Consider the following 72,089-nt stretch of genomic DNA (forward strand, 5'->3'; position numbering starts at 1 on the left):
ACTGCTGCGGGCCTTGGAGCTGAGAGATACCCCTTTGTGCTAATGTATTAATCTGAAATTGTAGCCATTGGTCTCTCAGGTACAGCCCATAGGATTTGGCCGGCTGTCTGCATTGTATAGCATCCATGGCCCAACTGGCCATGCAGGCCAATTGTGCCTCTTTTTGCTGTAACTGCTGTTTGAGCACTTGTATCTCAATTTGTGCTTGCAGCTCCCCTTCCTGTAGATGCGTGGTTGGCTCCCCAAGACCGACTTGCAGTCTTTCTCTGCCTTGCTGTTCCATTGTGATGTCCCCTGAGGATGTGCCCGTTCCTTTCCTCAGCTCCTATAGCTGCAGTCTAAGTTTTTCATTCTCTTCCTGTAGGAACACCCGCTGGCAATTTGCCACGTGTTCGGCCATAGCTAACTCCTTTCATGCCTCCTTGAGTTGTTCCTCCAAGGGGCCTATATCTGCCACACCTTTTGACTTAGCTATTTTCATCCACGTGTGCGTTCGTACTCTCTCTTCCTCCAATGCAAAGAAAAGTGGCACAGTGAATTTCTGTGGTATGATTTTTCCAGCTTCTAAGAAATTATAATATGAGCTCAGACTTGGCTGAGGACTAGGCTCCGGAATATGCTCTTTCTCTCCTTCTCTTGGTGGCTCTACTTCGTCTTCCCTCGGTGGTGATGAGGGTGCTTCTCCCTCCATCCTCTCTGTCTCCTTAAGCCGGGCTAAGGTTTCCTGTAGAGCAACCTCAGCATCCTGTAGCCGGGCTTTTGAAGCCAACTGGTCCAACCTCTCTTTCCAAGTAGTTGTTTTCGGGCTCCCCCTCTCAAGGTGACTGATATCTTTGAGGGGTACCTTTCCCTGGGCGAAGTAGGGGTATCCTCTATAGTAATTGGGCTACTGGACGGAGGTTGTGGCTTGCCCATTTTGATTCTCACACTTCTCCTAGCTTTAAAATATAGAGGGATCTCCCTCTTTCTCTTTTCCTTCGGCTTAGGAGGTGTACTAAGGGCGGCCAGCACGGCTGCTGCCTCCCTTGCAAGAATGTCGACTTTCTTTTCCTTGGGTTTTCCTTTCTCAGGGCTTCCTGTAGAAGGCCCTTTATCAGCTGATTTCTGGCTTCCTGTAGAAGTCGGTTTTGGTTTTCTTGTAGAAACAGGTGGCACCGTTTTAGTTTGTTTTGCTGAGTGTGTTTTGCTTTTTGACTTGGTCGAGGCTGCTGTCGAGGTGCCTTTACTAACATGGACTGGCTCAGTCCTGTCCACCCTACTTTGTAATCTTTTCTCTCTGGGCGTTAATATGGGTGTGTCATCCTTCTCTTTGGCAACCTTTTTCTCTTGTTTCTCCTTTTGCTCTTTCTTTGGTACTTTGGCCGTGGGTCTTTGGCCTTTTTCTTTCTTCTCTGTGGGTACTGACTCCTTCTCCTCGCTGCTGGAGGAACCAAGCTCTTCGGTCAACATTTTTATATCGCCATCCTTAGTCAGATTTCGGAAGGCTTCCCACGAGAGAGGGACTTTGTATGTGTGAAGTGCATCCTCCACGAGGAGCTTAATGAGTCCATGGTGGGCTACCTGGTCTGGCGTGCCTTCTTTTAACTTAGTGGCACATTCTGTCATAGACTGCAGTAGAAAGTAGGGAATACTTAGTTTGTTTTCTGCAGGTAGGTCCATATGATGTCTCAATTCAGTGAGTAGCCGGAAATGGTACCCATACACAATGCTGAACCGACCTTCGCAGGTGATGTATTTCATAATTTGGAGGCTGACCTCGCTCCAAAGTGGCAGTAAGCTAGTTCTGCAAACCCCATTCTTATCCTCAGAGAATTGCTCCTCTGGTGGAAAGAATTCCTTCTTAGCTTTCTGGCCTAATTTCCTCTCCTCCTTGTCCCACGGTACCCCCATTGGGAGCTCAGTGACTCGGATGATGAATTGTGGGGTGAGTCTGAGACTCAAACCCCTGAAATTGTTAGTGGCTAGTGTTTTGGATTTTGGCTTCAGAGCTCGCAAGAACTCCTCTGCCACCTCATCATAATATCCTTGCAATTTGTCGCAGAACGACATCCATTGCGCACGAGTGAACAGCTCTACCACTTCAGGGTTCTCCCTTAGTTTCTTTGAGTTGGTCGGTTCTTTTCTGATGAATCCACCCGGCATGGTGAAAACCTACTCTATTAGCTAGAGGTGGCGGGTGCGTATTCAAAAACTAGTCTTTTGGGACAGAGCCACGCACACAATTCGTGAAGACTATCTACATATGAGCCTTAAAAATCACCTCCTATAGAAAACCTTACATACACTTCGACGACAATTCATGCAAACGGAAGACAATACTTGCAATTTTTATGATGAGACTGTAGCATGTCGACTCCACCACCCTCGAAACCAATTGCATGGGAGGCACAGGTCAGGCTTACCTTTTCCAATTCGCCACCTTTGACGTGAAGAGCCCAATTTTCCTTGTGGCAGTGAGCTTCCTGTAGCTTAGCTTTCCTGTAGAAACAGCGCACGGGTTCTGAAGAGATGCAGTGGTTCTGCTCCTTCTGTGCCGCTACCAGACGCTCGAACATGCCAAAGACTTGGAGTGACGAGCTTCAGACAAATTCGGACTCTCACTCGACTTCTAAACGGCTGATGATAAATGCGTGGGGTGGCGATCTAGCTGATAGATTTGAATCCGGCGGAATTCGTGGCGCGGGGGTGAGCTGTCCCTGCCGGACCGTTGGACGACGTCACCTAATCATTCTACTGCGAGTTCCCTGACTGCCGCATCATTCTCCGCAGATCCGCCGCCGTCATTTCTGTTAAAACGCGCTTCTCCCCGACTGGACGGTTCTCACGTGTCCACTACCCGTTCTTCTTGCCACGACCACCATTTTACACATCCGACTAGACCATCTGACTGGTCGACGTGGCCAGTCGAATGGCCATACGACTGCTCAACCCATTCATTTCATACTTGCAAACATTTCAAAGTATTATTCATGTAATTCGACGAAAGAAAGGGCGAGGCACTTACCTGTGCGGCCGCGACATGATTTTCCAGGCTTCAGGACGATGATGATTAGATTTGCTTGCTGCTGCTATTTGCACAGGCCCGGAGGTCCTTCCTTTCCGCAGGCTGCTGATGGTTACGATGCTTGTTACCTGGCTGCGGGTGGTGCATGTGCCTGCTCTATTATTGCATGTTGCAGGCGATTTAATGGTGTACACTCTAGCTGGATGAACTGCTACGGGATTCCTGTAGGAAGTCCTGTAGCAGTTTTTCCTCCTCGGGTGCATGCTGAACAGTGGAGACGGTGGCATCTCAGCCATAAACGCAGGGCCCTTGGATAAGTATTGCATGGTATCTCTGCATCTTTTTTCATTTGAGAAGCGCTTCCTCTGATAATTCAATGATCTGTTTTGATTGTGCAGGTATTTCCATTGCATGGCGACTGGGGTGGTAGAAGGAGGTGACAACAGTGTGTGATGGAGAAAATAGTAGCTTGCATGTCTCCATGCCAGACCTCGGTCGTTAGATTTCCCCACATAATTAGTTCTGGGCCGTCCAAAACTCCTACATGAAGTTTCCTGTAGAAATACAGAACTTCCTGTAGAAATTCTGTAGCTTCCTGTAGAAGACTAAACTGTGATCAAATCGTGCCCATACCTTGGAGAAGATGATCGTTTCCGGAGGGGGTGCTGGTGAGGTCACCTGGTAGCATAATAAGGACCCTTGTCTTTGAGTTTAGGGACCTCTCTTCCTTCATAGAATACCTACAACCTGCATGCATTGCCACATTGTGAACTTGCTGTCCCTCTCTTTTTTTTTTTTTTTTTTTTTTTTTTGAAAGACAGCAGGGGCGCCTCGATGAGGTTTTCACCCTTACTATCTGCCTTGAGCGCCTCAGAGAGGTTTTCACTCAAGGGTCTTTTTCAAACCTTCTTTTTTTTTGAAAGACAGCAGGAGCACCTCAATGAGGTTTTCACCCCTACCATCTGCCTTGGGCGCCTCAGAATGGTTTTCACCCAAGGATCTTTATTATATATATATATATATATATATATATATATATATATATATATATATATATGAACTCAGGGTACGCCCAAAACAGAGGCAGAACCCTTCTCTATGACCAGCACTGATTTTTCCACAGTTTTGATGAATTCTTGCCTTGACAGAGGCTTTCTGTAGATCTTCAACCGATGCCCATTGACAAGCATAGGGATGGCCTCCTCATCAATGGTCCGAATAAGTACAGATCCATTGTCATTACATTTTTCCACTGCATATGGTCCTAGCCATCTGGTTCTCAGCTTTCCCTTGAAATCTTTATGCCTGGAATCATACAACAGTGCCCAATCTCCCGGCTGAAATTGCTTGTCATTGAGGTGTTGGTCATGCCACACCTTCCTCTGAAGTTGAACCACTTCTGAGTGAAGAAGGGCCTGCATTCGGTGCTCGTCCAATCCATTCAGCTGCAATAACCTTTCTTGTTGGGCATGGCTGAGATCTAGGTCCAGCTGAGCTGCCATCCTCAAAGTGTTGTACTCGAATTCAATTGACAGCAAAGCTCTCTTCCCATAGACCAGCTCATAAGGTGTGAAGCTGGTTGTGGTCTTCCAAGTGGTGTTGTAAGCCCATGTGGCCTCAACCAGGCGATCTGCCCAATCTTTCCTGCTGCTGCTCACCACCTTAGTCAAGATCCCTTCCAATGCTCTATTGGTGACTTCCACCTGCCCATTTTCTTGAGGATGATAGGGGGTGGAAGTCCTATGCTTGATTTTGTGATGAGCTAGTAGGTCTTCAATTAAGTTGGAGGTGAACTGGCTTCCTTGATCAGTGACTAGCTCTCTTGGGTAGCCAAATTTGTAGAAGATGTTTTCTCTTAAGAACTCAGCCACCTTTTCTTCTGTTGCTGCTTTGATTGCCTTGGTTTCTGCCCACTTTGTCAGGTATTCTGTACACACAATGATGTAAGATCTTTGCCTCGAAGGAGGATTTATTGGACCCATAAAGTCCATACCCCACTTCTCAAATGGCTCAAGAGTCACTTGAGGTTGGAGAGGCATTTCATCCCTCGGAGTCGGTTTCCCCATCCTTTGGCATCGGTCACATTGGCTGATATACCTTCTGACATCTTGATGAAACGTGGGCCAATAGTAGCCTGCCTGCAGGATTTTGAAGGCAGTTCTCTTTGCTGCAAAATTTCCTCCACAAGGCCCATCATGACAGTTGAGGAGGATATCAAAGACTTCCTCCTCCCTTACACAACGCCTTAAGATCTGATCAGGGCCAAGCTTGAACAGGTTGCCCCCGATCCAAGTGAATGAGGCACTTTTTCTGATGATTCTGCTCTTCTCTCTTGAGGATAGGTGCAGAGGGAACTGTGCTGAAACAAGGTAGTTTTCTATATCAGCAAACCATGGAGAGAGTACTGAAATAGAAAACAGATGTTCATCAGGCATCTGGTCATCCACTGTTCCATCCTCATCTGTAGATAAATCCAATCTAGACAAAAAGTCAGCAACAACATTTTCTTTACCTGGTTTGTCAACGATAGTCAAATCAAACTGTTGCAACAAAAGTAACCATCTAATAATACGAGCATTCACATCCGGTTTATTCATTAAATATATAATTGCAACATGATCAGTATGTACAAATGTTTGATATCCAGTGATATAATGTCGGAACTTGTTCAGTGCATGGACCACGGCCATGAATTCTTTCTCAGTTACAGTGTAGTTCAGTTCTGCCTTGGATAAGTTTTTGCTAACAAAGTAAATGGCATATGGAAGTTTCTGTTCAACTTGTCCTAAGGCTACCCCTATGGCTTTGTTCGAGGCATCAGTGTGGATGTGGAAACATAGGGCCCAGTTTGGACCTCTCAAGATTGGGGAAGACACCAACTTGTCCTTTAATTCATTCAGAGCCCTTTGACAATCGTCAGTCCATTTAAACTCCACATCTTTTGCCAAGAGGCCAAACAATGGCGAGGCTAGCTTGCTAAAGTCTTTAATAAATCTCCGATAATACCCTGCTAATCCTAAGAAACTTCGAACATCTCTTACCTTCTGAGGAGGTGGAACCTTCTTGATAAGAGCAATTTTGTTAGGATCCACCTGTAATCCTTGGCAAGAAATGGTATGGCCTAGCACGGTCCCTTCAGTCATCAAGAATTCACACTTTTCAGGGCTAAGGGACAGGTTCATCTCAATGCATTTGGTTAGGACTTTTCCCAGATTGGACAATGCTTCCTGGAAGTCGGACCCATAAGGAGTGAAGTCATCCATATAGATTTCCACCGCATCATGGACCAGCTCAGAAAAGATGCTCAAGACGGCTCTCTGGAAGGTGGCAGGAGCATTGCATAGTCCAAAGGGAAGAACTCGGTAAGCAAAGGTACCCTAAGGACAAGTGAAGGTGGTCTTATCTTGGTCTTCCAGGCTGATCTGGATCTGGTTGTACCCGCTAAACCCATCCAGGAAAGAGAAAAAATTCTTTCCCGCCAGTCCATCCAACACTTGATCTATGAAAGGTAGAGGAAAATGGTCTTTCTTGGTAGCTTTGTTTAGTTCTCGGTAGTCCACACAGATTCTCCACTTCCCATTTTTCTTGGGAACCAACACCAGGGGGGACACCCATTCGCTATCTGAGATGGGGTAAATGAATCGGGCATCCAATAGTTTCTGCAATTCTTCCTTGACGATGTCCTTAAGGGCTGGATTCATTCTCCTCTGGGGTTGCCTAACTGGTTTACAGTCCTCTTTGATGTAGATGTGATGGGTACAAACCGAAGGATGGACTCCTTTCATCTCCTTATAGCTCCAAGCAAAAGCATCTAGATGATTGGCCAACAGACTACACAACTCCTTTTCCTGGGAAGGAGATAGGGAGGAGCTGATCTTTAACATTCTCTCAGGGCCGAACTCTGCATCTTTGACTCTGGGAGTGACAGGGTTGGTCGCACAAAGGTCCACTAAGGTGTTGGCTTGGGCATTCTCCACCAATTCCTCTAAGGACAGTGCACTGGGAGGTGGATTCTGGATCAAGGTCTCAATCAAATCATCCTCGGTTGGGGGATCTCTCCTAGTGGTGTCTAGGGTGCACAAAGGTGCTGAGTACACCTCGTCTTCTTCTCCTTCCTCCAACCAAAGTGGTAAGTCATGCTCTAATGAGGGTTGGGAAGGAGGGTATAGGACTAGCTGCTTGGACATAGGACCATTTTTGATGGTCATGTTTCCTGCATGGCAGCTTATGTAGGCATCGACAGTGGCTAACTAAGGCCTTCCCAAAATAAGAGGGTATCCAGTAAGCTTTGCCTTTGGTTGCAGAACCAAGAAATCTGCAGGGTATTCCCAAGAGTCAACAGAGACCAAGACATCCTCTACAATCCCTTCGGGAGTCACAGTGGAGCGATCTGCTAGTTGTAGGACTGTCGAGGTCTTTCTCAAGGAACCCTGAAGATTGAGTTTGAGCATGGTATCCCTGGTCATCACATTAATGGCAGCCCCCAGATCAATCAATGTGTGAGGTATGATGGTGCCATTAATTTGGACATCAACTACAGGACTCCCAGGATCTAGATACTTTGGGCAGATGACTTGTCCCAACATAAGATCAGACAGTTGTCCTATGACATTGATGGTTGAAGCATCTCTCTTTCGCCTGCCTGGGTGTCTGAAACACTTTTCCTTAACCAGTTTTTTGTATATCGGTACATATTTGATGGCTTGGAGAAGTGGTATTTTCACACACAACTGTTTGAGTTCTCCCAGAAGCTCGTCCTCCTCTGGGTTGGGTTGTGTGGTGGCTATTAGTCTCTCAGGAAAGGGTGGAATGGCCTTTGGTTCACTTTCCTGTTTATCTTCCTCGTCCTCTGGGGGAGGAGGTTGGCGATCCGGAAGAGTCTTTCCCGATCGCAGATTGATCTCCTAGATCTCCACAGCATAGGTAGGGCATGATGTTTCCCCAATATATACCTGCTGGGCCTGTCTGTTGTTGGGGTTCGGGTTCGGTTGAGCAGGCATTTGAGGTTGCCTTGGAGGAGCAGGAGGTAATGGTTGTGGTTGAACTGGTGGTGGAGGCAAAATGGCGGGAGGAGTATTGTACTAGGGCCTCCACCCCGATTGAGGTGCATTCCACTGAGGCTGTGGCTGGGCATGTGAGTGATACGAATGAGTAGTGGGTTGAGTATGGTACTGAGGTGGGTAAGACAATGGAGGAGGCATAGACCAGGAATGATGAGCAGGGGGAGCCCAGGAAGGCATAGGAGCAGATTGGTTGGGGTTGTAATAAGCTTGGGGTGTCCCTTGCATCCCCTGCTGGTAAGGTCTAGGTCCTTGTGGCCTCCTTTGGTTGAGGAAATAGAGAGGTTCAGTGGGTGCTTCTGTCCCTTGGTACATGGCTTTAAGCCCAGGTAAGGTTGGACATTGGTTTGTGGGGTGGTCCTCCTCACAAACAAAACATACTTCAACCGAATGTAATGGACATTCGTTCTTGGGATGTTTCCTCTTACACCTAGGGCAGAAGATAGCCAAGGCCCTCTCAGCTTCTTCTTTCTTCTGCTGGATTCGGAATGTATCAAGTTGCATGGCAATGGTCTGTCTCACCTCACTTTTTAGGTCCTCTAATTGATTTGCAAACTCATGTTTGGAGAAAGGAATACCAGCTGAGAGGGGGTTTCCTCTACCTCTTTTCCGAGCTGCCCTAGAGTGGTTTCGAAACACAGTCTTTATGTCATCATAACGTAGTTGGTAAATATCTCCTCCAGCTAGCATGTGAAGGGTATCTAAGATGTCTTCCGGGACTCCTCGGAGCAGAACCAACTTGAGGGATTCAGGGTCAAGTGTGCACCTGGCCCGTTTATAGCTAAGTTGGAACCTTTCCTCGTAATCCTCTAAGGACTCATCATTTCCCATGGTCATCCGAAAGATTTCTCCCTTGGTTTCCTTGGACCTACAGTAGTCCCGGTATTTGGTATTGAAAGCTTGCTGCATCTGAGCCCAAGTGGTGATGATGTTCCCAGGTAAGCCCATGAAGAGTTTCAGCTTCTGCTTATCTTCAGTATAGTCATAGGTTCGACAAAGGACAGCAAACTCAAAGAGGAAGGTATCAGGATCTTCAGTAGTCAACCCATGGAAGTGAGGTAAAGCAGAGGGGCTAATGTTCTTCATTTTCATGTCTCCATTTGTCTCTCGGATGGGGAAGGCACCTTCTATTCTCTCATCTTCTCCCCTATGGTCAGCCATAGCTTCAGATGGAGTGGTCTCTAACTCTTCTTCTGCTATAGGATCTTCGTATATCTCAGGAGGTTCGCCTATAGGTTCTTCTGGATCACTGTCGCCACAGAAGAGAGAAGGGTGGCTCAGTGATGTGGTGGGGGTGTTGGGTAAGAATTTGCCTGTTTTATCTCGATTCCTACAAGGCATGAAATGGAAAGACTTTTGATTGCTTTTGTTTCTTTTTTCTCTGGTACCTGCAAAAACTGAAACAGATTGATCTACAACTAGCTATCTTGCTGAAATGAAAATGCAGAATTGAAATAAAAGCAGGAAATAACTAATCTACTTTTCTCAAATGAAATTGCAAGAATTGAAATGCTAGTTTACGCTTGCAGAATTGAAATGCTAATCTACGCTTGCAAAAATGAAATTGCCGAATTGAAATGTTAATCTATGAAAGAAGGAAATGTCTATGCTACTTTTGCAGAATGGAAATGAAATAAACTACTTAGCAGAAGGCGAGAGTAGGAAAAGTAGAAGAAAAGCAACAATTACTAATACTATGACGCTTCCCCGGCAACGGCGCCAAAAAGATGGTGGGCTCCAGTATTGTAGCAATAATGCTACAACTCTTGGAGCTTCCTTCTCTAATTTTATCAACCCGGTAGTTCGTAACAAACTTGGAAGCGACGGTGCTGTATGCACAAGTACTAGCTCTTGCCGCAGCTGTCACTTGGTCAGCTGGCACAAGTCCGCTAGGGGCTCAAGACAACTTCTATGAGCTCTTAGAAGAAGCTTTTTAACCGATGAACAAAAGCTAACTCAAAGAAAATTAACCTACTTTGCAAAAATGAACCGAAAGCCAACAAGAAATGAAAACCCTAGCAAACCCTAATTCTACCAGCTAGTCCTACTGATGCAAAGGTGGGAATGAAAACTACTGAAAGAGATGCCATTACTTCTAGGAGGGTGAGATGCATGTGTCTAGACTACTTTGATCTGAAGAAAACATATTTTTGTATTTTTGTTCAAGTTGTTGGAACTATTATGCATGTGCTTCTAACTAGGTCTTGACTGTGCAGGGATAGGTCAAGGGGAGAAATGCTTGGAAGAGGTCAGGAAGGCTCAGAGAGGGTCTAAGGGATCCCTAACATCCTTTCAGAGAATTTCAAAAAGTCTGGATGCCAAGCAACCGTGTTTATGAGCTTCTACAGGAAGTCTGCAGGGGGTTTTACAGGATGTTCAGAATTTCTACAGGAAGTTCAGTAATTCCTACAGGATGTCCTATAATCGGATTTTTGGGTGATGGATGAGTGGAAGAGGCTGCATGGATGGATAGAGAGGTAGGGGAGGAGTTTGTAGTGACTCAGTGACAGAGAGATGAGATGAAGAGGGGGTGTGCAAAGATGGTTGGTCTAAAGGAGGGTAGAGGGAATGGAAGGCCGAAAAGGTAGAATAACATGGGTAATAGAAGAGTTGGGAGGCAAGTGGTCTAACTGGGAGATGAGTAGATGGCCTAGGCACGGCTTAGAAGGATAAGGGAGTGAGGGAGTAGCACTGCACAGTGTAAACGAAACAAATCATCCACGTCCTGCACATAACCGAAATATCATGATCCTATTCTAACTGTTTAGTAAAACTAAAGAACATCAACGTGATTGCTAAGGAAAATCATGCATGATACTGAAGCAAAGAATCATTCCACAAGATCTGAACGCATGGACAACTATTGCAGCGAAAACATTGTATCAAAGATTGCATATACATGTAAAACACTGTTTTTGGTGGGTGGCACTGTTTGCAATTCCAGCCCCTAAACAGAGGTGAAAAGGAGTGTGCAGTCAACCCTTTTTGGAACTCTTATTAACTCCAATCTCCTTACTCTATTCTAAACTACTGAAGCAACTCTGTTCATAAAACTAACCTACTTAACCACACCAAGAAATTCAACTCAGCTAACTGCGTTTCCAAATGCATGTAAAGGAAAAGAAATACAATGCTGAAAGAAAGGTAACGATACAAAGGAAGGAGGCCTTAGGCTCTCAGGTTGGGCCCAACCCCGAGAGCTATGGCTCCTTTAAGAACTCAGAACTGAACTCAAATCTGCCTGCTTTCCATTAAAAGATAATAATCATAAGTCCAATAACATGCCAAAAATGGCTTACAAAAGAGCAAAACAGAGCTAACAGCTCATAATCCAGAATATGCAACAAGGTTTCAAAAGTCCTTTTCGAAGGCTACAGCCTCATCATTTATACATTACGAGGGCCAAGTTGGCCTCCTAAATTAGTGGGATTTGGCTGACCAAACTAAGAGTGATCTGCTGCTTTCTCAAAATCCGTTTGGCTACCTTCTAACTCGGTGGTGGTGGCTGTTGGAGCTCGGAGTTGGGGGTGAAGATCACGAGGAAGGCCATTCAATGTTGTGGACAACCTTCCTACAAAATCTCAATCCCATCTGGGCTGTCTCCTAGCCCTCATCTACGTGGTTTTGCTCCATTAAATGTCAAAAAACCTGAAATAAGCACGTGTTAGCCACCTAGGAATAGTGACTGCCCTCATTCGTACAAATGACATAAATATACTAAAAAATGATGCATAAGTCATGAAAAATGAAGGGTTGAGCAAGGGTAGTTAGGCCAAATGAGCCCAAAATGTTACCAAATTTGGGGCTCATCAGGTATTACAGAAACATTCTTCTGCTTATGCATGGGAATACACTGGTATGAGACGAATTGATCCTGAAACTTGCATACATCATATCTACATTGAACAAAGTGCAAGACCAGTTACACAGCCACAATGAAGAATGAACCCAAATCTAAAAGAAATTGTTAAGGAGGAATTGCAAAAGTTGCTAATTGTAAATTTCATCTTTCCAATATCAGACAATCAGTGGTTTTCACCCCTAGTAATCGTTCCAAAGAAAAATGTTAAATGGATAGTATGCATCGATTATAGGGAATTGAATAAGGAAACATTAAAATACTACTTTCCACTACCTTTCATAGATCAAGTCTTAGACACATTAGCAGGGAAAAAGTATTTTTCCTTTTTGGACGGTTTTAGTGGATATAACCAGATTCAGGTATCACCTAAAGATCAACATAAAACCACATTCACCTGTCCATGGGGAAATTATGCTTACTGACTACTTCCCTTTGGATTATGCAATGCTCTAGTAATATTCCAAAGAGTAGTCCTCAGAATTTTCTCTGATCTTATTCATGATTGTGTGGAAGTGTACTTTATGGAGATTCTTTTAATGAAGCACTTGAAAATTTAGAAAAAGTTTTAATAAGATGTAAAGAAACAAATCTCTCATTAGTCATTATAAATGTTTCATGATGTTTAACGAAGGAATTGTTTTAGGTCACCATATTTCAGGAGATGGAATTAAGGTAGACTCATCTAAAGTCGAGGTCATTTCTAAATTATCAGTGCCAAACTGTCAACGAGATGTTAGGAGTTTTCTTAGTTTTGCATGATATTATAGAATATTTATAGAAAACTTCACAAAAATTGCATCTCCAGTGTTTAAAATACTTACCAAGGACTATGAATTTAATTGGAATTTTGATTGTCAAGCTGATTTTAAAACTTTGAAAAAGAGAATTTCTGATGCACCTATCTTAAAAGGACCTAATTGGAAATTGCCTTTCCATATATCAACTAATGCTTCAGATACAGCCTTGGGAGTTGTGTTAGGGTAAGAAGATCTTACTCCTTATGCAATCTATTATACTAGTAAAAATTTAACTCCTACAAAGTTAATTTATATTGTAACAAAGAAGGAATTTTTAGCCATAGTTCATGTCATTAACAAATTCATACATTATATAACTAGCTATGAAACTTTCATTCACGTAGATCATTCTGCCATTAGATACATAATGAATAAACCAATCATTAATGGAAGAATAACCATATGGCTCTTATTGTTACAGGAATTCAACATCACCATTCTAGATAGACCTGGAAAACAGAATACAACTGCTAACTTTTTATCTAGAATTCAAAATGATAATAATGATCAACCTGTAGAAGATAAATTTCCTCATGAATATCTTTTTTCGGTATCTACTACATCACCTTGGTATGTAGATATTGCTAATTATTTAGCTACAGGGAAAATGCCATTTCATTTGTCTCCTAGAGAAAAGAGGAGGATAGTTCACAATGGCACATCTTATTCATGGATAAATGAAAAATTATGCAAAACAAGACTAGATCTCATAATTACAAGATGTGTTCGAGAGGATGAAATACCCGAAATAATTAAAGCCTCCCATGATGAACCATGTGGAGGACATTTTTCTGACAAAAGAAATGATTATAAATTCTTACTTTTAGGATATTATTGGGCTTCCATTTTAAAGGATACTATGGAATATGTTAAAATATGTGATAGTTGTCAGAGAATGAGCAAACTCACTCTTTCAAATGAAATTCCATTATAGCCACAGGTACTCATTGAACCATTTGAAAAATGGGCACTAGACTTTTTTGGTCCAATCAATCCACCTCCAAAGCAAAAAATGTATATTCTGGTATGTACTAATTATGTCACTAAATGGGTAGAAGCTAAAGCACTTCCTTTTGCTACTGAAAATGATGTAGTTTCATTTCTTTTTTAGGATATTTTCACTCATTTTGGTGTTCCAAGAGAAATTGTAATAGATCAAGGAACACAGTTTACATCCACATTAGTGCAGAAGCTTGTGGATCAGTACAAAATCAAACATCAAAAGTCCACTCTATACCATACACAAGCCAATGGACAAGTTGAGTCTACAAATAAGGTGATTGAAGCAATCCTTACGAAGACTATACACTTACATAGGAAGGACTGGGTAGAAAAGCTTCCAGAATATTTGTGGGCTTATAGAACTACATGGAGAAGTACTATAGGACATACTCCCTTTGAACTTGTTTATGGGAAGTAGTTCTTACTTCCAATAGAGTTCCAGATCCAGACCTATAAAACAACAGTCCAGTTAGATCTTGACTTATTAGAAGCACAAAAGCAAAGGATGAGACAACTTAATGAGCTTGATGAAATAAGACAAGAGGCCCTCCAGAACACCAGCCTAGTCAACAATAGAGATCCAGATGGAATAATAAGTACATTAAAGAAATAAATTTTCATCCAAGATATTGGGCGTTACTCTTCAATTCAAAGTTCAAGAATTTCCAAGGAAAATTCCAAACCCACTAGCTTGAACCTTATGAAGTTGAAAATGTCTTTAACAATGGTGCAGTTACAGTCAGGGCTATTGATGAAGAAAAAAATTCCTCTTTTACTGAATGGACATCAACTTATACTTTATAAGAAGCCATTAACAAAAGAAGGATTTGTCCAAATTTTCCAAGATAATTCAGAATTGAAGATGGTTAAGAATTCTTCTTCTTTTCCACCTTATAAAATTTACTTTTTGATATATATATATATATATATATATATATATATATATATATTATTCAAACAAAAAAAAAGTAAAAAATAATGTATAAACATGAAAACTAACATGTTGTTCGCATGCTTATACAGAAAATTTGAAGTGAAAACCAACTCCTATTGGAACCTTAAATTTTCTATTTTCCAAAAAGAAAGTCCCTTTCCTAAAAAAAAAAATCTCAGCTATAGAATCAGTAACTTTCTACAGCTCAGACAAGTTTCTACAGCGCTAATAAAAATTTTGTAGCCAACTTGACAGGAATAATTGGTGATTTGAATTGAAGAATAATTGACAGTGCAAATTACCTGTAGTAGATATCAAAGGGAAAATAAGGTTACCAAACTAGTCAAAGGTATGTGATACTTTAATTTTAAAATGAGGATTAATATATTGCATATATGAACTAAGAGGACATAGCACTGCCAAAATAAAACGAAATGATTGCAAATCGTGGGTGATGGTCGCTTATCAAAATCATCATAATCCACCACTTAAAATCTCGTCTTGTCCTCATTCTAAATCTATCGAAGTAATCACCAAATAATTATTTTGAATTCTCTCTAATGGTTAGTTCATTCCCACAACCTTTATTATAGTTCACATGCTCTCCCATTTCTCTAAAATCACATCGCCTCTCCATCTCTTCGCCACTGAACGAAACCCTACCAACACCATTTTTCCTGTCAAGTGAACAGTCCTTGAGATGAAGCATCTTCCATAATGGGTGTTATTGTCCAAACCGAACCAGCAGGAAAGAAGTTCTTAGAAGGATATCCTCAAACCAGGGAGCTGTTGCAGAAAGTATAATGGTTACAATTCATAGAGAAATTTGACAGTTTCCATATGGAGGTGACGAAGAATTTTGCACATTCTTTTGATGGAATGGAGGTTGAAATAGGAGACATCAAGTTCACCATAATGGAGTCCCTGATCGCAGAAGCTATTCAATTACCCAGAAGTAGAGAAAAATGGTTCAAAAATAGAGGAATCAATGGGGAAGATTGGAATCTTTTCCTGAAAAATCCAAACATGGACACCACCATCTTCAAAAAAGGTATTCCTAGTACAACCCTTAAGAGTAAATGGAGGAATTTTATCCTTGTACTTTAGAAATTTATTACTTGTGAAGGTCAGTTTGGATACATGTATTTCTACCACATTAGGATAATGATGAATTTTCTTGAGGAACACCAAATTAATCTTCCTTACTTCCTCTTGCATAGTCTTAAGAAAATGTTCATGAATTTTCAAAAGAAATCAAATTCATAGACAACACCATGTACCATCATGGATTGATAAAGATCTTGATTGAGTTTCACCTTCAGAGTATAGGTGAAAACTGGGAAAATTTTCTAGTAAGTAATAATTTTGAAGAAAGATCCCCTAAACAGCCTAGCAATAGTATAATCCTCAGGGGAAGGAAGAGAACAATGGAAATAATAAAAGAACAAGAACCCCATTCTCAACAGGAATTATCAGAGGATGAACTACCCATAGTGGATATTCTGCAAAAAATGAAAAAATGGAATCTTAGAAGAAATAAAGTTGGAAAAGGAACAGAGGATTTATCCCAAACCAAGATCCTTCCTCAGAAAGAGAATCTAAAAGCTAAAAAAAGGAAATCTCAAGGATTACTGACCTCTAGACTAAGGAGAAGTACCAAATTGAACATGATGCAACAAGAAGTCTCAGGAGCTACAGAATATATCGATCTTGAGGAGAAGGAGCCGACTGAAGACCCTGAAGACTCTCCAGAAGGATCACCAAAACTGTCACCAAGGGTGTCATCACCCCCCTGCAGTTCACCTCCAAGAAGTCCAGTGCACAGTCCAGGAATTGATCATGTTCAACGGGAATTTTATGACTACATAGAGTCATTAGAAAAGAAGGAATCAGCAACCAAAGAATCAATCCAAATTCCAGAAGAAGGAACCAATCTGTTCAATGAGGCACAAGAACCTTCAGCATCTAATGTTTTAAAGCAAGAGATCTTTGAGCTCGAGACATTGAACAGATATCTCAAAAATGAAAATTAGACATTGAAAGCACAGACTGGGATTCAAATTGCAAAGAGTGACAACATTATTCTTCACTTGAGTTTATGGTACAAAAAGAAAAAGAGGTTGAAGAAAGAAAATAGGGAAATGTAAATGGAAATCATCAACCTAAAATATAAAATCCTCATGAGGAAACCAATAATGATAGTGGTTGCCACAAAGAAGAAGAAACTGAATCCTAAATGTGATAACCAGAAGGCACAAGAGAATGACAATGATGAATTGTATGAGGACATACAAAACCTCCAGTGTGGGGGAATGTAGAGTCTAAAGACTGCCTTACCTTGACACCTTTTTCTCTTGTACTTCTTCCTTTTTCCTATTCCTATCACCTAAATAAATGCAATAGACATAATGTTTTGTTAAGGTAAGCACTTACATGCCCGCTTTTTCATATTTTGTCTATATACCTTATTGTTTTATTAAATTTTTCATTCAGCTATGGAATTGCTCTAATTCTATAGCTAATTCGCATTTCTGCAGCTACCTCCGTTGTTGACAGGGTTCGAGTGCACCAGCTGAGAAAAAGAAGATATGGATGGATGAGGAATGATCCCCTCATAGCTTCTTTCCTATTCTCTTGAACCAATCCTTCAAGAAGATCACACTGTAATACGGTCAACCTCAAAGTCAACTGCAAGGTTATATGCTGAAACAGAGTCCGAATTTCCTGAAATCTTATCGATTTGCTTTTCCAAATAGAAAATCGATTATTCAACGATATAGGTTGGTTTAATAGGGATCATAAGAAAGATATGTAGGCTTAAATACTGTTATTTGGAGAAATGTTATAAGAGAAATGGTTGCTCTGTGTTTTAGTGTGTGTCGATGTATGTAAATTTTGAAGAACATCTTGTTGAAAATGTTTGTGAGTAATAGACTTTGGTTCATATTTCCCATGCTGCGTTGATTAAATATTGTCAGCTATCTTGTGGACGGCCTTTATGTCTAGTACAGATCTTTGATTGATTGCAAATAGATTTATTTTGATTTATTAAAGTTAAACTATGGATGCTTTGTTTTGTGTTTTAAAATGAAATATAATAGAATTTGCAATTAAACTATTGTCTGCATCAAAAATTTCCTTTGCTTTCTACCTAGCATAATTATGTTATTTCATTTGCATTCTACCTGGTATAGTTTGATCATCTCATTTGCTTTCTAGCTAGTATAATTCAGCTGCCTCATTTTATTATTTGGTTGTTTCTTAGCTTATCAATTTTGGTTCTTCTTTCAGTGAAGCTGCAATAGTGAAAGAGTGATAGTCTTTTTCTTGGCAACTAAATTCAAGCATTATTCATTTTCAATTCAATAGGATAGATCTCTTTTGTACATGCTTTCGTAGTTAGTCTAGTCTGGCTACAGCATAAAATGCAAGATAAAAAATAAAAAAATAAAAAAAAAAAAACAGTATAACAGAGTAGAGTTTAGGATCTCTCTCCAACCATCCACAAAACTTAATTAATTTTGAAATTACCAGCTAACATATTTTAGGGAAAATACTCTAATATAGACATTAAAACCACCTCCATATTAATTCTAAATTTAGACCTTAACAATAACATAGATATCTTAACGACATAAAATAACTTCTAGCACATATAGTGCACTTGTGCTTCATCAATATACCTGCCCTGGTCAATAACCAATGTTGATAATTTAAGAACATTAAATTGGCTAAAAAACTTGTATAGAATAGAATCGTTTGATGTCATTTTAGTTTCGGGAGTGTGAAGGTCCTAGATCCGTTCAGAAAAGACTAAGGATTTCTTGGATTTGCATTTGATGAACTCCAAATTGAATTCCTAGAGGATGAAAATTCATTTGGAATACTTTCCCCGCACCAATTTTTGTGACAAGATGTATGTAATCAGAAACAAACATAGTCTTGCAAAGCATTATATGGTGGCGAAACCTTTATATAGCTTTGACGTCAACCAAGGATAACTTTTCAACGTGAGTATATTTGCTCTTTGTATCATTCAAGTTCCAACTCAAATAATAAATTGGATGTTCATCCCCAACATCGTCCTCTTGGACCAATACCATAACGATGGTAGTAACTGAAGTGGCAAGGTACAGGAAGTAATCGTGTTGATAATCCAATGGATACAACAATGATGCCTGAACCAAAAAAAATTTCAAAACATCAAACACCTTTTGGGTAGTGTCATCCCAATGAAAAGGAACCCTTTCTTCAATAAGCAAGTAAATCCTTTGGTCAATTTGACATAATTGGGAACAAATATCCATATAGACTTAGCCTTCCCTTGGAGTCATTGAAGCTTAAAAAGAGAGGAAGGAACAGGTAGATCTAGGATCAACTGAATTTTTAGGGGATCTATAAGAATTCCTTGCTTTGACATAATGAATATGAGAAGTCAATTGGATCATACACAAAACACACACTTGTGTGGATTGAACCTGATGTTATAACGTTGACAACTTAAAAATATAGCCCTGAGATGCATAGGATGATCTGTACGATGTTTTGAGTGGGCAGGTAGGTCATCCAAATATAGTTGTACAATGTGTTTAATGTCTTGTGGGAAGGCATAATTCATTGCCCTCATAAAAGTTTCCCCAACATTTTTCAATCCCAAAGGGAGATTTTGATATGAAAATGTACCCCACAGACAAAAAATGTGGTTTTATGTTGGTCTTATGGGATAATGTTGATTTGATTATAGCTAGAAAAGTCGTCCATTAAAAAAATACTTCACTACCAGCAAAATCATCAACAATCTAGTCGATAAATGGGGTAGGATAATTTTCCTTTGGAAAATCACAATTTATGTCCCAATAATTGACACACATACGTACTGGGTATATGAAACTAGCACAGAGAATTGTTTCAACCTCAACCTTAATAGCAGCATCCTTTTTAGGATGGAACAGACGTAGGAACTGTTGAACTAGTTTAGCATTTGGATATTTTCTAATTTCATGTACAACAATGTTTGGATATATACTTGGAATCTCTTCGTATGAACAGGGGAAAATGTCTTGAAATTCCTAGAAAATGGATTCATAGATATTGATCTCATCTGGAGGGAAATATGCACCAATATGTACATTCTTGACAATTTCAGGCTTAATTGAAATATCAAGAGGGACAATCTCTTCAATATTTGAAAAATTATTCTCATAATCGATATCATGGATGGATATGAAATTCACAGTTATCTCAAGGACATTAGGTGAATAGATGTCACTAAGATTATCCTTGGAGGAATCTGGAAAGGAGGAATGATGATGATTCTCGTCCCATGACACATCATCTGGAATCATGACCTCCATGATGTTTTAATCAATAGAGAATGTACTAAAGAAAGGATCGGAAGATGTACCATAATCTAAGGAATGATCAACCCAATTGATTAAAGAGAAAAAATCATAGTGTCTCAAACAAGCCGAATAGATGGCTTCGTATTCGAGCTCAATAAGACTGAGCGGAATGTATCCACCAAAGGTATCAATATTAGATGCATTTTTTACTATCCAAGCATTAGATGTAGTAGCATAAGAAGATATCATGTTGATGTAGGAAATCAGGTTCCTATTGTCAGGAAGGCGATAAGAGGAAAAGGAAAAGAAAAGGTTCCCATAAGGGAAGAATCCTTAAGCAATCCCATCCTGACATGCTGATATGGATGTGGGGTTTCTGCCATAAGAGGGATACTTCCAGTAACTTGAGAATTATTTGAAAAGAATGTGAGTTGATCAGTGGCCATTATGACCCCTTTATGAGGGAAAGATATCATTCTAAAATAATTCAAAATAACTACAACGATAGTGTAAACCCATGTACAACCCAATAGAAGGTTATAATCTAGTGGTTCGTTAATAACTTCAACTTCTACTGAGATTTTTTTTCCATCTAATTCGATTTGCAACAAATTGAAAATTCCATAAGGCTTGAAGCCTCTTCCATCAAAGGCCTTTAGAGTAGTTAGTGACTGATTTATTTGAAGAGAACCAATGTCCTTCCAGCAAGAAAGAGACATGATACAGTTTGAAGATCATTCATCCACAATGGTTTGATAGATGGTCTTACCTCTAACAACAACTTGAATCATGAATGCCAATTGTTCAGAAATTATGGGCGTATGAGTTTCATGATTAAATATTACAAGGTTAGAATCTAAAGGATCAATAACTCCAATTATGGCAATTAAAGACTTCTTCTGGGAGGAAACATTTTGTAACATCTCGAGAGCTAACATAACTAAAGGAGCTTGAGATAAGTCCTCCACTATGTTATAATTTTGTTCAGCTCTCACACGAGGGTTGACCACAGATTTGTGAATAAAACCCTTTAGAGGTTTAATTGTTAATTTAGTAGGAATTTCATTTGGAGTAGGACCTGAAGCAGATGAGGTAGAACTAGTAGGTTGATCGGTAGCCTGAATAGTTAAAGGATTCACATTACCGTAGTCATTATTTCTTGTTGCCACCATAACATAATTTTTCGACTCAGTGGAAAAAATCATCATAACCAAGGAAGAAGAAGTAGGATAAGGAATTTATTTACTTCCACCCAACATGGACAGTAGTGAGTGAAATGATCCTCATTACATATTAAACAAGCGTAACTATGTTTCCACTTTTCCTTAGAAGACTGGTTATTGTTTTTCCTACGGAGGATTATCTTTCTTATTTTTTCCTTTTCCTTTCTTCTTACTTCCTTTTTGTTGATATTTTCCCTTCATGGATTTGACGACATTGATCACGGAAGTAGAAACCGTAGGAATGGTAGAAGACAGGTTTTGGGCACGACAATAAGAGTTGAACTAGATGGTTTACTCACTAACCTCTGGCCAACATAACCAATCATGTCATCAGTGGCATGTGATTTTTTACTGGGAGGTTCAGGAACAATGTTGGAAGGTGGCGAAGAATTTGGCATTTTATCATAGATCATGCTAGATTAGGTATAAATAAGATCAATATATTCGACACAAGTAATTACTTTCTCTTCAGTCACAACTTCGCCTTTAACAACGTCTTCTGTTATGGATGGTAACAGAGACTTAATAAACCATTCAGCTAACAAATGGTCAAGCATGAAAGTTTTAACTAGATGACAGTGATGTCTCCACTAATGAATATGATCAAAAATATGAGTGAAATCAGATTGTTTGAAGGAATTCAAAAGTTATTTTTGGTCTTGTAACAAATGGGAAACTGAAAATGGGTTAAGAATGTGGACATTAAGGCACTGAAATAGTTGAACGAAGCTCGCGAAAATTAAATATACCACTTTGTTTTCATACTAATAAGTGTCTGGTGGAAAATACGTAATTTAATATATTCATCATTTAAAGAGTTCGAAGAACACCATAAATGATATGTCATGACATGTGTAGACATGTCTTCTCCAACATTTCCACTTAACTTTGGGATATCACTCGGAAATTTTGTAGGAATAACCGGCCACCAGGGAGAGTGACAAATGCGATCATTTGTAAGCCAATTCATATCTCAAAATTCAATGGTCACCACAAATGGCAACTGGCGGTTAAAGTCCAATTGGGGGGTATCCTAGGTAAGATGGGATGGCTTGAACGACAGGTATTTGTGCTCCTGGATAGGGAGGATTCTAATAACCTCGATAAGCATAACTTTGTTGCCCATTCTAGGATAGCCTTGTTGTCGAGTTTCAAGATAACCATGTAAAGCTTGAAATGGTTGGGTTTGCATTTACTTACCTTGGTAAGGTATTTAAGTAACACCTTGATATGGTTGCCACTTGATATTTTGCATCATTCCTACATAAGGTGGGATAGGTTGTGCTTGTGCCATGCCATATATTGGTTGACCCATTTGGATTTGAGGAATAGCCTGACTAAGTGGTGGAGGTTGTAAGGAACCTTGAAGGGGTTGGGTAAGTGGGACTTGGGAGGCCCCAGACATGAGTGGAAAAGATTAAGTTTGAGGTGCAGCCGCAAACGTTGACTTACATGAACTTGATCTTGAATAAGTTGAGACATAGGTTGACAAATAGGAATTTCAAATATATGTGGAACAAGTTGAAAGGTTTGAACTTGATTCACAACCAAGCCATTTTGTACAAGAAATGTAGGTTTCCAAGGAGTGGCATCCATTCCTATATATGGAGGACTCGCATGAGGTTGACACTAGCTTGCGGTATTTGATTAGGATATGGGAACATTCTTAAAATGGAGGCAATTGTCGCCGAGGAGGAGAGTACCTAGTATAAGGTGGAGTGGGTTGTTGTGGGTGTTTATACCCACTAACATAAGGACCAGATTGTTTCTCTACTAAAGTTTGAGATGGAGGTGTAAGATAAGACTATGTAGTGCTCATCAAAGAAGTTCCAGATGGGATTCCATAAGAGGATGACAAGTGAGAAGTCCATGGATTGGACGTTTCACCCGAAAAGGTACCAAATAATGATTGGTAACTAGGTGGGATGGACGAGCCACCATATAAATGTGTCTCTAGTGATGTTACAAACATAGAGGAAGTTGCAACATTGGTTGTCTTAGTCATAGTAGAAGATGTAGATTGAGAAACCACAACAGGTTCAGTCATGGTTAAATTTCCCAAAGAGTATTGTTGAGGGAAACTCAAGGGTTAGCTTAAAAGAGATGAACCATACAAAGGAGCTTGTGATGGAGTATGAGGGGGAGGAAAAGTATGGGCCTAATAAAGATGACACCATCTCCAATAGACAGGAGAGGAAGTTCGAGACTCTTCTTGAGGAAACTCATCACAACTCAACAGACCAGGTGGAAGTTCTTCACCATCGGGATCGAAATGTACAGGTTATGGTGGAGTCAAAGACAGAGGAAAAGAAGAGGAATGTCTTGAATTAAAAGGTGGAGTTAACTCAGGTGCCTCGAGTTATATAACCTCAACTTGTAATTTTTCAGATTCAGGATACTCAAGTTCAATAACCTTAGGTAATAATATATCAGGTGCTTCTATTTTGACTGTTTCTGAATCACCAACTAAATCGGATGTGAACTTGGGTTCAGTACTCACACGAAGAGATGATTTCGGTTGTTCAATTTCGTATGTAGGTCTAGAAGGAGTAGCTTATGAGGTACCAGATTCAATAGTTTGCATCCTTTTATTCTTTTTATGACATCCAGGAGTTTCCTTAGGTGGAAGGGGAGGAAATATTTGCATCATACATGAGCGATGGGGATGAGGGTGTTATTCTTCCATGTTGGTTTAATAAATTTTAAATATTAACCACAAAAAATAAATCAAAAGGGGTAATCTAGGCAAAAGGGTTTACCAAGCAACTGTGAACTGCAATATACCACCTTGTATAGCCAAGTATTTATGTACGAGCAATAAATCCCCTGAATGTTGTGTTCGGTGTATCGCAATGTACAAGGCAGCCAACTTGGTTACCTAAGGTGAGGAGAGCAACCTATTGTACACTTCCAAAATATACCCAAAGGTACATGGAAGCACAGACTATGATAGTTTTTTCTAATGCGTATGAGTACGTTGAGAGAATTCTCATATACTTTTCATGCGTGGAACACCATCCAATGTACCTAGAGGTACGTGGAGAATAGTCTGATACACTTACATACATGGAATGGGATATCACCCTTGGAATGTAACGCTGGGAAAAATGACAACTCCTATGATTATAGACACTAGAACACATCTCTAGCCTAGACCTCTAGATGTTTGTGTTAATGTTTAAAATGTTCCTTAAGATTGATTCAATAAATTTCAAATTTTTCTTGAATTAGGTTTAAGTTTTCAATGCTCACCACGAATTTCACTTGAATATCCTAAATATGTAGTCTAGGATGATAAAATGAAATATTTTATTTTCAATGAATATATATTTGTGGGAGGGAAGAAACAAAGAGTAATGCATCATACAAAGTGCAACAAAACAAAATTCATCAAGAAAATTTCCCTAATGAAATTGTTTCAATTTCCAATTTCACACACAAAACCCTAAATGTAATGAAAAATGCAAAATGATGAGATTTTTCTTTTCAATCCTCTTAATATTTAATTGAAATGAAAATTAATATGCTTTCTAGATCACTAATAACAGAAGCCACGCAGAATGATGGTCGTAATATCAATTTCTTCAAGAAATAAATGATCAAGCAAAAGTTTGTTGAAGACCTAGTTGACAAGAATAAAGAAAAATCCAAGCAAATTCTTATCAAAGGCTAATAAAAACCAAAGCAAACAAATCTAAGTCTTTTGAGAGACAAGGACGCATTTAGAGATAGAAGGAAAATAACCTGGACCAAATCATATCAGAGAGAAAGGGAAGAAAAGAATTTGTTTACATCTTAAAAGGATCAACAGAGGTGTAAAACAGGCACTAGTGCTCTGCAACGTAGGTGCAGAGAAGGGGAGGTGGCACTGAAGCACTCTGCCTCCAGACCAGGGGGTACATTGAGGCAGATTCAACCAAAAGAAAACACAAAAAATGAGCCCAAGCTCAGATAAGGGTTTTCCTAAGGTCAACCAAGGTTTAAGTGAATCAATCAAGGTCATTTTAAGAGGTGAAAAAGGGTGGTAAGGTCAAGGAAATTACTGTGGAAGAAAATGATCCCCAATGGAGTCGCCAATTTGTTATGTGGAATTTACAATTATGGACAAAGGTGAATTCCCTAGACCTAGTGGATTGATCTATAACAATAAAAGACAAAGAATATAGAGTTTTCCTTAAAGAAGTTAGAGAATGGGAAAGAGGCCTACCTTGGATCTGTAGAAAACTTTCCTTTCCTCCTTACTTGTAAGCTCAAATTGTAGCTCCAAATGCTATCATTAGAACCTACACACAAAACTAAAACAAGCAAAGGATCCACAACAACCAATTAGCGTAGTCTAACATCTCTATTCAATGAATCAGCAAGGCATTGGAATATATGGGTAAAAACATAACACAAAAAATATAGGAAAGCAAGATACTCTTCGTATTAATAGAAATAGGAGAGAGCTTACAACCATAAATAGTAGTTGGTCTTGTAGATGTCTCTCCAGGTTGACTTGTCCTTCCTTGTCACAAATCACACCTCAATATTAACATTAATGCATGAAGATGATGACTCCTTTAGACTCAAGGAAGCAACATAAGGGCATAATCAATCTCCAAAATCCAAATCCAATCGTGATGTTATGGATGGTAGTAAAATTATAAGAGAAGGATGGTAGTTTTGGGATTTACCGTAATGGGCTTGAGATCCACAAATCATGGGAGGATGAGCTCAAGGGATAAGAGGTGAAGTATCCAAGGTAGGATCACATAGGATCTGAGCTTCTTATCCATGGCAACTAGTTAAAACAACCCTTGGAAGCTTCTAGAAGAGGAAGCTTTGGAATTATTTTTAATTTTCCTGAATTTCTAAAATCAACACACCTATTGAAGGGAGAAACTAGTGTTGACCATCGTAGTGTAGAAGCGAGAAACTAGTGCTAACCATCCCTAGTGTGGAAGGGAGAAACCAACACTAAATGCAGGTGGCTAAAGTGACAGGGTGCGATGGGGCCAAAAACGTTGAATTTAATCCATTAATCCCAGAAACTCAGACATTTTAGAAAAGTCATGCTTAGGGATTTGTGAAGGAATTATGACAACATGCTCATGGATTTTGATTGATAAGGTTTGTAGGCCTATTGACCAGATGTGAAAAAAGGGCCTATAACACCTATCCTTCCTACTACATAGTCTTCCTACTCAATTAATTTGTATCCTCTTTGTCTTGTATTGTTTCTAAATAAACATGGGCTTATTTACTTCTCTTGTCGCCCTATTTAATTCAAGTAACCATCTTATTGAAAGCACACCAACCAACCTTTAATGGTTTTTTTAACGGTTCATATTTCCTACAACAAGGAAACCTCATACATCCCATGAAAGCGACCAACTCAACTCTGGAATTTGTTTCCCTTTGAATCAACCAATTTTAATATATTTTGTAAAAACTCTTACATTGCATTTTCATGAGGAAACCCGGGTTGGGGCTATCACAACTTCATATCGGGAATAACCCCTAGTGTTGGTGGATTATCCAACACCATCAACACATTTTGGTGCTAGAAGGAAGTGCAAATGACAAGTTGAGTCTATGGAGTCTAGTTTTGAACCATTTATCTTAAAATGGCTCCTCCCCAAATATTAATCCCTGGATGTGCTAACATACTTGATCTTTTTATTCCTATGGAAATAACCCATCACTTGTCACAGTTTAATTTTGATGTCGAGGGTGAAACAACTGTATTAGGACATATGTTCCAATTTCTTCAATTTTTTCATTTTAATCAATAAATTGTAAGGATGTCATTTGTAGGTTGTTCACCCTCACGCTTGAAGGTCATGTCAATAAATGATGCAACTTGTTACTAGTCGCTTTTATCCATTCTTTCAAGTGGCTCATGAAGGAGCTTCATGAAGCTTTTGACATGTATGATTATAAAGATTTGTACAAAAGGATCACTCAGCTTAGGGTAAAACCCAATGAATCATTGGAATATTTTGTTGAAATATTTCTTCATATTTTTTATTAATTTCCATGAAATATATGTGGACTGGGATTTATTGAACCAAAAATTTTGACAATTGGTTTGCATGTTGTTGAAATAGTTTGAATCTGAAATGAATATTGATAATTAACCCTCCCATAATGCTAGCAATATTTAAAGTCCAAATCAATCAAACCTTGTCTCAAATCTTGTTTTTCCAAATTTTATAAGACATGAGATACCCTAGCTCTCAATGGGAGAAATTGTTACCACTAATATCTCGCATCCTCCTTTTTCATTACCAAATAAAGTGGTCTCTTGTGTTGATGTTGAAATTGGGAAATTTGAAAATAAATTCATTGACCCACCTCTCCCTTTTGATGAGATTCAACCTAATCTTGTTGAACACCTTCTAGAATGTGTCCATGAATGTCTTCGTCATATGCTCCCACCTTCATCTATTTTCAATTATCAAGATCTTATCGAGAAACAAATTGAATGCTTCAATAATTTCATGGAACATAACGTGAATGTTGAACCATTATTTCCTTGAGACGACATCTATCAACTCAGTCTAAATATCGAACCAAATTTGATCAAATAATTTCTTCTTAAAAATATCCTTTTCATCCTTTATCACTTACACCTCATGTATTTTCATACCTTGATTCACTTGATCAACTCGCTCCACCAGCAATCGCTTCAGATACTCTTGATTCTCAATCTATTGGGTCAAATAGTGATGAGGTAAAAGGAGGTAACATTTCACATATAGAGGATCAAAATAATGAAGATGCATTTTCTCTCACTTCTATATTCCAAATCCCATTGCATCTAGATGATGCTTTCCTTTCTCATGTTGTTCATGATAACACCTGAGGTAATATTTCTATGTTCATGGCCAATAGAGAGTCTGGTGTTCTTGATAATCAATCAAGTGAATTTGAAACACATAATCAAACCAAATGCTTTGGTAATCATCATACTATTGAAAATGACCTCACTAGTGTACGTGGTGACGATTATACATGTACATTCTTCGTTGTCTTAACTGCTCAAGAAGATTTGAATTTACAAAGTTTAGGCATTGAATATGATTCGACCATAGAGGAATTTTTTACGAGAATTGATTTTTATTATTCTTGAACTCATTAACCCTTCCATCCTAATGTGTGTAATGACAAAATTGATGTTGCAAATATGTCAATCATTCAAATTATCAATATGACAAATTCCATTTTAAGATGACACAAGGTGGTGAAGCTGCATCTTCGAAAGAGAAAAATAATTAAATTATTGAACATATTATTTATGGCTTGAAATATCTGGCATTGGATGGAGTAAACCCTTCAATTCAGGTTGTCCACAAAATCTCTTGGATCTGTGCATCTTCAGATATAAGACTTGAATAATATTATTGCTTGAGTAAGTTGATTTTTGATGTTGAAACATCTTATCGAATCAATCAATCCAACAATAGTTATATAGTTAATAAGGATCTAGTTGAGGTAAATGATGTTGATTGACTAAGCCTGCAAAGTTTTTCCGTTTAACATTTGAAGGTTCAAGGACTTGTGAGGAAGTCAAGGCACTTCACCTTTTGCTAATGGTTATGTTAGGTTCTCATGATTATGATGAGATCCCTGAACTAGGTTAGGCCAGGATTTTATTGCAATATCTGTTTCTCGACATTCTCTCACACTATATGTAAGCTCGTTCTTGAAATCATTTTAGTGTTTTCAAGTCATTTCTCTTAATTATCAAGATAGAGCCTCTAACTGGTTATGGAATTTTTTTTTGGTTAATTCTTCTTCATACAAACAACCTCTCATCCCATTAGTATAGGGACTAGGTTTAAATGCATATCTTCGAAGTATATACAAGGTTTCAAAGATTATCATCTTGATTATCGAAACAAGTGTTGTTTACTAGAGACGGTTCTTGGATACAAAGGAACCAGTTCCTAGGACATCTACAAAAATTTAAAAATATTTTAAATGTATGGCCGAAGAGTGATGGCATGAGATCTATATTTTTTTCTCTAATTCAAGAACCTATCTTTCAAAAGTAGAAGGGCCAAAAAAGATGAGGATTGCAGATTTTAAATCAGAGGTATGATTAGATGAAATATAAAGAGGAGCACTATTTTAGATCAGGAATTTAAGAATATGAACTTCAACTCTCTCTAAATAATGGTGAACAAAATGAGAAACTATGAGTGAAATTTTGGAAAGTGGAGCACCTATTAAGGGTTTTAAATCAAAAACCTGAGTACCAATGGGAAAATTCAAAGTATTAAACTTAAACAACCCTACTACATCATATGTTATTCTAGTAGAAGAACAACATAAATGAAATAAAACATATAGGAAGGAAAAACAAAGTATGCAACTTGCCCCAAAGATGGAATCAAAAGTAAATTTTATTATTTGGTCTTAAAGAGAGATATCTTCAATACATTTATCTTTGGAATCCAAACTATGAACCCCTATTTTTAGTCTTTTTTGGTCATTTATATTTTTTCTCTGTTCAACTATCCCTAATCAGTTTCAAAACTAATTTTTTAAAACAGCTATACAATTGTTTTTTTTTACAATTAGAATTATAAAGTTTTAAATATTAAATAATATATATATATATATATATATATATATATATATATATATACTTAATATCTATTTTTAATAAACAAAACTTCGCCCACCTTTACAGAGTAATGTGGAACCCCATGTTTAAATAAAAAAATCCCACCCTTTCTAATGTATATAATATATGAATTATGGGGTTTTAAACCATAACTATCCATATAAAACAATATTTGGAAGAGGTGGTAGCTTTCACGGGGACCAGTTTTCATCATGCACCTATCATCGAAAACATAAATGGTTTGAAAAAAAGCAAAAACCACTTCATGAAACTTCCTTTGATAGTTTCTAGAAATGAGGGATACCATCAGGATGAATGCTAACCATTGATCTAGAGATGGATGGTTTGATCAAATTGCTTCACAACACCCCACTTCTCACACACTTCTCATTAAACTTTGTCGTACCATGAACCGACATATAGCATCAGATATGGGGAATGAAACATTATGATCGTCGATTTGTTTGACTCTTGCAGGTGATATGACTAGCTTACGACATTTCAAAATCTTCACTAGTCCTTGGATTCAATCATTATGGAAATGGAGGAATAAGACAATAAATTTTTCAGTGTTTAGAACAAGCTATATGTGCTTTTATTTTTCAAGATGCCATCATGTAACCATCTTTTCATTAATTCTTGTGAGGGTAACATGTCAAATTTATCTCTAAAAATATTCCTTTTTATAAAAGATATGTCAGAACACTAGTTAAAACTATAGAAGATGAAGTCACAGGATTACAATCCTACTTTTGTGCAACCTCTTGTTGACAAATCATTGATGGTGCAATGAATATGAATACTTCATTTTCAATTCCATTTATAATCAATACAAGATTTGTTATTTTCCTCATCTTTTAAGGTTGCTAACTGTATATTCATTTTCTTCTTCCACAAACTTTTATATTTGATCAATATTGTAGATATTTGAAATTTCGATGTTAACATTGGGGATGACTCTATCTATAAAAGAAGATAACTAATGTAGAGATGGTTTTAGTGACGTATGTCAAAATTTGAATGACACAATGAGAGACAAGAAGTATTACATGATCTAATATTTGGGAGTGTGCATGAAAACATTCCATTTGACATTGTTAATAACTTATATAGGCCTGGAAGCTCAATGAAAAGCTCAGACATTTTTGCAAAAAAAACTCTATAAGAAATCCATTGAACGTCTACGAGAAAATGAATACGTAAATGATCCCTTTATTCAGAAGAATCAAAGATGTTGATATTGATGTTATGGTCCACAGTGATAATGGAATTTCCTCTCATGTCAAATGAAACAAAAATCACTCCATATGGTAAATGAAATCCTCAAGAGATATGAGATGTCGATTTCTTGATCAGTAAAAAATGATGATGGATGTATGGGCCCCTTTTGCTTTGCAGTTACAAAATTGCAAAGTTTAAATGTTTTGTGTGTATCAAAAGGTGTATATGTGGGCCACAACAATGTTGGGATTTTTTATTCCTTTAATTTTCTTTGTCAACTACTTCAAGCTATTTGATCAGTAATAGTATGAATGGTACTTTTGTCAAATTCTATTCCTGGGTATTTCATCTAGTAGTTGCACTGAAAAGCGTTGATGTGTCAATAACCTATGTTGGATGAACATACTTAATTTTTCTTCAGGAGATTCTCATTTGTAAGAAGAAAACTCATTTGGATGTCTTCACAGTTGAGGCACCTGTCAATGATATCTCCTCCTTCTTTCAATTTATTATTAAAGTACTTCATAAATGCTACCTAGATATCTATCAATGCAGCCCCATCAAAATCATGTTATAACCTTTCCTTGTACAAACATGATTTTTTGTCTCTACATTTCAAAGGAGTCTCATCTATAACATGGGGATAAAATCCTACAAGTATATTAGGATGTTCATGCCATGTTTTGAACTCTCAACATCATTGTATGTCATCCTAATATCACCATCCAATTTGATTTCAGCTCTTATCTGAATCAAAGGATAAACCTTGAAACGATTGTTTATATATTTTTTCTCTTCAACTCTTATACGAAAATGTATGGTTGACTCAAAATCATTGAGGTTTGGAAGTTATCACTCATTTTTAATAACAATTATCTCTCTAACCATTGCGCACTGAGTGTAGTGGTTGGTGTACGTCTAAAAATTCCAAAGTCTTGCTTCATAAGTCACAGTAAGCATATGTTGATGGGAAAAAATGATCTCATCAACATCAAAGGGAGACCACCCAGTCAGAGCCCAAATCTAAGCTCTTATATGTTTGATTTGGTGGTTCTAACTAGTTCTATTGGGTAGAGTTACCCCCTCACTCTTCTTGTTGACTTGTGGTGTCTCTAATTAACTATCAACATAAAGAGGAAATAAAATCTACCCTCGTGTTGCATGTTTGAAAGAAATAAGTCCTTAAGCTGAATTGAGGTCTCAGCTAAGCCACATCTAAGGATGATCATGTGGAAGAATACTTCTATAATGCAAGAAATTAATTCTAAGTGCAATTATATTCTAACATGCAAACAACAGAAAGAAAATCCAATATATCTTATCTTGATTATAATAAGATATATATCTAATCCAAATCACGAGCAAAAGTGATTTAAAAGAATCGATATTTAACATGCCTCTTTTATGATTAATATCAAACTATTGAAATAGTTTTAACAGTTAATATTATTATTATAAAACATGCTTTGTTTCGAGATTTAAAACATTGAGGGAAGACATTAAAATGAAAAAAATAGTTCAAACAATATAATACCTATTAAATCAATTTATTATGGAAAATTTCTAAGTAAATAATTACTCATAAATTTTTCTAAGAACAAGAGAAAATTGGAAATAAATAACAGATCAATGCAACCACAAGATCAAATAGCTAAGAAAATAAACAATCATTATCATATCAATAAAAGTGCAAAATATGAAACAATTCGAACAGATCTACCATTGAATAAATAAAATTTTCACTCACAAATAAAATTATTTGCATACAAATTAATGAACCTAGTATCCTTGTTGTGTTTCTCAATATATCTCCAACAATCTCTCCAAAATCATAAACTTTGTCACTAGAGAAAATAGCTACAATAGTACAATCTTTGTTTCCAATACAAAGATTGAACCTTGAAAAGAAAAGACCCACATAACTCAGATATGAGTATTCCTCATAATATACAACAAAAAGTCTCCTTTGAAAAGTGCAAAAAGATTTCAATTTGAAGAAAAGAGGAACCCCTTCCTCATTCTCCAAACTAATATTTATAATTTACAAAAATGAATCAAAAAATTGAAAGTTGTTGCAAAGAGTTTTGATCCATCAAATTTGGAGTTGAAAATCCTCCTTTTTTCCTTTGTTGGTGAAATATCATTGCTCTTAAATCTCCTTGCCTCATCCACCTCAACAAATCCTTTGCAAAATCAATTAAAAGCCAATCAAATTTGCACATCAAAATTAAAAATAACAAATTGTGAAAATAGACTCTCAAACTAAAATCTAATTAAATCAATAAAATGAAATGAAATGTGTTCTATCCAATGATTTTTGTTGAAACATCTTTGGCCTAAGAAGTCTGTCTTCAAACCAATTTATAACAACAAGAGTTTTTGGCAAATGAAAATGCTTCAAAATAGACTCCAAATCGATTTTTTGTTATAATTTCATAGACTCTATTTTTTCTCAATTTTAGGCATAGTTAATCTTCATATTTACTTGATTTAATGCTTCAATATTTTTATTTATGATTTTAGTTTTCCAATGAGACATCTTGAGCTTTGTTTGGTTTAATAAAACTCAAAATAAATCTTTCCAAATATTAAGTTTCAAAATAAAAATAAAAAATGTTGGAAATTAACATTTTGAACAAAATTTTTAGACCGTTTATTAATTTTTGACTTGAATAAAAAATAACTTTTTAAATAAATTTAAAATATAAAAACAAACATAAAATTAGATAACACAAAATTAAACTAAATAATACAAAGCAAAAATAACTCAAATAATTTAAAATCAAAGAATTCCACTTAACCCATTCATTTCATACAACTCCTCCCACTTGATACCTTTATGCTTCTTTATTCTTTGTAATGTGAATAATTCCCTTTGAGATCCTCCCACTTTGACATCATCATGGGCATCCTATCCCAAATTTTGAATTGTTGACAATGTTGAAGTGTCTCAGATGCTATAAGCAGGATGATGTATGATATTATTTGTTTTATATTAGACTATTATATTTACATTATATTATTCTCAATTATATATATATATATATATATATATATATATATATATATATATATATGAATCCAAAGGTTTTGTAATTAAATTAATAAATTTAAAAATTAATTAAAACAAAAATTAATATTTATAAATTTATTAGATTAATTACAATTAATTTAATCAATTTAAATTAATAGAGCAAATAAATTAACTAATAATATTTACATATTAATTAACTCAATTGAAATCAATTAAATAATTTTATTTACATGACTTAAATTATAAAATAAAGTATAATACATTTTTAAGCCTCAGTGGTGAAAATCAATCAAACCTTGAATGAGCACTATTTTCAAACCGTAAGTTCAAATTCATCGAAATTCAAGTAGTTGGGAAACTAGTGAAAAACTAAAAAAAAATGAAGCAATCAAAGGGGAAAACCGAGAAAAATGAAAATCCCGCAAAAGTAATAAAATCAAAGAATGAAAGAAGAGGAATGACCAAAATTTACATATAGGGTCTCATACCTTTTGTAAAAAATTTATGGGGGGATTGTGGGAAAAACAACATAGTAAACTAGAAATACTTTCCTTTCATGGGATATGCTTCTTCTTACGTAGCTCTTTATGTAAGTCGAGGATGTGTGAAGAATGGCAAAGTATCACTTCTCTTTCCAGCCTCTCAGCACCTGCTTAGAGGAAAAGCAGATCTGAACAACAAAAATAATCAATACTCCTAAAAATAATAATGTCAATGGTCCAAGTATAGTTATTCTGAATCCAAATGATGATAACGAATCTCATCCCATGCATTTTATACACTTTTCAAAATCATGATAAATTGTTCTCATGAATTAAGATCAACGTCTTCAGTAAAAAGAAACTAGATTCTTGTGTTCAAAAACTCCTCTCCAATATCAACATTGAAATATGCATTCCATAATTCTCATGCATAGAAAATGGGATTTGGGGATAACATGTCTTGGCCTTTTTAAACATAACCATCAGTAGTAAATTCTATCTCTACCCAAGAAAATTTCCTACAAATTTTGGTTACAACATGTGGCTCCATCTAGGGACAATGTTTCATGACACTAAGAATAGCAGACCATGTGCCTTGTTGGGCATGGAGTCAAAAATTCTTGGAAACCCTGAAATACAAAATCTCTGTAAAACATGTTTCTCTAGGATAGTTAATCCTTATTCTCCAATTTATAAACTGAACTAAAACTTCTAAAAAATGAAAATGAAATGCTCATTGTTGAGATTATTTATGTACAAAGTCCCTACCTATATACATAACTAATTTCAATTAGGCATAATCATCCTTCCAATGGAACCGTGCTAATTTATGGGTGCTTTATCTCATGCCAGTTTGCTTTTGCTTTTTAAAAGAGAAAAAGAACATTTATGTAAAATAAATATCAACAAGAACTCGTGGATATATAGAAACAAATATTTACTACAAAAAAAAATTCACCTACAAGCTGCTTAAAGAGCCCATATAATCAACTATAGGGTCATAAAAGAATGAGATAAAAATTAATTTGGAAGAGCGGATTCATTTTTTTTTTGTAATTCTGTAACTGTCAGTTCGTATAAATCAAGAATATATTTAACTAAAAATCCCTTGGGACAATGGAGAATATCATCTTCAACGAAGTAGCTCCTATCATTTCTTGATATTTCAACTTTGGGATCCTTGCAAAAATCATGATTTCTTTATGAAAATAAATGTATATGAGCAGATTTAAAATTGCTTACCCTAACTTTAGAAAACTTACCTTCTTGTCTAGAGAAAAAACTTTCTTTATCAACTTCTTCATGACAATTTCTTGTAGGGAATTTTGTTTGAAGAATTGTGCCAAAATCCTCCTCTAAATCGTATGAGCCATAAACAGGGGAATCTTCTAAAAATTCAACCCTTTATCTTAATCATAAGAATCATAAACAGGGGCACCCTTAAAATGCGCAAAATATCACCTTTGAGTGTTAACTTGGAGCTCAATATTTTTTGCTTTTTATTGATCAAATTTATTAGTTATGAATGCAAGAAATTCCATTTGAAAACCCTTAAAATTAAATGCCCAAAGATTAAAATATTTGTTGAGGATTTACAGCTAAACACTAATTTTGTCACTGTTTGAAATCAATTGTCGAATTTTCAATAAAGCCACAAGAAAAATATTTTCAATTCCATCCTCAGCAATGTGCCAATTGATGTTGTTTCCTGGAGAAAACCTCTGGCTACAGGAGGTTAGTGCTTAGCACATATACAAAAATGTGTAAAGAATTTAAATATATGGATGGAGAGAAAAACTATGATAGTTGCAATGAATGATTTAATTTAGAAACCTATCATTCAAAACCAGATTGTCCAAGACCAATGAGATTGAGGGGTTTTGAACTAAATAGTTTATTGGAAGAAAGATAAAGAAGGACAGGGTTTAAACTTAGACTTTTAAGCATTTGAATTCAAACTTCTGTAGAAAGAATGGTGAGAAGACTAAGAAATTGTGTATGAATTCCTAGAAGTGGAGCACCCATTAAGGGATTTAAAATGAAAAATGAGTACCATTTATGAAATAAATTCATACTCTAATTTAAAATGCCTTGTTGCTACATAAACTTATTCAAGAGAATAAAAATATTATTTAAATGACAAACAGAAGAAAGAAAACAGTGCTACAATTTACCAAAGAGCTCGAATCAAAACTTACTTTTATTCTCTTAGAAAGAGATTTATTTAATACATTTGTCTTTGGAATCCAAACTTCAAACCCCTATTTTTAGTTTTTTTGGTATTTTATCTTTGTTCTCTGTTCAATTGTGCCTAATCAATTTCAAAACTGATTTTTTAAAATAGTTATATAATTGTTTTTATTTACAATTAGAATTAAAAAGTTTTAAATATTAAATATTATATAATATATATAATACTTAATGTTCATTTTTAACAAACAAAACTTTGCATACCTTTACAAAGTAATGTGAAACCCTATGTTTAAATATTAAAAAAAACACACCCTTTATAATGTATACAATATATGTATTTTAGGGTTTTAAACCCGAACTATACATATAAAACAATATTTGGATGAGGTGGTAGCTTTTGAGTTTCCTGGTTTTTGTCATGTGTTTGTAGGAAAAAACATGAATGGTTTTCCAAAAAATACAAGCCACCTCCCGACACTTCCTTTGGAAATTTCTAGAAATGAGGAGGGGTACTGTTGGGATGAATGCCAGTTGTCGATTTGGACATGGATGATTTGGTCAAACTGCTTCTTGACACCCCACTACTTGTTAAACTTTGTCGGTCCATGAACCATCGAATACCATCAGATCTGGGTCATAAAACATTTTTGCCATCGATCTGTTTAACTTTTGTAGGTGATATGACTTCAAACTCTTCACTAGTCCTTGACTTCAATCATTGTGGAAATGGAGGAATAAGACAATAAATTTTTCAATGTTTAGAACAAGTTATATGCTCTTTTACTTTTCAAGGTGTCATCATGTACATGCCTTTTCATTAATTCCTGTGAGGGTAACATGTCAAATTTATTGGCAAAACTATTTTTTATACTAAGGTTATTGTTGGAATTCCTTTTTATAAACCATTTATCAGAATAGTAGTTAAAATTGTAGAAGATCAAGTCATGAGATTACAACCCTCCTTTTATGCAACCTCTTGTTGACAAATCATGGATGGTTCAATGAAATGAAATACTTCATTTTTAATTCCTTTGTAATTAATAAAAGATTTATTGTTTTCCTCATATTTGAAGGCTACTGACTGTATATTCATTTTCTGCTTCCACAAACTTTTCTCTTTGATTGGTATTGTAGATATTTTAAATGTCGATGCTAACATTGGGATGAATCTGCTTAGAAAAGAAGATCACTGACGCAGAGATGATTTTAGCAACGTATGTCAAAATCTAAAGGACACAATGAGATACAAGAAGTATTACACCATTTGAGATTTGGGAGCATGTATAAACACATTCCATTTGATGTTATTAATAACCTAGCTAGGCCCAAAATCTCAATAAAAATATTGGAATTTCTTGCAAAATATTTCTATAAGAAATCCATTGAATGTCTTCAAGAAAACCAAGATGCAAATTCCCCTTTTATTCAGAAGAATCAAAGATGTTGATATTAAAGGTGTGGTCTACAGTGATAATGGAATTTCCTCTCATGTCGAATGAAACAAAAAGTGCTCCATATGCTAAATGAAATCCTTTAGAGATATGAGATATCAAGTTCTTAATCAATCAAAAATGATGATGGAAGTTTGGGCCACATTTTTCTTTTTAGTAACAAAATCGCAAAGTTTAAATATTTTTGGTGTATCAAGAGGTGTATACGTGGGCCACAACAATGTTGGGATTTTTTATTCCTTTTATTTTCTAGGTCAATTCCTTCAAGTTCATTGATCAGTAATAATATCAAGGATATTGTTGTCAAAATATGCTCTTAGGTATTTCTACTAATAGCTATGTTGAAAAATGTTAATGTGTCAATAACCTATGTTGGATGAACATACTCAACTTTTCTGGGGGATATTCTCATTTGCAAGAAGAAAATTCATTTGGATGTCTTCACAGTTGAGGCACCTATCTCTTCCTTCTTTTTCTTTATCATTAAATTACTTCATAAATTCTACCTAGCTATCTATGAATGCAACCCCATCAAAATCATGTTATAACCTTTCCTTGTACAAGCATGATTTTTCGTCTTTGTGTTTCAAAGGAGTCGCATCTATAAGATGGGGATAAAACCCAACAAGTCTATTAAGATGTTCACTCCATGTTTTGAACTCTCTTTAAACATCATTGTTTGTCGTCATTATATCATCATCCAATTCAGTTACAAATCTTGTCTGAATTAAAGGATTAGCCTTGAAATGGTTGTCTAAAGCATTTTTCTCTTCAACTCTTATATGGACCGGTATAGTTGAATCAAATTCATTGAAATTTAGGAGATGGCACTTATTCCCAATAACGGTTATCTCTCTAACTTATGCAAACCAAGAGTAGTGGTTGGTGTATCTCTCCAAATTCCAAAGTCTTGCTTCATAAATCACTGCAAGCATAGTAAACTGGTAATATTGTCCTTCCATGGGATATGCCTCATATTTTGCATCTCTTGATGTAAATCAAGGATTTTTACAAAATTTTAGAGTATAACTTCTCTTTCCAACCTCTAGGCACCTACTTTTAGGTAAAAACACATCTAACAACACCTACTAGAACATCCACAAAAATACCTAGTACTCCTAAAAATAATATTGTCAATGGTCTAAGTATAGTAGTTGTGCTTCCAAATGATGTTAAAAAATCCCATTCCATGCATTTTATACACTTTTGAAAACCATCATAAATTGTTCACGTGACTTAAGATCAATGTCTTCAGCAAAAGAAATCGAATGCTTGTTTTCAACAACTCCTCTCCAATATCAACATTGAATTATGCATTCCATAATACTCATGCATTGAAAATGGGATTTAGGGCTACCATATCTTGTCCTTTTTTAACATAACCATCAATAGAAAATTCTATCTCCGACCAAATTTTTCCCTGTAAATTTTGGTTACAACAACAGGGATGCTCAGCAGCTGGGAGATTTCATCGTGTTAAACTCTTTTGTGAATAACTAGTATGTTTGGTAATTTAATTAACCTTAAATTACTTGCATAAAGTATCATCCAGGGCTAGTAAGCTAATGAAGTGTAAGTGCATTGTATGTGCTAGAATTCCTTGGTTATTCACAGCAATTCTAAATTAAACTGAGTTATCAAAATATAAATTCTAAATTAAGTTATTGAAATTCACATGAGTAAAGAAACTATTCCTAGAAAATAAATTGATCACACTCTTTTATCAAAGTCTACTTATGGAAAATCTCACACTCTCCTTGAAAATAAAATCTCACAACTCTGCATACAAGTAAATCAATCCCACACCTATTGTAAATGAAAATTAATTTCACTCTTATAAAAATTATAACTAATTATGAAATACACACAACCAATAAAAATCTCACACTTATAAATGAATCTCACACTTGTAAAATGAAACTCAATTCTTAAAATACACACACTCTTCTATATCTCTAATATATGCTTTGTAATGATCAAGTCATTTATCAATATAACAAACTCCTGCATGAAAACAAAAATAATTTGAATCTCTACTTAAATATGTTCACACTTCCTCATTACTTATAAATCACTAATGCTTGAAGTATAACATCTAATTTTGTCTCCAAATAAATCCTTTGTTCTGTAAAGAAAATAAATTATTGTCTAAGTATGAATCATATTGGATCTATCATTGTTGTTAAGCTTAATTCATGTGCATCTATAAACAAAAGAGATGATTAGTAAAACAATAATAATGTGAATCTAAAGAAACTAAAAATGCATCTACTCATAAAACTTATGAAATTATACGGAAATTCTATCTACTGAAGACAAATAAAAATCCTTACAGCCAAGGGGGCCCTCCATGAGAAGTAGGTAATCAAGATATTGATTAAAATAGTCAGCCACACATGGATATGGAAAGGTTCTTCATAAACTCAATTAAAAATAGATTTTTAAGTCTTCACTATGCGTACATAAAATCGTTGTGTTTATGTCTACTGTGAGGTCTTTTTATAAAGCCTGTACCATTAAATGTTCAGAGCTCTATGCCTAACCTTACTAACAGAATGCTAATTAACTATAAAAAGATAAAATAACAAAATTTTCTCATGATTTTCTATTAATAAATAAAATCATGAGCCATATATCTCGTTCCTCGCTCTCCTGTTATAGTTCATAGAGTTGAATTTATCCTTGACCATGTAACTGGAAGCTCTATTTATCAATTTGGTTCATGAAGGTATGAGGTAATCATTGAGTGCATTGATTACCATCTTTCCATATATTTCACTCTCTAGCTGGCACCTTAGAACCTATCGAACCATGGACTTGGCTGCGAAATTACACATTAGTTGCAGAATCATCCCAATTCGGTAGCTAAAGAAAATATTATACTAATAATAAAGAACATTATCAATTTATGAAATATAAGACAACTATATACCTTCCATGCCATAAATGTTGTGATTTGATGCCCATTGACTGGTTATGATGGTCAAAGAAGAATAAGATAGGTGAAAAAGGGTGTCAAAAAGAAGTAATTATGAGGCTTAACATTCCCCTGCACAGAGGACATTGCATGTCCTCGTGCAAAAATTCAAAACTGATAGCCTTTCTTTGTCACTGTACTCCTTCAGAAACTTGAGCCAGAACATCCAAGTTTGTTTTCTTTTCCTTCTTCTTAGCAACTTCCATCCTGGGCTTCTTCATCAAAATTTTGTATTTCAAACTTATGACCTTCCTCTTGAGAGACTTGTTCTTTTCCTTTATCTTTTTATTCTTATCATACCATAGAGAAAGATGTAAGAGAATTTTTTCATTTTGTATCATTTGTATTTCATTATGCACTTTCAATGTTTCATGCTCCTGCTTTAAGTGTTTGTTTAGTATCTCCAATTCAAAAACTTCTTGTTTGAGAGTATTCACAATTGTAGGTTCTTATGGACTATTATACTGAATTCCTTGGTTTGAGGATGTAGTGGCCTTTTCTGTAGCTTTCTTCTCCAGAGACTCAATGTAGTCATATATCTCCTATTGTATTGGGTCAATCTCTGGTGTTCTTCTCACTGTATTAGCAATTGGTAATGAAATTGGTAATAAATATGATGATGGAAATATAGGTGATGGAATCTTTAGTTCTTCATCTTCTTCCAAGTTGACAAACTCTACAGATTGTTGAGATGATTCCTTTGTTGATTTTTTTATTCTGTCACTTCTCCTAACAGTAGATGAAGTTTTAGTAAGAGGAGTTTTCTTTTGAACATGTGTTTGTTCAATTTTTTCCTATTCGATTTCCTCTGATTCCTTTGTAGACATACTTCCTTCCTTGTTATTGGTTTTCTTTGTTTCGTTTGTTTTCTTTTTGGGTGTATTATCTTCTTTTTCATTGGCTTTCTTTCTTCTAACACCTTTCTTATTTATTTTTTTTAAAACATTTACACGGGGAATTTCATCTTCTGAATGTTGCTTTGGTTGTGGAAGGGGATTATCAGTAGGGTTTTGAGACAAATTTCTTTTTCTTCTCTTTACCTTACTACTACTAGGTTATTCTTGCTCTATTTCCTTAAAATGATTTCTGATTAGAAAATGCTCCTAGTTCGTCCTAATCTCTCAAGATGAGCTTCAATAAGCATTTTTACAAGACCATGATGATATTACCTAGTATTTTCAATGAACAATATTTTTGTTGAGTATTGCCAAACATCTTCCTCAAGATATTAAGTAGAAAATAGGGTAAATTGATTTCATTTCCTTCAAGAAAGTGCATCATTAAATGGACATGGTATAAAAACATGCTACCAAATCTACCCTCACAAGTAATGAAGCTCTGAATAACTAATAGTAAATTCCCCTATTTAAATTTGAGAGTTGTGCTTGGAATACCCTTTTTAAAGATAGTAGTATCCATACCTGTGTTTTTTAGAAATTCATTCCATTCATTCCCTTCAATTCCCCTGTTTTTGAACCACCTCTTGCCAACCCTAGGCAGTCCAATTACCATGGCCATGAAGGATTATGTCACCATTATTTTGATGTCCCCCACTTCTGCTTCAGCTCCATCAAAGGCTCGAGCAAAAGACTTGGTTACCTCTCTGTCATAATCATTAAAGTTTTCTATAAAATCCAACCACTATGCTTTTTGTAGCATCTTCTTGACCCGTGGGTACCCTTCCATAAATTTCTTCCCATTTGGCTATGTTCTAATAATGACTCCCATGTTGGTGAAATTTTTACTCCACAACTGCTTCTTTGACATGGTTTTGGAATGGTATCAATTTTGGAAATATGAGTATGGATGAGAGTGAAATGGTAAATGATTAGAATGGCTCTTGAGAAAATAGAGTATGAATGGATAAGAGTGAGAAGAATTATCAATGAAAGAGGGTTCCAAAAATGAAGTGTTTGCGTAATGATGAGTCGAAAATGGGCTTTTTCGGCTAACTTCATTGATATGACATGATATTTATAACTCATTCTGACGTAATCATTATTTCGAATGGCAGTTCAATGTCTATATTATTTCATAATCTAATTTTAAAACTTTATTATTAAATCCAATATTTACACACCTTCAAGTTTTTTATTCTAATACTTTATTTTTCTTTTTGAATTTTCCTCAAGTGCTTTCAGTTGTAGGCTTGACCATTCCCTTCTACTAGAATATTCAATTATCCTAGTCAGTGATTCCTGTCAATATCAGTCGCAAAATTTTGTCAAAGTTGCATATTCTCAACAATTATGTAGCTACTTATTCTGAAAAGAAAAACAGGGATATAAAGAAAATGGGGATTAGAATAGGATTGAAAAAGAAAATTTAGGGTGCCAAGAATACTTCGTTTTCACCCTAGATTCTCTATATAAACATGCCAATAGAGTTGAATTTCATGTCTAGATATATATATATATATAACAAAAAGCTTTACAACCCCAAGAGTTAGCTCAATCGGTCAAATCAGTGCCTGTCCAATCGGGAGGTCATAGGGTCAATTCCCAAAAGCTCTTGGGGTCAGGTCAGTAAATAGGACGAGGGGTGTTGATCCCCTTCGGGTGGGGTCCACTCAATGTTAAACAACCCTAGATGTAGCGGCTACCCACTGACCCAGGTATTCGTGGACCAGAAGTGAAAAAAAAAAAAAAAAAAACAAAACAAAACAAAAAGCTTTACAAATCAAGTTGGAGAGGAAGGAAAATCCTTCCTGGTCATCTCCAAATCAATATTGTCTTGCAAGTTTTTAACAAATTCTTTCTTTGTCAATGGCTTGTGATAAATTCTTAAATGATGACCATTAACAAGGAAGGTCACTCTTTCTTCATCAATGGTTCTGAGCTTGACTGTACCATTATCAAAGATAGTTTCAATCTCATAAGGCCCAAGCCAATGAGTTTGAAATTTTCCTTGAAAATCTTTAAACTTTGAGTCAAAAATTAATGCTCAATCTCCTGGATGAAATTTTCTTTCCTTTATGTATTTGTCATGCCACCTAGATCTTTGTTGATGAACTATGTTGGTTCTTTGAATAGCATCCTGTCTTATCTCATCTAGTTCATTTAGTTGCTCCATTCTTTATTTTTGTGCTTCAGATAAGTCAAGACCTAATTTAATTGTTGTCTTGAAGGTCTTTACCTGGAACTCAATACGAAATAAAACTTGCTTCCCCTAAACAAGTTCAAAGGGAATATGTCTTATATTGTTTCTCCATGTGGTACAATATGCCCATAAAGCTTATGGAAGATTTTCTGCCCAATCTCTTCTATGCAAATGCACAGTCTTCGTACGAATTGCTTCAATTACTTTATTAGTGGATTCCACCTGTCCATTCACCTGTGGATGATATGGAGTGGACTTTGGATGTTTGATTTTATATTCTTCCATTATCGTTTGTACCAACTTTGATGTAAATTGAGATCCTTGATCTATCGCAATCTCCCTTGGGACACCAAAACGAATAAAAATATCCTCGAAAAGAAATGAAATTAGAACAATTTCAGTAGCAAAATAAAGTTCTTTAGCTTGTACCCATTTTGTAACATAATCAGTGCAAACAATAATGTACCTTTTTTGTCTAGATGGTGGATTTATTAGACCAAAAAAATATAGAGCCCATTTCTCAAAAGGTTCAATGAGTTCCTGAGGTTGCAGAGACATTTCACCTGAAGGAATAGGTTTCCCCATTGTTTGACACTATCACATCTCTTTACATATACTTTGGCAACCTTGAAAACAGAAGGCCAATAATATCCTAAGAGAAGGATTTTGTAAGAATTTCTTTTATTAGCAAAGTGTCCTCCACATCGTTCATCATGACAAGCCTTTAATATCTCTGGTACTTCATCTTCTCTAACACATCTTCGAATAATCAGATCTAGCCCTGTTTTTTGCAATTCTCCATCTATCCATGAGTAAGATGCACTAATTTTAATTATCTTTCTTTTCTCTCAAGGCGACAAATCTAATGGTAACTTCCCTGTAGCCAAATAGTTAGAAATATCTTCAAATCAAGGAGATTTAGTAGATACTGCAAATAAATATTCATCAGGAAAATTATCTTCTGCAAGTACATCATTATTATCATTTTGAATCCTATATAAAAAGTCAGCAATTGTATTTTGTTTTCCAAGTCGATCCAAAATAGTAATATTGAATTCTTGTAACAACAATAACCATCTTTTAATTCTCCCATTAGTAATTGGTTTATTCATTAAGTACCTAATTGTAGAATGATTTGTATGTACAAATGTTTCATAGCTAGTGATGTAATGTCTAAATTTGCTGATGGCATGAACAACAAATAAAAAATTGTTTTCTGTTACAGTTTAATTTAACTTTGCAAGAGTCAATTTTTTACTGGTATAGTAAATGGCATAAGGAGTTAAATATTTTTGTCTTAGTACAGCTCCTAATGTTGTATCTAAAGCATCAATTGAAATCTAGAAAGGTAATTTCTAGTTTGGTCCTCTTAGAATGGGTGCATCAGAAATATTTTCTTTCAATTTTTCAAAAGATTTTGGACAATTAGAATTCAAATTGAATTCACAATATTTTGTGAGCAATTTGAAAAGTGGAGATGCAATTTTTGTAAAGTTTTCTATCAATCCTCTAAGTAACCAGTGAAACCAAGAAAATTTCTAACATCTCTTTGACAAGTTGGAATTGATAATTTAGAAATAACTTCCACTTTAGATGTGTCCACTCTAATTCCATTTCTTGAAAAATGGTGTCCTAAAAAAATCCCCTCGGGAAAAATCATAAAACATTTTTCATGGCTTAATGAGAGATTTTTCTTCCTTACATCTAATGAGAACTTTTTCAAATTTTTTAAGAGCCTCTTGAAAATAATTTCCATAGAGAGTAAAATCATCGATATAAACCTCCACACAATCATGAAATAGATCATAAAATTTTCCTAAAACTACCCTTTGGAATGTTGCAGGTGCATTACACAACCCAAAAGGAAGTACTTGGTAGGAATAGGTTCCCCATGGATAGGTAAAATTAGTTTTATCTTGATATTTCGGAGCTACTTGGATCTGGTTATATCCACTAAGACCATCTAGAAATGAGAAATATTTTTTTCTACCAATGTGTCTAAAACTTGATCTATAAAAGGAAGTGGAAAATGATCCTTTATGGTAGCTTTATTCAATTCCCTAAATTCAATGCATACTATCCATTTTCTATTCTTTTTAGGAACAATTACCAATGGTGAAGCCCACTGGATATCTGATATTGGATAAATGAAATTCACATTTAACAATTTCTGTAATTCCTCTTTAACAATTTCTCTCAAATTTGGATCCACTCTTCTTCGAGGTTTTCGAATTGGTTTAGCATTTTCTTCAATGTAGATACGATGTATACAAGTATTAGGATCAATTCCTTTCATGTCAGTGTATTCCCATGCATAAGTAGAGGAATTCTCTTGTAACATATTTATTAAATATTTCTTTTGAAATTCTTCCAAATTATTATTAATATTCAAAGTTCTTTCTGTGAAGATTTCTATTGGAGAATTCCCAATTTTTTCCATACAATGTAAAGATAATTGGCAAGATGATAAATATTCAATATTGCATTGTTCCTGAAAAATTTGATTAGATTCACAATATGAGGAAGACTCGTGATTTTCCATTAAATTCAAAATATGATCTTCTTCATCTATTTGTGAATAACAAATATTGGTCATATATCAATATCATCATCTATCCATTCTTTACTTTCTACTTCTATTGTTGTTTTTGAAGGAGGATATAATGTGAATTTATTTGTTGAACTTCCATAAAAAATAAACATATCACAAAATCTACAACTTATAAAAGCACCAGTTGTAGCTAATCATGGTCTTCCTACAATCAATGGATGTCCTCCTAAATTACTCTTGGGTGTTAAAATCATAAAATCAATTGCATACTGCCAAGAATCTAAGGATACAAATATGTCTCCTAATACACCATCAGGTTTAATAACAAATATGTTTGTTAATTGCAATAATGTAGGTATATATTGAATATTAAGAAGTTTCAATTGATTCATAGTTTGTTTACTCATGATGTTTGTAGCTGCTTCTAAATAAATCAATGTATTTGGAATTTCAATACCATTGATGTGTGTTTTCAAAATGGGACTTCCTCGATCAAGATATTTCTGAATTATTGTTTTTCCCATCATGATATCTGCAATTTTTCCAACTAACTGAATTCTTTTGATTTCTTTTCTCTTTCTTCCTAGCCTTTTAATACTAAACTCCCTGATTGTCTATACAAATATTGGTATTCCTTTAATGGATTGTAGCAAAGGAATTTTAATACAAACATTATTTAGTTCATCTATCATATCATAATCAGGTAATAAAATATGTTTTTCTACCCCTTTATCAATTTTTAATATCTTAGTAAAGGTGGTGTTTGGATAAATACTGAAGGTTGTTCTATGATAGGAGTTGAGTTTATTGGAATATCATCAGAATGTACAGGGGTGGTTTGTTTTGATATTTTTCTTCTTGACTAAGATATTTCTCTTTTTCAGAGAAATTCTCCTTTTCAGATTATTGAATAACAACTAATGAGGACTTCTTTTCTAATACTCAACCAGATCTAACTTGGACATTGTTTAGATCTAGTGGAGTTATCACGTAGCTTTGGAAATTATGTCCTTCCATATTGTAAACAAGTTGTGAATTTTTATTATTATTTGGATTTGGAAGTGGTTGAGTAGGCAATTGATTTGGTCTTTGCGGGAATGGTAATGAAAGTTGTGGATTTGGATTCTGAGTTTGAGTTGGTTGAACATGTTGAGGAAAATATTGTGGTGGAAAAAAAGGATAAGGTTGTTGAAATTGAGGATATTGAGGATATTTTCCATAAGGATTTTTCCATCCTTGTGCCCATGGTTAAGGCCAAGATTTCCAAGGCATGGGTGTAGTCCAATTATTTTGTGATGGTTGTACAAATGCTTGAGTATTAAATCCCTGGCTCATATTTGGTTGTGAATTTTTCCATGGTCTCTTAGCAATAAAATAGACTCGGGATCTATTTGATTTGGTATTATTTCCTCTTGATAAATAGCTTTAATACCTAGTATTGTAGGACATTCTTTTGTATCATGATTTTTTTCACATATAACACAGGTTTCTACACTTTTTAAGTCAAGAGGGCATTCTCTCAGAGCATGTTTCTTTCTACATTTGGGACAAAAGATTGACAATGCAGCATTTTCGGCGTTTTTCTTGTTTTGCACTTTAAGGGTATCTATTTGCTCACTAATACTTCCTAAAATGTCTATTTTAAATTGTCAAGCAAATTTCCTAATTCGGCCCTACTTATAGTCCCAGCTACAAAATTATTAATCCTAGACATAAGAGGATCTCTTAGATTTTTTCCAATTCTTGCCTTACCTCTTGAAATATGTATGCATCACTCACAAATTTCTCCAAATGATAACTGAGAAATATCTTCCTTATCCATCAAATTGAGAAGATCAATCCACTCATCTCTAATGGATTTTAATAAGAGAGATTTCAAAGTTCCTTCATCTAGTTCATGCATTTTAGCGCTTTTAACATTATAAGCAAATATTTCAATGAAATATTCAATAATTTCATCTTCTTTTTGCGTCATTTTAAAGATTGCATCCTTAATATTATGGGGCATACAATAATCCTTATATTTCTCTAAGAATGTAGTTTTCACTTCTTCCCATGTTCTTATAGAATGTACTCCTAAGCCCATGAACCATTTCAATGTTGCATCCATAAGATTTGTTGGAAACAATTTCAACTTTTTAGGATAAAGCAAGCAATCATAAGATCTACACAAGACTTGGAACTCAAAGAGAAATGTTTCAAGATCCTCACTTCTTAATCCATGAAAGTTTGGAAGGATGGAGGGTGAGATTTTTTTCATTGTAGTTGTTGTATCTTCATCGATTATAGGAAATCCAAATGGTTTTGGATCTCCTCTACCTCCTCCTCTCCCTCTTCCTCCACCTCTCCCTCTTCCTCCACCTCTATTTCCTCCTCTTCCTCCACCTCTCCCTCTTCCTCCACCTCTATTTCCTCCTCTTCCTCCTCCAATCCTAGGTTGTTCACCATTAACATTATGTACCTCTCCTTCCACTTCTCCAGCCATTGTTGATTCTTCAAAACTAATATAGGGTTCCAAATTTTGGTTTTCTAGTTCTTCTATAAATGGTAAGTTAGAATAAGTTTCTTCCTCTTCTTCTTCACTAGGGATCTCTAGTTCTTGTCCTAGAAGTATTTCTCCAGTTTAAGATAGGAAAACTACTCCTTTTGTTGTGAATGTAGGATCTTGTTCTTCTATTACTACTTTGGTTCATGAGGTTGGTGAATCTCTAAGTTGGATTTCAGATATAACTACCTCAGGAAGTTTATGTTTTCTTGTGAATGATGGAATATGAGTTTGAGTGGGTGGTGTGGCACTACGAGGTCGTGGTGGGGTGAGTGATGTTGTTGGAATTAAACTTTTACCTCTACCTATAAATCTACCTCTATAATCTCTTTCCCTATGCATATCATTTTTTTTAAATAAAAAGAAAAGATTGCTATTTACACTTCCCCAAAAATGGTGCCAAAATGTTTGGTAATTTAATTAACCTTAAATTATCTGCATAAATTATCGTCCAAGGCTAGTAAGCTGATGAAGTGTAACTGCATTGTATGTGCTAGAAGTCCTTGGTTATTCACACCAATTCTAAATTAATTTGAGTTATCGAAATATAAATTCTAAATTAAGTTATTGAAATGCACATGAGTAAAGCAACTATTCCTAGAAAATAAAATGATCACACTCTTTTATCAAAGACTACTTATGGAAAATCTCACACTCTGCTTCAAAAGAAAATCTCACAACTCTACATATAAGTAAATCAATCCCACACCTATTGTAAATGAAAATTAATTGCACTCTTATAAAAATTATAACTAATTATGAAATCCACACAACCAATAAAAATCTCAGACTTATAAATCAATCTCACACTTGTAAAATGAAACTCAATTCATAAAACACACGCACTCTGCTATATATCTAAAATATGTTTTGTAAGGATCAACACATTTATCAATATAACACACTATTGCATGAAAACAAAAATAAATTTAATCTCTACTTAAATATGTTCACACTTTCTCATTACTTATAAATCACTCATGCTTGAGCAACAACATCTAATTTTGTCTGCAAATAAATCCTCTGTTCTGTAAGGAAAATAAAGTATTGCCTAAGTATGAATCATATCATTTTTATCACTATTGTTAAGATTAATTCATGTGCATCTATAAAAAAAAGAGATGATTAGTAAAACAATCATAATGTGAATCTAAAAGAAACTAAAAACGCATCTACTTAGAAAAATTATGAAATTATACGAAAATTTTATCTGCTAAAGACAAATAAAAATCCTTACTGCTTGAGGGGGCCCTCTACAAGAAGTAGGCAATCAAGCTATCGATTAAAATAGTCAACCACACATGGAAATGGAAAGGTTCTTCATAAAATGAAATAAAAACAGATTTTTAATTCTTCATTGTGCATACATAAAATCACTGTGTTTATGTCTATTGTGAGGTCTTTTTATAAAGCCCATATCTTTAAATGTTCAGAACTTTATGCCTAACCTTGCTAACATAATGCTAAAATTAACTATAAAAATATAACATAACAAAATTCTCTCACGGTTTTCTGTTAACAAAGAAAATTGTGAGGCATATATCTCATTCCTTGCTCGCCTGTTATAGCTGACAAAGTTGACTATATCCTTGACCATGTAACTGGAATATTTCTTTATCAATCTGGTTCATGAAGGTAGGAGGGAATCATTGAGTGCATTGATCGCCATATTTCCATATATTTCATTGTCCAGCTAGAACCTTGGAACCTCTCGAACCATGGACTTGGCTGCGAAATTATACATTAGTTATATAATCATCCCAATTCGGTAGCTAAAGTAAATATTAGACTAATAATAAATAACATTATCAACTTATGAAATATAATACAATTATATACCTTCCATGCCATAAACCCTGTGATTTGATGCCCAATTAGTGATTATGATGGTCAAAGAAGAATACGATAGGTGAAAAAGTGTGTCAAAAAGAAGCAATTATGAGGCTCAACACAGTCCTTAATCTCTCTTATGCATGTTATGATATTAATTATCTTTTCTTTAGCACAAGTCATTCTCCTAAGTATTAATGGATATTCAAATCATTTAACGAAGAAAAACTTCATTGTTAAGATGAACATTAAATCTGATCCAATGCATGTTGCTTTGAGAAAATATTCCAATCTGATTTCAGCCTTTTCTCATTATCCCTTGTATTTTGAATGTTTTTCCAAGCCTAATATGCTATCAATCATTCTTAATTCCCCATGTTGTTGTTCTACTTTGTAACTAGATACAAGGTGATGATTTGTTATATTTTGAGGAAGAAACTAGTGGATTCTTAGCTCATTTTTTCACTAATTTACAATATTTAGCATGTGAAAAGGAAAGTTATACCATATAAATCATTTGTGATATCTATCAAATTTACTCATATCTATATTTGTAAAATGGAGATTCTTATGTGTTAACTGACCAATCTAATCAAAATATTGGCTTTAGCAGCTTTCATTCAATTAATTATTTTACCACTAGTATATTTGATGATAGTTGTTTGCTTATATTTGGTAATTCCACCAAGCCAATAAATTTTTATCATTTACTATCTAAAAGTCCAGATACATGTCAAGAGTTTGAGGCATTTTAAATTTTGTTGATGGTTATGTCAGGTCCTCACAATCTCAACAAGGTTTTTGAACAAGATCAGATTTAGGTTTCTTTGCAAGGTTCTTCTAATAACTTGTGTGCGTTGATTGAAAGCTCATATTTTGAAGAATTTCAAGGTTTTCAAACTATTTATTTTAAATATCATGATTGAGTTTTTGAGCATCTACAGGAGTCTTATTTATAAATATATGTTTCTAATAAGAAGTTTCAGTCTTATCTTGTGCTTGATACAAATGGAAAAATGGATGAATGAAAAACCATGATAAGTTTTCAAGATTTTTATGTTCATCATTCCGCGACTGGTTAGAGTAATCTTTTATGGTACACTTACTTGCTAGTAGGCATGACCTTCAATCTCGTGTGCAAGATATAAAGGTAAATATTCTTACATTTGCACATTCCCTTATTTGGGTATTGATCACTAATATATTTTTGCTTGCAGGTCTAGAAAAACTCAATTGACTTAATTGGAAATCATATCTCACATGAACCCTACCTATTTATAAATTAGATTAGGGTTTAAGTTTAGTTGTAATCCATTTTCTTATTAGAATAGTTGTATTTTCCTGCATTATTTTCACAAACATGGCATAACTCTTAATTTTAGTTAGCTTACCTTCTGGAATTTCATCTCATCGTGTTAACTTTTCATTCTTTGTCACAATTATTTTCATTTATTGAATTTAGCATTATCTATCTTTGATTTCCATTTTCTTCTTGTTTCCATACAATTACATTTAGATTTATTTCATTTCTATCATTTTCTTGCATTATGCATTCACTTCTCATTTGAGCCTTCTTCTAGGCATGTTATTTGCAAGATTGTACATAAATGATCCATGAAGATTCTCCATTATCTCCCTTTATCTAATTCACTTTCCTTATCTAGAATTTTGAGATCCCATCCAATGGTTGTGTGTGGTTGTTGTGGTCACTCCAAGAGGCAACCTCTTTTTGACCTAGTATCGAAACCTTGTCCATGTTACCTATACATGAGTATACTTTATTAACAAGAAAATATGACTTGATACTTGTGGGGAACTCTAATCAATTGGTAAGGCCTATATCCATAACATGAAGTTTGTTTCTAGTCTGGTCCTAATATTCCTTATGTGTATTCATTGTCCACTTCTAAGTTAGTGATGTGATGTAGAAATATGACATGAGAGAAAACCTAAGTCAGAAAATATTTTTGTTTATGTCAAACAAGAAGCAACCTCTCTCACCCATAAAATAGGTTAGGATCCCACTTCCACCCTAGAGAAATTAACATACTAATTATGTCAAATTGCACCCAAAAAAACTAATTAAATAAAGGGTAACGAAAGAGAAACGCTTCCTGCATAGAGAGTTGATGCAAGAAACATTGTCAGGGTATTGAACAGGCATGTTGGTAGCAAAGTGATGCTTGTGATTTCTTGAGTGACTCTGTCGGGGTACAGAACAGATCTGCTGGCATTGAAGCAACACGAGAAACTCACTTTTAAATTATGAACATTATAAATCCTCTATTATCTTTTCTATATCACTATTGAAGACTGGAATGTGTGCTCTCTTGATGTAGTGTTTAAAGAATAACTATACCTAGCTATAGAGTCAGATTGATGGCATACTAAATAAATAATTAATTCAAGTGGCTCCCATGGTATTCAATTCAATACGTCCTTGCATTCATTTTAAGACATATTTTGTTGAAGGGACTAAGGCAGAGATGTTGGATTATACGAATGGTACACCATCTTTTGTAGGTTGTACAACAACACCCTTTTTTTTTTTAATTTCCAAATTTTGCCTCCCCTGCTTTTTGAGGAATCAATGGTTATGACTATGTTTCAAATTGACTTTATCTTTTCGAACTTGGTTATCGTCCAGGGCTATGATGGCTCATTATTTATAAGACACACTCCACAGTTCACCATTTGTTCTATCTTAGATCCCATTCTATTGAATACATTAGGGTTTCTAAGGTGGTTCTTCATTCGCACCCTTTTAAAGCTTCATATCCCTCTCATATGCATGTTGTCTTGTTGGTCATATTCCATCTAGACTCCTCATCTTTGGTTTGCATCCCCCAACTCGCACCCTCATCAACATTTAATGAATTTTTTGAGTTATATTAGTCACACCATCATGTTATAAGGTGAATTGGGCATTAGTGCCTTAAAGCTTGAGTGTTTATTTCTTTGGATGAAAGGCTTGCTCGTGTATTTAAAATTAAGTCCCCAAAGCTTCGACTTTTTCATTACATGTCGTCCTTCCAAGAGAGATATTTGAAGCATTATTATCATGTGGGATTACAAAATTACTTATAATATTATCTAGATTTTCAAAATTCTATTCACTTGATTAGATTATGCTTTTCTTGACCTTGTACATTTAAGTTTGTAGCACTTAAGTTAGTAAGAGCTTATCTTGCATTCCATAATCTTACTAATACATATTATCTTTGCACATGCGAGGTCGCTTGTCTGAGTTTTTTAGATATAATAAGCTACATTATTCAATGAGACCTTGAGAGGACAATGGCATATGGCACAATCACAAGACCTAGTGAATTTATGAAAGGTCTATGAAAGTTCACGAGAGGTTATCCAAAACTATACCTTTTAGCTGGTTTTGTATCACACTTGCACAAAGGGGACTATGTTGAAACATATAATAAAGGTTATGATATGATGAAAGGGTGGATGTGCTATACTGAGAATCCATACGATAGAAAAGAATGTGAAATGGAAAAGCATGCAATGATACTTAATGAGAGACAATTTCAAGTACTACGATGAAAGGGTTACTAGTTTTCAAAGAAGGTTCACTAGCATGGAATCATAAAGGGTGCAATCAAATCAGTACAAAGGTGATGTAAACATGATAGTATTACATATGAAGGGGTAAAATCACATAGTATGATGAAAAAAATGATAAATCAATGCAATGCAACTTGAGAAAATGGAATGAATGATAAAACCAAAACCATGTAGTGCATTGAAGCAATAGTGCATGGTGTCAAACGTGAAGAACATTGTGTTTTACTAGTTAATATACAAACTCAATGCTCGAAAACTATAGAAGTCTATGCAAAATCATTTATAGGCAGTGAGGAGAATATACAAGTGTGCTGCAAGAGGATATATAATGTGTGTGAAGGGAATGACTTGGAACATAACACAAGTACTACAAACCATACATCGCAAATGGCATTTTAAAACATGTTTCAAAGAGTGACATTACAAGTGTGTTAAAGGATACATCAAGCATGCAATCAAAATGATATGTGTACATCAAATGCACAAGGTATGATATACTACAAAAGTAATTATGGTAATATATCAATACATGCAATAATTGGTTATCCAAGAGGTGCCAATGAAATCACATCTAAGGAGATGTGATGATACCATGTGAAATAACTTTATTAAAATATCGCAATATGATGATATGTTTGTGCATGGAAAGGATGCATCAAACACCACAATGTGATAAATGCTTGAACCAAAGCGCACTCCAAAAATGCGATAAAGGTTGACAACATGCAAAGGAAAATGCACTATGGCAATGCACTATAATAAGAGGTTATAACGACAACATGTGACTACCAGAGGGAATACCATAACAAACGACGTGTTTTCATCACATAGACATGCAACACAATGCATGGATGATATGATGTGATAGGGAGAAATGAAAAGGATACAAAAATTATTAATGCACCAACGCATATTGGGAGTGGCCCTCATATGCCCTTTGTTACACAAAGCTTCAATCATAATTTATACTAAGCCTCAATCTCCTTATGGTGCACTTGTGCATCATAAAGCCCAGACTTTTTGTCCTCTTATCATTAACCACTGAAAATCTTGATTGTGTCATTTCTATTCTCTAACCCTACGCTAGGGCACTTCACACCTCCAATTCCCATCCATTAACCCTTGTCATTTATAATTGCACTAGCGCCATGTACTTTAAGAGTGAAATTGAAAGAACATGCCCCAAAGTGCATTGAGGAACACCATATTCAATGTTGCAATAGAGCATGAAAACCCTACATGTGAATTATATAATAAGACATGAATTAAATTTATTCAAACGTTGCACTAGGGAAAAGTACTAAATGTTGTAATGGATGTGATGACACTATTGATTGAAATACATTAAAGCATAGTCACATGATGATACCTATGCACATGGAAGGTCTCTAAACACTGCTAACAACAAATGGCAGATATTTCATATAAAATTTAAGAGTGATAATATAAAAGGGGTGTTGTAATGACGTGTTTGTGCGATGAGAGGGATATCAAGTAATGTGTTAAAATCATAACCTATGTATTTCGAACTACCATCATTGCATTGCAAAGACAATGAAAGTTGTCTTTTGGATCCATTGCATAATTGAAATAACTGTCGAAGTGTTTCAAACCATCAAAGGTGGTTCATCAGCAGGACGATTAAGATAAAGAGAATCAGATCCAATAGGGTTATAAAAAGAGAGGAGAAAAAAACCAAAGTCAAAAGTCAAACAAACAAGAAAATAGTCATTTAAAAATTAATCATTAGAAGAAAAAATAAAAACAAATACTAGTAATAAAGAGTAAATAAATAATTAAAAAGCATTGGAAAAATGAATAAATAAATACACTAATAACTTTAGTTATATAAATGGTTTATATAATGGGAGAATAAGGGGTAAATGACTAAAAACAAAAAATATAAAAATAATATTTATTCTCAATAAGAAATAAATAATAACAATAGGAGTCATAATATTAAGTAAATAATGAGAAAGATTCAAAATAAAATAAAATAAAGTAAGGACCATAAATAATTATAAACTAATTACTAAAAATAAATAATAATATAAGTAAGGGGGAGAGAGATTATGGTATAAAATAAGTAGTATAATAATTATAAATAATTAATTATCTAATATTAGGGGTCAATGAAACAAATAATCCATAAGAAAGATTAATACTAAAATTAAGGGAAAAAAAATAATATTAAGGAACCAAAAATAATAAATAATATTTAATAAAATTAAATTATATAAATATAAAAAAACATGGGAATTAGGGGTAAATATAATATGGAATAAAAATTAAGAACTATATAGACATACGAATCAATCAATATAAGTAATTATAATAATAAGATAAAATAAATAGGTATATAACTGATAAATCATATATAGTAAAGGGGGGAGTAACTAAAATAAAATTATAATAAAGAAATAACAAAAAAAAATAAAATGTTATAAAGAAGACAAAAAGGATAATAAAATATTCATAGGGTTAATAATAAACAATAACAATAATATTGAAAAAAAAAAAGAGAACAAGGGAAGAAATAAGGAAGAATATTTTAAGGAGAGGGCAGTTCCAATTTTTACTAATTCTCTAGCCATCATTCCGATTAAGATTATTATTTTCTAGTTTCTCTATCTCAATAGATTCCTTGAATTTCCTATGATGATAGTGATAAATCTTAGCTAAGACACAAGCATCTCTTATACATATGTGATGCTTCATATTAGCAGAATGTTGAACAAGAGTCAAGGATTGAGAGCAATTATGTTTGATGTTTGCAACATGTTCCAAAACTCGCAGCTTGATGGATGATGGAGGGAAATGTTCCCCTAGGACTTTTTGGGTTGAAACCCTAGCAGACTGAAAGTTGTCTATTCAAAGAAGCACACATTCACACATCCATTATTCTATTATAAGCAAATTCTATTGTAAAGGGTACCTTAGGTCCTACGTTTGAGAAGACCTTTAGGGTCCAAACCCTTCTTGGAGTTCCCTTCTTCTCCTTTGTCCTACAAAACAACCAATTCAAAGAACACGGTAGTATATGGACAAAAACTTATAAAGAAACCATCTTCATGTTATAAATAAAGGTAGTTAGTTATGAAATCCAAACAACCATCTACATATGAATTCTAAACATGAATATCATTAACATAAAGAAGATTCATTTCGGGAACCAAGACATGTGTTTCTTTTATTATAGACAAATAAAGTACACAAAAAGGAATAATTTCACCTGAGTCACCTTCAGCAGGCTCCAAGCAAAGCTTCCTTCTGGATTCGTTCCAGCCTCAAGCCTTTAACAAACTCCTTCCATGACTCTCTCCATGATGTCACAAGTAATGGATGAACATCAACACACAAGGAAACAAGAGTTTCCTGTACAAATGGGGGAAGTGCAGAAGGCACAAGGGACTTCTGACCTGGTCAGGGGAAAAATCTCAGCATAATAACCTTTCTCTCTCTTCTCTCCTCCCTTAGGCCCTCCCTTTGAGGTCTTTTTATACCTCTCCCAAAGTAGTTTTTTAGTTGGGAGTTGGTTGGGAACAGTTGGGCCACGGGCACTAACAGGTGATCAGCAGGTAAAACCCGCGATCTCCGCCCGAAAATGAGGAATTTTATATTTTTTTAAGTGTTTTAATACATATACGCGGGTTGGGTATACACAGACCCACGTATACACGCGTTTAACTCAGGGCAAAGTCGCATATAAGGGATAAAACATTGTGTTTTAAATTTTAGGACCAGGTCTGGAAGGAGGGGTTGCCCTAGGCCATGAGTACAGCATCACAAACCATAAGAGTGAGATTTGGAGCTATAAAAAATGCCCCCTAATATATGAGGTCAGAAGGGGTACATGATGGCCGAAATATATTATGCGAGTACATGGAAAGGAAGTCTGTCAAAAACCGAGGAGGACTTCACCAGAATTCAGCCTGCCAAGCCACCAAAGGAGATCAGAAAGAAACACTATCTGAGGCGGGCATACCCATGCTCAAAAAAAGTAAAGCATGTCCGCATATCAAGTACAAGTGGATCCACTAAGTATATAAGTATAAATGACTGTAAGATACATAATGGATCATATGATCATAATAAACAAGTACATGTCTGAATATCACATATAAGATTGTCAATGATGCTGAAAGATGCAACGGATCATTGATATCAAAGACTGATCCCAGAAGGTACCAACTGAACATGATGGAATAGGATGGTACTACACTGCAAACTCAGGTGCCAGCATATAGAATGTCGCCATGACTGACTGCAACATATGAGGTGGAGTGGTATCAACTAGCAGCAACAGGAGCAACTGTCAAGTGAACCAATGAATGCTGATACAACCTGAGGTCTTCACGGACCGCCGTGGTACATTTCTACACCATGCGAATAAATGATTTGAAGCCGACCATGTGAGAAATCGTTTGATTACCGGTCATTGATGTATACCGTTAACAAACACGAGACTACTCACCGATAATGATAATGAGTGTCAAGGTACCCAGTACAATCTAACAAGTGTGAATAGATGAGCTGGAGTCGAACACCTATAAGAATGTATCGATCAGGAGACAATGATGATTTCCCACTGTCGATAGCGAAGGGTCTGCCACTAATGACTACAAACCCCAAGGTACTACCAAATGGACTCTAAATCTTTGCCCCAGAGCAATGAGTCGAAGTCGATAGGGAAAGATCCGCTAGAAGGAAGGCATTAAGGCATCCTTCATCAATCTAGCGCGAGTGTAACCCGTAGGCCAATAATGTGGAAGGAATCGGACGAAAAAGATGTAGTAACCCAACCGAAGTACGTTCCCAGCGTACACAAGATATGGCTAGCGCGAGACAGAAACCCTCTGAACCAACCAATAATGAAAGCTGACACAGAGGTGAGGTCTCCACGAATAGGGTCAAATGGAAACCAAGGTACTGCACGAATCCCATTGTGTGATAATGTAAGCTGATGTCGAACACAAGGGAAACCACTCAGTCAAAGACCCATGATACTGATTGATGCTGAGAACAAGGTGACCTATCAATAATGAAAATAGGGCCAAGGTGTAGCTCTAGACCTGTCCTCAGAGCAAGGTGTCGTCGTCGATAAGGACAAGACCTGCCAGCAAGAAGTCAACGAGGACCTTCTCAAACCGGCTCGAGTAAAGGACCAATATAACTGATGTGATGATAGACATGACACTGACAACCAGGGATAGCCGACTGAAAAATGAGTCAAGAGACACCGCAGAGAGGCCGACTCAGGCTAACTTCCCTTGAACAAAAGCACGACTCAATGTGACTATGTGGCAGCATATGATGACTCTGTATAAGTTTGCCATGCAGGAGGCACGAACGAACCCTCCATATGATTGGAAGAGATAACCAATCGTGGGAGAAGTGACTCAATAACAAGGTTATGGTGTACCTAAGTCAAACTAAATCCCACCCATGCGGAGGAGACTTTGTTTTGAGTGCTTTGTTCAAGGGCGAAAAGACTGACTCTAGCTGCCAACAATAAGTGGAAATATTGTCCTGTTCCCACTCTTTTTGGAATATTTAATTTTTTTGTCTTTTTCTGTTAAGCTCGAAAAAGAATAAAAGAATGTTATGGTACAGTGGAAAGAACAAGTGTCGATGAAACAGATGATCTAGTTCCTGGGAATGGAACGTTCCTATGCTCAATGCAGGGAGGTGAAAACTGGTCAGTGACACTCAAAGGTGTGTTCCTTCCACAGGTCAAGGTGTGTCAAGCTACAGAAGTCAGAGGTATGCAAGGTTTATTTTGTAGTCGTCATGGTCAAAAGCTGGCTTAAACACGAGTCCAAGTGAAGCCGGCTCTAGGCCAAAAGGTGCAAGTGGTCAACATGTAATGTAGTAGTACAACTCAACACAAAGGAGCCTCTAAGGTATAAGGCGAGAACAAAGTGGAGAAGCTAAGAGGAATGAGTCTTCAATGCATAAGTCATGGCGGGACTACAGAGGACTCCCGAGCCTACTCAACGGAGCAGCATGGGCAACAAATGTCAGTGAGGTGCTAACTACGATGCCCATGTAAAGGATGGCTCTACCATCGTGTCATGATTTACATAATCGGCGAGTGAAAATGGCTTACGAACCATAACACGATGTGATTGACCCTATGGAAAATGTATCGGCAAATGGAGGTTAGTATGCATAATGCAAAGGAAAAAATGGTGTCCCTAACCTATATGCCAGTGAGAAAACGATACCTGCCATGACGGGTCAGCAGTCATGGAATCATCTCAAAACTGAAAAACGTCCAAAATGTCCTGAAAAACAAACCATTCTCGACATTCCAAGCTCCCAAGTTAAAAGTCACATGAGGCCAAAAAAAATAAAATTTTGAAAAAATTTTGCATTTTCAAAACTTATAAAAAGCATTTTGGACTCACCATTTTTACCATTTGAGTTTGAGAGCAAAGGTTTTGGAGCAAAAGGATCTAGTGTTACCACCGAACGCAACATGGGGCGAGATTGGTAAGAATTTTTTGATTTTATGATTTTTTGGATTTTTCAAATATAATGATGCATTTTGAAAAATATTTTTGATGAGATTCAAATGACTGATATGATGATCATGTTCCAGACATTGGGCCGGTACGACCAGATGGGTTCCCATGGCATGCACGGCGTGGCCGAGGAGCCGAAGAGGCGGCTGCTGATACAAAACGGACTCTAAACAACATCTAGCGACACTTGGCGAGACTGAGCTGCCGAGTACCGATGGTCGTCATAGAGGACCTTCCTGAGGATATGCAGCGTCATGTGGTTGGCATGCCACGTGACTGGGTTCGCACTTTTCGGCGTGTGGCCACTGCGATAGTTGCATACTTAGACACTCATCCTAAGCCGAGGCATTAGATATGCCGGACATGATTATAGGCATTTGAGTCCCAATTTTGTATACTTTTGGACACACATATGTACACTCGAGATGCTTTATGATATATATACAGTTTGACTTTTTTGATGCTTGATTTTATTATGATGAATGATTGATGTGCCAGTCTAATGCCTGATTAGTGATAGAATCAGCTAACCAATTATGAGATCTTGGAATGTGCAAATAATTAATATAAGTAAATGATCTTTGCAACAACCTCACCCTTAAATATTGGCGATATAAAGATGGATCCCGTACCCGATAAATATTATTTAATTGAGACACTATCAATTGAGAATCAAGATACACTACCAACGAGTCGATCCCATGAGAGATTGCCTCGGATAATAAATTAATAACGGCAGTATACTCAGCCATATTGTTTGAAGCGGGACCAATACACACGCCTCTTGATGCCATCAATTGACCAGTTGGATAATAGAGTACCCAAGCTACGAAAGCGAGATTCCGAGTGTGCCGACTAGCACCATCGGCAAACCCAAAATAGACCAAATCATCCATCAACACCTGCCACAGCAGACCAAAAAGTGCTGATATCAAAAACTCTCGACGATATATGTACAAATATACATAAAGTACAAAGAAGCCATCGCATAGCCAAAGCTAAGCAAAGTACTTCCTTAGGTAGAGCCCATCAGGAGGCTCCGCCAACTTACTCCTAGGGATGTTTATAGGTACAACAATTGAACCAATCAATATACTTCCTTTGGCAAATGAATGTGTTGGAGCCAAAGGGACTGTACAAACATCGCTAGTCGAACTGGAGGACCGAGATTCTACGTCATGCACAGGGGAATGAAAACATTACCGACGATGTAAATCTTCCAAAGGTCGATCTACAGCCGTCATTGCTTCGAATATCACTTCATCCAATGGAAAGACAATGTCCAAGCAATCCGATGCAGAGGTGGAATGGAGGGTCTGAAAATGATCCACATCACCATCTATCTCTTTCCCAGAGGAATGAATAGAATGGTTATCTACAAAGTTATCGATAGATTCACATCTAAGCTCCACTGCAGACATAAAAGATTTTATTCCACCCACCTTGGCATCACCTGATGTGGTTACAGATGAAGCTAAGGTTCCAGGATCCGAAGAATAAGGAGTTTGAACAAACTCTCTCCGTAAAGGGTCCCTGGAGGATGAAATTGTATCTATTCCAGCTCTAGGAGGGGGAAGATTAAACGTACCCATCAATGAAGAGTACATCCCGACTCCTATACTCTCAGTAGGCGGACAGGGGTTATCCACTAAAGGAATAGTAGAGTCAGAGTTTGCTTGAGGATCGACTGGACAATAGTCCAATTGATCAACCTTAACGATTTTCCCCTCATGAGGAAAGCAAATGACATGAAACAGAGTCGAAACAACGGCGTCCATTTCGTATACCCAGTTCCTTCCTAAGAGGAGATTGTAGTCTAGGTTAGCATCTATGACCTCCACTTCAATATTAACGACCTTTCCTCCAACACATATAGGAAAGGTTGGGATAATCCCGTACGGCCTATGAGAATGACCATCAAATGTTGTCAATAGGGTGGGTGAAGGAACAACCGACGGTGATCCAATGGCCTTCCAGCATGACATAGACATGACACACGTGGAAGCTCCCTCATCTATAACCGTCCGAAAAATATTGATTTTCTGGTATGTAGACTTTATTTGGAAATCCATATGATGAGGGAGTTACTTTTTGACATTTAACATGTCAAAAGTGAGCACCAAAGAGTTAGTTGGATCAACTGCCCCAATCGCTGAAAGTAAAGCACTTCTCTGAGCGGGACACGACTGGAGAACCTCTAAAGCGGACATGGCGCATGGACTCTGAGCTAGATCCTCCACAATGGAGTAATTCTGGGCGGCCCTAGCATTAGGATTAATCATCGCGCGTTTAGCAGAACCTTTCGGTATCCTTGGTATAGTCTCAACAGGGGGTCGCTCAATATGAAGGTCAGTACTTCCGGGAACAGTCTTGTCCTTGGAAGTTTCGGCTTCACCATAATCACGTGACCGAGTAGTCACATGGACGTTAGAACCCATCATGAAAACATTCGATGATTTTTCCCCTTCCTGGTTGCCCCCTGTGGAGGTTCCAGGGTTTGAACTCACACCAGCAAGCATTTGTTGCCCTTGGGGGAAAGGGTTGGTTAACACAGCTTGGGAACTAGAAGTCCCTTGCTGCCCTAACAAGCGCTGCGCATCTTGAATCTTGGGCAGAGATGAGTTAAATGGTCTCCACTGCACAACTTGCATGGAAACTTAACTTTCTTTCTCAGCTCATTTCTACCACCACCAGCGTTGTTGACGGATTTATTTGCATCAGGCTTCCCATCCTGGTTCTTTTTCTTACCTCATCCTTTCATTTTCCCATTGGAATTTTGATTTCCTTTGGGGTTATCAGATTGGACAGCATTAATTGAAGAAGTTTGGGAAGCCGGGGGATTAGACGATGTGACTTGGTTGTTAGAAGCAGTTTGTAAGAACAACTGCTGCAATTGATTCAACAGGTTCACGGTAGTTGTGTCTACTGACCAGACGATACCATCCGCGTGCAGACCTGGCTTCGACTTAGCTACGTCAACCTTAGACCCAGGAGCATCTGGCAAGTATTTTTGTAGGATCCCAGACTGAGAGTAAATCAATTCTAATTGATGGGCCCTAAAAATGGCTTGCTCTTTAGAATAGACCCCAGACATGGAGACATCCTTGGAGATCTCGGGTTGTAAAGATTTCAAAAACCACTCGAGACGGTACTCCGGAGGGATTTCGGCTTTGATGAGCCTCTTTCTCCGTCTCCATTCCTGAATATGGTCAGAAATGTGAGTTGCGTTATCCTGACGAAAAGTGGCCAGAAGTTCAGTTCCGGCATCATAGCGGACAGGCAACTGGAAATGATTTAAGAAAATATTGGCTAAGTTAGCGAAGGATGTGAAGCTGCCCCCTGGCAACTCTATATACCATTTGGCCGCATTACCAGTCAAGGTGCACTGAAAGAGTCTCAACCTAATCAAGTCATCGATAAGGGAGTTAGATGATCACCACAAATGGAATGTGGTTACATGGTCGCGTGGGTCTTCACCGCTCTTCCCTTCGAATTTTGGAATGTCCGTAGGGAGTTTGGTTGGGACTGGAGGCCAGGTGAGATTGTATTTGATTGGGTCATTTATTAACTTAGTGAGATCTAGAAAGTTCAACGTTGCCAAAAACAGAAGCCTAGGAGGACCTTGGGGAGTCCACCCAGAATGGGCAGAACTCCCAAAGTTCTGAAAAGATTGTCCTGGATTTTGGGAGGCACCAGGCTGCCCGAAGTAACCCCTAGAACTGGCTGAACCAAAAGGCAAGCCTTGTGATCCAGCAAAATTCGGAGTTTGACCAACTCCGGCCGCAAAATCTCCATAACCATCAAAGTTTCCTCCTAAAGGATTATAAGGAGTTGATAACCCCTGATAAGGATTCCAAGCCAAAGCTAGGGGAGGAATACTTTGAAACGAACTAACCGTGGAGTACGGCCTATTCCCTTGTTGACCGATAAATGGATTCCTTGTTCTCGCGCCACTAACCCCAGGGTTATTCCAACCTTGGAAAGGGTTGCTGCTTTGTCCTACAGAAGAAAAAGGCATGGATCCTATCGTCGGGTTGGAATGTGGTATATGACCACTTCCGAAAGGAAAACCCTGGAATGAAGCTGATCCGCCCATCATGGACGTAGCGGCACTAAACAGAACTGATGGAATACCCTGTGAGTGGGTGCCAAATGGGAAGAATCCAGTACCAAAAGCATTGGTTTGGGCATTTCCACTAGTGGACGGAATGGAGGTAGACCCAACTAAATATGTGCTAGCAAAAGATCCAAACAAGGAAGCAGAGGAGATGGAAATCGTTCCTCCTCCTTGCACTGATGTTGGAGTTTGTATATTCGGAGCACTTGTAGAAGCCATGCTTCCAGTAGTGGTCATCGATGGTAAGCGCGTAGTGTAACCTGGACTTGACGGTCTATGCGTCGGAGTCCCAACGTATTGCAATATGTCTGGATGACTAGATGGCAGTGGAGAATTCGGAACCGCTAACGACTCTGAGAGTTCTTCTACCTCTATGTTATTCTCCGCTTGAAAGAGAACTCGAGAAAGGACTGGAGTGTCCCTCCCTTGTTCAGAAGTGCCAGGCCTTGCTTGAACACTAATGCCCTAGAGAGGAGGATCAACCTCTGATGCGTCAACCGGCGTGGGACGGAACCCACCGATAGTATTTCCTCTGCGCCTTCCAGGAGAAGGCTCTAAACTTGGTGGTGAAAGACCACGAAGTCTTCGGTCAACCACTTTGAATTTTTTGTTATGATCTAACTAAAGACTCAAAAAATTGAAAGCTAGGCCAACTAAGAGCACAGAGCACACACTATAAAGTCCCTAAAGATAACAGCCAGTCAAACAACTTCCAAGTATTTCCGCTCCGGGTAATTAAGACCGGACACCAAAATACAAGAAAGTGAAATTAAGGGACCTTCCGAAGATAGTCTGGGATGATGAGCGCCCAGTCCTATCAGCGAAGGTATCAGAGGAAGTTACGCTGATCTCCTAACAATATCTTGCGCCGGTGCAAGCCCCCAAGCTTCGCAAGGGTGCCCTCCAGTAGTAGAGTTGAGAGTGATGCAACGTCAACCTCAGGTGCCACGGGATTCCGCTCCGTAGCCACCTGTGTAGATCCCTAGGAGTAGTAACTATGGATACCAACTCATCGCAGAAGCCAGGCGGAACAGTCGTGAGGTAAGTTCGGACAAGTAGGAGAGGGGGTATCTCTCTTCCCTGTCTTCACAGACCCTCGTGCTTAACTCCCAGATCCGAAGCTTTCATGGTCTTCCTAACGCTATTGGATTTTCTCTCGTTATTCAGACTCCTACGTTTGATGTTTATATGGCCTTTGAGAGTTAACTCTCCACTCGCCTAATCCAAGGCCCTAAAATCCTAAACTTGTTGGTGTAACTAACAAAAACAAAAAGTTCTAGTGAATTTTAGTTAGCACTTGATTTTAAAATAGGCTGTTCTTTAAGTCACAAGGTAACGAAAGTGAAACTAGTGGTGTTTTTGGATGCAAAAGAAATTAATAAAAACTTAACTACATGTACATGCACTTTTTCGTTTTTCGATGAAGAGAAATTTCTATAGGGTTCAGAGGAACTTCTAATAAAACAAAATTTTCTTTTCTTTTCGTTAATTCACGCTTCACACTCACAAAAGCTAACAAAGCTATGTATGCCTAAAAGGGGAAGCAAATCTATCCTAATGCAACAAATATATGCGGATGCAAGATTTAAAACTACTCTAAAAACAAAAAATGAAATTTGTTTGCTTATCAATCTTTATCTTGCAACTTAAAATGTCTAGATGGAATATGAGATGCTACAATTCATTTCGTCTAAACACTAAAAACAAGTTTTAAGACAAACATAAAGCACTTTCACTCACTAAAAGGAAACCAAATGAAAACCAAGTTCAAGAAAGAAAAACTAAGTTTTTCAAAATATTTTCTTCAAAAGCAACAACAAAAGAGTCTTTTCAAAAAATGCTCTCAACAACACTGAAACTTGTGATTGAAGAATAGGCAATCAAACACTTTTGCAAGTTGACCCCACACAACGGATGAAAACTCAACAAAAATAAATGTGTTAAAAAGTGCTCTTAATAATCAAAAGCAGCAATGAAAGCTTTGGCAATGAAAACCAAAAATATCAAACAGACCAATTCCAAGAAAGTGTCAATCAACAACTTTTCATGAAACAAGGAAGTGGATGGTCAAAAAAAGCGGTTTTTGTCAAACAAACAAAAAGTCACCAAAAGCAAAGTTAATACAAAGATTGAGATCAATCTTTCTACCCTGAAAAATCAGAGCAGCCAAGATTCCTAACAAGAAATCTTGTGTGCTTTAGCATAAAATGATGACGCTTGAAATCAACAAAAAACAAGACCAATACTTCTGATAATCAGAGAGCATTCGGAACAAGATGCTCGTTGTAAAGAAAATAACTAATGCTGGAAAATGACTGTTTCAGACTGACTCAAACTACCAGACAGACCTTTAGAGACAAAAAGATTTACCAATCTTGAAAATTGAAAGATATACGCGACTGTACTTATGTACAGAATGCGTGTATACGTTGTTGTAACTAAGGAAACCTACATATACGCGGGTTCACTTAAAGAAACATGTGTACATACGCCTCTGTAACTAAGAAAAACAGCGTATATAAAAGGTTTCAAGAAAAATAAAAAACAAACTGAAGAAACTGGCAAAACTTAAAGTCCAAAAATAGACCAGACAGCAACAGCAAACAAACAGGTAGTTGAGCCCTGATTGGCTTGAAAAACACCCAAACTAGGAACAACAAGAGTGTTGTCCCCAGTGGAGTCACCAATTCTGATGGAGGGAAATGTTCCCCTAGGGATTTTTGGGTTGAAACCCTAGCAGACTGAAAGTTGTCTATTCATATAAGCACACATTCACACAGCCATTATGCTATTATAAGCAAATTCTAATGTAAAGGGTACGTACCTTAGGTCCTACGTTTGAGAAGACCTTTAGGGTTCAAACCCTTCTTGGAGTTCCTTCTTCTCCTTTGTCCTGCAAAACAACCAATTCAAAGAACACAGTAGTATATGGACAAAAACTTATAAAGAAACCATCTTCATGTTATAAATAAAGGTAGTTAGTTATGAAATCCAAACAACCATCTACATATGAATTCTAAACATGAATATCATTAACATATAGAAGATTCATTTCGGGAACCAAGACATGTGTTTCTTTTATTATATACAAATAAAGTACACAAAAAGGAATAATTTCACCTGAGTCACCTTCAGCAGGCTCCAAGCAAAGCTTCTTTCTGGATCTGTTTCAGCCTCAAGCCTTTAACAAACTCCTTCCATGACTCTCTCCATGATGTCACAAGTAATGGATGAACATCAACACACAAGGAAACAAGAGTTTCCTGTACAAATGGGGGAATTGCAGAAGGCATAAGGGACTTCAAACCTGGTCAGGGGAAAAATCTCAACATAATAACCTTTCTCTCTCTTCTCTCCTCCCTTAGGCCCTCCCTTTGAGGTCATTTTATACCTCTTCAAAAGTAGTTTTTTAGTTGGGAGTTGGTTGGGAATAGTTGGGCCACGGGCACTAACAGGTGATCAGCAGTTAAAACCCGTGATCTCCACCCAAAACTGAGGAATTTTATATTTTTTTAAGTGTTTTAATACATATACGCGAGTTGGGTATACACAGACTCGCGTATACACGTGTTTATCTCAGGGCAATGTCGCGTATAAGGGATAAAACATTGTTTTTTAAATTTCAGGACCAGGTCTGGGAGGAGGGGTTGCCCTAGGGCACGAGTACAGCATCACAAACCATAAGAGTGAGATTTGGAGCTATAACAGTGGAATGACCAGTTTCAATTTTATAAGGCTATCCCCATGAACAATGGATCATGTAAACCCATTTAGAGTTAGAGAGGTCAATCTTGTCCTTAACCAACCGGAGGGAAGACTAAATAGTTGTAAGAGGCTTAAAGGTCATAGATATATTACTTTTCTTAGGAAAATGATCCAACTTGTTGGTGGTTCCTTGAATAAAAGGAAGATGGACCATAGAAATGGGATTTTTGGAATTAGTTCTAGCTCTAGGCCCTCTAGTGGCTTTTTATGCCTTTTCAAAGGATTTTAAGCCTTGAGGCTTACTATACCAATTTTTCATGAAAACCTTTAAAACATGAGCCTTCTCACCATTGATGTGAAGATCATCAGAAATATTAAGGTCTTTGATAGCATGAGTATTCAAAACCTTGAATTTCTGGGTTGGGTGATGGTGGGAATTGGCATGAAGATATTGCTCAGTGTAAGTCTTCTTACTGAAAACTTGATGGAAGATGGAGCCATCCTCATTTTTGGTAATGTGGAAATCAAGAAAGGGAATGTTTCCATCAGCCTCAACCTCCATTGTGAATTTCATAAATTTAGATTGATTATTAAGATGTTGCTTAAACATTTCAAGATTTTCCCTACCATGGGGCCAAATAATAAAGGTATCTTCAACATACCTTTTTCATAGCTTAGAACAGAAAGGAGTAGAACCAAGTTATTTAGTTTCAAAATCCTTCATGAAAATATTGACCACAATAAGGGAGAGAGGGGAACCCATGGCCACTCCACAACTTTCTCATAAATTTCATCCTAAAAGCTGAAAAAGGTAGAGTTTAAGCAAAGGCTGACCAATTTGGTAGTATTATGGTCAATAATGTTATTAATGATGTCAATAGTCCTATTGATAATAATTTTTGTTTTTATTATTCCTTTATTATAATTTTATTCTAGTTACTACACTTTTATAGATATAATTTATCAATTATATATCTATTTATTTTATCTTATTTTTATAATTATTTATATTACTTGATTCCTATTATAATAGTTTTTAATGTTTGTTCTCTATTACATTTACCCTTAATTCCCTTATTATTTATATCTATATAGTTTTATTTTTATTTTTATTTTTTTTATGAAATGTTATTTATTATTTTTAATTTATTAATATTATTTTTTTCCTTAATTTTGTATTGAGTCTTTCATATTGGTTATTTGTTTCTTTGACCCATAATATTATATAAATATTATATTACTTATTTTATACCTTAGCCTCTATCTCCCTTATGTATATTATTATTTATTTTTAGTAATTATTTATGGTCCTTAATTTATTTTATTTTAAATCTTTCTTATTACTTATTTAGTATTATGAGTCATGATTATAGTTATTAGTTACTTTTTTTATTTTGAATAAGTATTATGTTTATATTTTTTCCCAATTATATTTTATTTTCTTATTATATAAATTATATTATTTATATAATTAGAATTATTAGTGTATTCAACTATTTTTCTAATGTTTTTTTATTATTTATATACTCTTTACTACTAGTATTTTTTCTTCTAATGATTTTTTTTGTTTGTTTGAATTTTGATTTTCGATCTTTGGCTTAGTTTTTTTCACTTCTCTTTTATAGATTTTTTGGATTTTATTCTCTTCATTATAATCGTCGTGATGATGAAATATATTTGATGGTTCGAAACTAGTCAAAATTTATTTTAATTATGTGATAGATCTAGAAAACAACTTTCTAAATATTCCTACTCACAGAAGCCTCCATTTAGATAAGGATAACAAAATAATAGGTTGCAAATGAGACGAACCTTGAATACATTGAAGGTTTGTACCGCTCATGATAAGTTGTTGCATCAAAACAAAAGAGTGTTAGGGAGGTGTCATAGAGACATAAAAAGATGTGCATCACCATAATGCATGGGCGCAATGTAGAACATGAATATAGGGGCAAGGGGGTGTGCTACCACAAGGTTGATATTCAGAACGCCTCTAATTGATGGAACCTCTCGAAAAAACCTCCAAACTATGAATAATACCTTAGTGCGTGTTAAAAACTACATATCAAATTTACACAAAGGTTATGTTAAAATGATGTGACGCGAGTATGTTGGGAAAAACATTGGCATGGTATATTGAACAAGAGATTATATTAAGCCTTGGAATGAGCACTAAACTATGTCAATAGCTCTGCATTGATGGGAAATTTTGTTAAACAATTCATTGAGACAAAAGGAAGAATAATGTCATACACCACATTGAAAGAGCTGACAGCAGTTATTAGAACAAAGAAATGGTGTGTAAAACTCCTTCCAGGGCCATATATATATATATATATATATATATATATATATATATATATATATATATATATATATATATATATATATATATCATCATTGGGGGCTATATCTTTGTTGTGAATAATATTGTTACATTGCCTTGGGGATGTATACAAATTCTGTAAAAGCTAAAGCTCCATTATATAGGCACTACAAATAAAGTGAAAGCACTAAACTATGTCAAAAACTCTGCATTGATGGGAAATTTTGTTAAACAATTCGTTGAGACAAAAGTAAAAATGGTGTCATAGACCACGTTGAAAGAGCTGACAAAAGTTATTAGAACAAAGCAATGGTGTATAAAACTCCTTCAAGGGCCATATATATATATATATATATATATATATATATATATATATATATATATATATATATATATATATATATATATATTGAGGATGGAGGCTCTGACGGCGTTTCGCAAAGGATTAGGTTAAGCCGCAGACCGCAGCCGCAGGACCACAGTTTAGGCAAGGGATCGGGAGCAGGACAGCGAACTGTCGACAGATCGACCGCGGAAATCGACAGGGAAGAAGACACCAACCGTCATGGAAGGTCAACAGGTAACGGACCTCGTGGATTTCACCGAGGATC

The sequence above is a fragment of the Pinus tabuliformis genome, chromosome J (genome assembly GCF_031772625.1).
Source record: "Pinus tabuliformis cultivar Carrire ecotype Pingquan chromosome J, CPIR1, whole genome shotgun sequence".
Taxonomy (NCBI): domain Eukaryota; kingdom Viridiplantae; phylum Streptophyta; class Pinopsida; order Pinales; family Pinaceae; genus Pinus; species Pinus tabuliformis.